Genomic DNA, 69,353 nt, shown 5'->3' on the forward strand with positions numbered 1-69,353 from the left:
ACTCCCAGTTACCTTTACTGTCATGTGACCTGGTGTCACGTGACCAACTGGACATCATGATTTCATACAAATTGTTATTCATGAGAATGTGTTGTTGATTTATGAAAATATGGAGGTACAAAGTTTCCGCCCGACAGCGTCGATTTGTTATGATTGTCTAATATTATTCACAAAAGTACGACTAATATTTGGAAAAAAAATAAATATAAAGAGCATACATTTGCATAAATTTAGCAGAGGTAATGGAGAGACGGGTGTACAGGTCCCCTCCTTAAAGAACAGAAACATTTGCCATAACTCTACTCATTCAGCCAAAGTTGTAACGTCAGAACAGGTTGGATCCAGTAACAGGGAGGACCTGCAGATGGAACTTGGAAATGCTGGTGTAGACAGTTCTTATGTAACAAAGCCACTGTAGTGTTTGCTGACATGACAGTAGTGGAGCTCGTGATCTGCCAGGGATAGAGGGGTCATTTTAGTTCTTGAGTTCTCATCATGTAAGTTGACCATAGAGCATTTCCTCTGAGTGAGATTTAGCATTGGTTTGCACAGTCTAAAAAACACCTTGACCCAATTACCGCTTCTGTTGACCTGGTCTGAAACAAACCCGCGATAACAGTTACTGGCAAACCTCATACCTGTGCCAAGTACTATCAGCTGTAAGTTTTGCCCAGTAAAAACTGCTGGCTGTAGACAGTTTGAGTCTAGGCTGAATTATAGATGTAGCAGTGGATTCCTTTCCCCCCAGACCAGTGTTCTGCTCCAATGGAAACATCAGAGATAGAGAGTGGCATGTCGACAAGCCAATTATGTGACTGGCCAGCTGTCATCGGCAGCAATATCTCCACAGTCATCTCTGTTTCAGACTCTGAGACTTCAGAGAGCCTGGAAATACAGTGCCGGGAGGCCCCACAGATTCAAGGCTCTTAGAAAATAACAATGCAGTTGAAAAGGCATATTCAATGAGCTGTTAAGTACAGATGTGCATGACCGAGAGCCGTGCTACATGTCTGTGTGTGTGTGTGTGTGTGTGTGTGTGTGTGTGTGTCAGAACTAAAAGAGAGAGACTGATGCTGCTGTAATCAGGCTAGGTCCCAGGAGGGCAGACAGCCGTGCTGACAGCGACTTGGTACTCATCTCCAGAGCAGGATTTCTGGGCCAAAGTCCCGCTATCTGGCTTTTAAAAAATAGGAGGGGAGCAGAGGATGTGGAAGTGCAGATGGGAGGCAAAGAAATGAGCCAGGCAGAGATAATAAGGAGGGCTTGATTTTCTTGAGGCAATGACAGTAACACAAAAGCTGGATTGTCTATCAGACTAAATCACACAGCCTAATTGACACGGTGTAGATTCTGGACTTGGGATGATGTATGGGGATGATTGTGCAAAAGGCAGAGTAGTTGCTACAGAAACTGTGAAGTTGAGAATTTGGAGACTGTTAGCCAAACTAAAACCTTAACTTTGTGTTTTTTAGGCACAGGCTTAACCTAAAATCTGAAGTTAAGACATTTAGATACTCTGATCTCATGAAGTGGTGTAAGTATAATAATGCCAATTCGTATGCCATTATTGGCGTGTTATCAAGACATACACGCAGATAGCTAAAAATGCGTCCAGATAACACGCCACGTGGCTTTAGAAAGTGGGCGTGTATGTTTACGCGAAGTCATGATGTCATGTTGAGATACTGAACAATCTACAGAGCGCAGGTAAACACAGTGTCTAATACATGTATTCTTATTTGAATACATTTAAACGTTTGATTTAAAGCTACAGCTTAAGGTTCAGAGGCTGCAGAGACAGCAGCTACTCTGCCAGTACAGGCTAGAGTTAGCTTTTAGCAGGATTGTTTATCCTGTGTTATTATTTTACTCTATTTAGTTACTTATTTACGTGGTAGGCCTGTAACAAACTCATTTACTGAGATGTGGATTACTAAGAGAATATATTTTTTAATTACAGGGAACAGGAACAAATGGGTAGGCTATATCACCACCTAGCCTTCACCATAAATTGGTGAAGAAAAATTCACCAGAATGCAGGAAATGAAGTGTTTGACACGTACACAGCTGTGTACGAATCATACAAAAATATGAGTAACCTTTTTTGTGTTACATATTATTTGTGGGTGAATATGAGTAAATCCAGAACAAGTCATAACAGGGACACAAGTGTGCTTGTGAAGGCAATAATAGGCCTCTTCACAGCTGACATTTTTGACTTGTCATATCAGAAAAAAGCACAGGTAAAACTAATAACTTACTTACAACAACACCTAAGATTAATGTTAAAAACACCTACACCTGTGCTTTTTCTGCTTCAACATGTCAAATTGCTGTGAAAGGTCTGTAGACAGACTATGTTGTTAAATATAGATGAGTGTAGTTGAATTAAACTAAAAATAATTTCATTAGTAGGCTATAATAGGCTATAGCCTTATGAAAAAAACCAATCCTGTCTATGTATCAGTGTGATCCTATATTTGATGTCTGGCCTCAGGTTGCAAAATAATGTGCAGACTGGAGCAGTGTGTTAAACTAAAGTTATAAAAGTCAAAAGACGATCTGAATATAGAGAGCTTTCTGCTTGGCATCAGGATAAAGCTTAATACAAAACAACAAGGCATTCCTAGTTACTTTTAATTAATAGGCTAGATTAAATATTTTATTGATTTCATCTATAAAATATAACCTTAAATCGACTGAAAGACCAATAAACGCCCACTAACATATATCGCTCTCATTTCAAAACCACGGACTAGTGTCAGCCGGCTCCCCTTTACCAAATCTAGGTTACCACCACACACAGGCTGTCTGCCTCTACCTCCGGACTGTACCATCGCAGGGACGATGGACGCTAACTTATGAAAGCTGAAGATGAATACTTCATCCCTGACCCACATAATGGCGATATATGAGGCTCGGTGAGCGGACATCTGTCGTGTTTACAGCCCGCTCTTCCGCTGTGCGCTCCCGGCGCGCCTCGCCTCGCCTCCCATCTTCCTCCGCCTGGACCCGAACCCTCTCTCCATCTCTCCATCTCTCCTCCAGAAAGACCGAGAGGAGTGGAGGGGAAAGGAGAAGCGGCACACACCGAGAGAGGGGCGAAGGAAACGTGACAAGTAGCTCCAGAGAGAGAGGTACAGCCACGGACATGTTATCGGTCTTCCTGAGAGGCTCGAGCCACTTGACTACTGCCTCAGTTGAAAAGTAATGCCACTACTTTAGCTAACAGTATTTCGTTACTCGTTACATTTGGCTACGCGGTGCTCCGGTATCTCGTGAAAGTTAGCCTACCGTTTTAAACTTCGGATAGTTGATGAGACACGTAGTTAAGCTAGTGGTGCGATTCGGTTATTGCAGGATAATATTAAAACTATTCTAAAAGAAGGGGACACTTTATTTTGCCATATTGCTAACAGCGGTTTTAATGAAAGTAGCCTACAGTAGCCAACAGTAGCTAGCCTACATAAGCATACAACATGGGCCGGCAACTTCAGTAGGGATATGTTAATTACTATGTAACGTTGAATTCTGCGTCTGTAATAGTGTGTGTGTGTGTGTGTGTGTGTGTGTGTGTGTGTGTGTGTGTGTGTGTGTGTGTGTGTATGACACTGAGATAGCCTAATTGAAAGCCTCCATTACACATGTTGAGATAAACAGCAGCAGATGTCTGAAGGCTTCCTCCCATTGGGAAGACTAGGAACCTAAAACAACAGAATGATGGAGATACTGCAGGAATATTAGTGACATGATACCTCATAATACCATAAAGGGCCAGTGAGTGACACAACACAAGCAAAACGTGGTGGTAACATAGGGGGCAATTAAAAAATGAATATCATATACACTGAGTTGTCAGTTTATTAGTCCACGTACCACTAATACAGTCTGATACAACAGTCCTGCAACAGTCCTGACGGTTCTAATGTTTTCGTTTTTTGCTATGACTACCTCATGAACTGGCTACTAAATCAAAGTCTCTGTTTGGATGTTATTGCATTGTTTACATCATTTATCATATTTGAAAAGGTTTTTAAACTCCTTTGCCAGCCCATGAAATGATGATTGATGATGATGGCTCTATTGTTACAGTCCTTGTGACAATGATGACAGGGAATATAAAGACCATGCAGGCCTTATCTGAAAGGTCACTTACTCAATAATATTTTCCACACTTGTCTGTCTTCAGTCTGTCTAGTTCAGGCTGAGGCTGAGCACAGTTGTCAGGGAGGAAGAATGACATTTCAATGACTTCCTTTCTCCCTAAGGGGGAGGGGTGGGGATTGTCACTCTCCTCTACTGCAAAGTTGGAAACTCAACCTAACTTATAATTGCATAACAATATAAGGTATATATCTTCGGACTCCAGTGGCCCACATCAGATAATCGAAGGGAAAAACACGGACCTCAACTTTGCTCAATTTAAACTACTGTTACAACTATCCAACTATTATGATATCAATAACATTTGGTAAAGTTAGCTAACTACAGTATTGAATCTGAGCAAATAAGTACAGTTTTATATTTTAAAGCGGAATGAAGCAGATGAACTCCAAAATAAGATGACAGACACACAGCCTATTATCATGGCTAACATGTTAGCAGATATATATATATATATATATATATATATGTATATATATATATATATCTATATATTCAGTTTCAGGGCCCTATCTTGCACCCGCAGCGCGGTGCAAAGTGTCTTTGCTAGTTTAAGACCGTCCAGCGGCCACGTCGTTTAAATAGCAAATGCACCTGCTCCCATCTGTGGCCCATGGGTCTGCTGGTCTTACAGGGAGGTGTGTTCAGGTGCATTCTGGGTCTGCTGGTCTTACAGGGAGGTGTGTTCAGGTGCATTCTGGGTCTGCTGGTCTTACAGGGAGGTGTGTTCAGGTGCATTCTGGGTCTGCTGGTCTTACAGGGAGGTGTGTTCAGGTGCATTCTGGGCGTTCTGGTCTTACAGGGAGGTGTGTTCAGGTGCATTCTGCAGAAGATTACAAATAAAAACATTACGGTGCAAATCCTCCATCATAACATTTTGCGTGGGTTTCCTCCGGGTGCTCCGGTTTCCCCCACCATCAAAAACACGGACTAGGTTCTCCAGTCAGGGCCCTTGATTAAGGCACTGGCTCAGATCTGGAATTGGTCCCCGGGCGCTGTGATTGGCTGCCCACTGCTCCCTTGAGGGATGGGTTAAATGCAGAGAATGAATTTCGCTACATGTACGTGTATGTGACAAATGAAGTACCTTTACCTTATAACAGCAATGCTCCAAGGTCCAAACGCGCCTGGCTTTTAAAGGGAATGGGAGATGATCTCTGATTGGTTGATTGCATGTTACGCCCAAAACACACCTCTGATTGATGAAGACACTAAGGACAACCCTTTAGGACCAGGCACCCGGCACACAGACCCTTTTTACCGCCGTCTAAAGAAGTGGATTTGGACACGCCCTAAACACACCTGCACACGTGCAAAATAGGGCACTCAATGTGAGTTGAGCGTGTTAGGTCTAATTTTTAACATGTTAGCAAACAATTGCCTACTTACACTAGGGGTGGGGGGAAAATCAATACAGAATAGTATCGTGATACTTTCCGTGGTAATACTGTATAGATACACTGATTATAGAAATTGCACATTTGTTCTAGAATAATAGAATAATAAAATCAATTGCTTTTTCAGTCTACTCGATTGAAAGCTGAAGTAAGATGAACAAGCAGAGAAATTTATCTTTTTCGATTAAACAGATGTTGACAAAGTTTTCCTTTGTGGACATAATTTAAAGTTGTAAAAACACGCAGGCTCTGATGCCTGCAGTTAGCCTGACGTGGTCATACTCAGATTCTAATTTTGTGGGCGGGGCTAAGTTCGGCTGGCATCCAGGCTAGCTGGCAGTGCCACCGTGTAAAATGGCCATGGCCAAGGCCGGGGTTTAAGTGGTGTTGGCGTTCGGAGCAGAGAAGAAATTAGCAGTAAAGTTGTCAAGTGGTAGTAAATGTTAGGTTTCAGTTTGTCCATGAATAGATAAACACTGCAGCTCCTCAAGGCCCCAGTGAAGCTCCTGTGTCTTGCTTCCCTGCTGGGTGAAGTGAAGGGTTAGCCCTGAAGGCAACAGAAAGTCTCCCCTGTAGAGCTGCAGTGTTCGTGGGTGATAATGCTCTGTGCTGTTGAGTTATTAATGTTATCTTCTTGACTTCACAGGTAACTGAAGTGCAGTGCTGAGAAATCAACGAGGGCTTCCTGCCTGCGATTCCAACCTGAAGGTACAGTAGTGTCATTGATTTTCTCACCTCCTCATCTCTTCTCCCCATGCTTTCCCTTCCACTCCTCACTTTTTACTTCCTTTCTTCATCTCTTTTTGGCTCAGCAAGCATTGGTTACTTCTGTGCACCGTTATGTTAAACCGATGCGGTTTCGGTGCTGGCCTCAGTGTGACGTTAGCCTGCAATCTTTTCTCACGAGACAAACAGAATGGAGCTCCTTCCTGTCAAAGTTAGGAGGAAGTTAAAAACTGATATAACATATGTCTGTCAGTCAGTGCTGTTGGGATGACGTGCCATCTCTCTCTGTCGAGATGAGTGACATTTTTTAAATATAAAATTGGCAGCGGTGCTCCAAAGTAACAGTTTGATTGACGACGGGTGGTACTTACTTTATATCATTTCTTTTTAGTACAAAACAGTAAAAAACTTACATTTATTTATTGGAGAACCCAATTAGTTGTTTCTTTTAAGAGACATGTCCTATTTTCTCTGTTGGATATTTACTATAGCTCTTTAATAAAGCAAAAGTATCTCTAATCCGATTACGCCATTAATCGATGGAATAATCAGTAGAATGCTACAGAAAATACAACTACTACTAAAATAAGTGATAGCCACAGCCCTAGTTTGGATATTTAGTACATGAATTTCAACGTATGAATTATTGGTTGTTCCTATGACAATAAACCTGAACCTGAACTTGTCAAGTGAGGTAGTTTTGTTTGAGAGATTGGTAAAAAAATATAATGTACTATTTATTTTCAAGCATGGGCTACTTTCCCTGTTAAAGCTTAAGTTAGATGTTGAAGACTGTGTGCAACTAAGAATTACTGCATGGCTCATGAATTTATGGTTGCTCAGCAGTTCCAAAAATAAAAACAGCAACAAATTAATTTTCTCAGTAGACTTATAGTCTGGACAGTCCTTGTTTTTTCTCAACATACTGCATGCTAAAATGGTAGCATGCCGTATTGGAGCTGGTGATGTGCAGGGACACATAATGCTGGTGTTTATTAACTTCTTGTTGCTCAGCTTAACAATGCAAATAAGCATGAATTTGGGGTGCAAGATATATTGACTCAGTATCGTTATCGCAATATATCGAATGTGTCGCAATAAGCACTCAACATTGGCCGTGTGGCTTAGTTGTGTTTGATTTAGAGCTTGAAACGCTGTAATGATCAGTTTTCATTGGCCTGTTACACGTTACACATGCACACGGGTCCACTACGTGACAAACCCTATGGAGCGTACCACGTGTGTACATATTTCGACACAGTGACAGTGTGAATGAAGAAATAGATAGAGACAACAAAGGAACGAATCAGAGAAGCGAAAGAAAAGTTGTGTCCTGTTCTCTTTATTTATATATTTTATATTGTCCAATCAGTAGAACATGTCCTGTCCTGTAGACATGGTCCTTATTTATATATTCATGTTGGACCAGTCCAATATGACCGTCATTTGAAATAAACCTTGTGCTGTATTTGTTATATTGATGCGTTTTCCCGTAACTTTTGTAATTTTACATATGTTTAAAAATATCTAATATCGATATCGCAATATCACATTCTGTCAATTTCGTGCAACCCTAGCATAAATAGTGTACCAGACTGAAGGCGAGCTGGCTGGTTGCTGTGTATCTGTAGAACAGGAAGATAAAAGCAAGGCTGCATGCAGAATACACTGTCCAGACCTCCTGCTGTCTTATGATCCACACACACACACACACACACACACACACACACTCTTTTTAGGTGTTCGTAAATGCCGAAAAAATGCTTTCACTATCCACAAATGCTCTCACTCTGAAAGAAACCATTCAGAATTTAAAAGGGGAGTACAGCAAACACACACACACACACACACACACACACACACACACACACACACACACACACACACACACACACACACACACACACACACACATAAAAGCATGGTGCAGTGATAGAACCGTTAGGGAGTTCATCCCAAATCTGCTGACAGTAGATAGGTCTTGCCTTTCTCTTTCTCTATCACATAGTAATTACTTCTAAGGCTCCAGGGATTATGATGTCCCTATCTCCCCCCTGTAATAGAGCTTGTGCTCCATATAACCTGTTAGCTTTGCTACCAAGTCTCTATCACCCCCCTCATTAAGATGTCCCTCCCTCTCATTATGTCCTCCATGCAATATCCTCCATCCATTAACTTAGCCCACTTCTCCCACTCCTCACCGTTACTCCCACTCCTCTTTTCCAGCTTTCCTTTCCTTACGCTTCTTCCTTCTTTGCTCTTTTCTCCACTCAAGCCTTCACAGCAATGCCACACTGGATCAGCTCACTCTATATTGACTCCTACACAGCAGTCAGCGGAAGGGAGTAGAACCACTATGCCCTTAATATACGAGTGGTTGAGCCAGGGAGGGGGCTGTGCTTTAGGGACACAACACAGTACAGTGGAAACTGAATATACATTGTCCTTATGTAACCAAGCATGTTCTTTGGTGCAGGCACGTCATGTCCATGCACACATCAAGCTTTGTTTTCTCAGCTCTGCTAATGTTTGCTTTTTCCTAAGCGCCTGTATCTATTTCCGTCTTGTCTCCATGGCTCCTTGGCGCGGCAACATGCAAAATGCAAAATGCAGCCACCTCTTCTGATTAGCTTCTCAACTGCTCCCAGATTCTCAGATTTAAACTCATTAAGATGTTTGTTCATCTGTGCATCAATGTGCAAGAGTGCATGTGGTGTATATACTGTATATTGTTTTTTCAAAAAGTGGTTAAACAGTGACCTTAAAGGGACAGTTCACCCCAAATTCAAAATATATTTTTGCTTTTACCTGTTGTGCTATTTATCAGTCTAGGTTGTGTTGGCGTGAGTTCAGTGTTCAGGAGATATCGGCCGTAGAGATGTCTGCCTTCTCTCAAATATGATGGAACTAGATGGCACTCGGCTTTTAGTGCTCAATGCGGCAAAAAATACATTTGAAAAACTCAACAGCAATGTCTCTTTGCAGAAATCATGACGCCGTTACTCAAGATAATCCTGGTCCTGGTTGTGAGCAGTTTCATGTAGGGACTATTTTCTTTCTACCGAACTACACCTGCCGACCGCATCACTGTGCAGAAGTAAGGGTGCTCATGGACGAGTGGCTCGGGTCCGACATCGCTACCCTGGCGATTGATTTATAGCTAACCGATACTGCTAGCTCACCTAAGCTAGTTAAAGTTACAGCTCAGCTGAGGAGGATGCCATTAATGTCTACATCTAACCTTATAAGGTCTGAATCATCTGTATCTTCCCTCAATCCCATTCTCGTCCTTTTATTTTTGTACAGGCGGATAGATGGTCAGTGCGTTCATGTACTAGTGACATGAAAACCAGAGAAGGAGATGGAAATAGGTGCTCTGTTCTTTCCTCTTCAGCGTGACGGCACACTTGAGTTGCTACGGTGACAGTGTGCTCACTTTTATAGCACCTGAGCACAGACACATTCTGTACACACAAACACAAGACACACAGTAACACATGAGGACAACCATACCAAGCCGGGGGGCGGGGGGCTTTACAACAGCCTCACCTAAATATCAGCCACAACCTATTTAGTCTCAGCTCTCTCATTATAGGACCTGGAGCCTGCTCTTCCAGATTTAGCCTGCTAATTCACTTCATCAGTACCAATATGGACGCAGGAACAGCTGGGCTGGAGCGGTTGGCCAATTCAATATAGTGTAAAATATGTAAATGAAAGCACTCCCTCGCAGCAGCAGAGCTAAAATGAGCTCTAATGACAGCAGCAGGTCATTGTCCTGCTCTGGGTTGTGGCACCGTTATTCTGCTGCATTGGTCCTTCTTACCATCTTACCATCTTTGTCTTCTGATGGGGATTTATTGCAGATTTCGGTGCCACTGAAATGCCTGCTCTGCTCTCTGATGCTCTGAAACAGACGTTACGGGCAACAGGAGCATCGATGCACGCGACGCTAGTTAACATTATACTTGACAGCAGGTAACACTAGCCTACCGTTAGCCTACCGTTAGCTAGCAGCTAACGTTAAACGTTAACAGTGTGCCTGTGTTTCACTACAGTACACCGAGACGTAACAACAAACAACAAAAACAACACAAATGGTGCGTTCACTGAAACTGGTAGTTAAACTTTGTCGTTTAACAGCAGTCTACTGGTGTAATAAGTTATTGTTATAAGTTATTGTTATTACATTATTAATAAATCATTTCATTTTGACCATATGGCCTTAGCAATAAATCAGCCGTTCTTTAATGTCGCCAACTGTCGTTTTTATTTTTTAAATCGGTGTATCGGTTCAGGCACCGTTTAGGCACTGGGGCCGTTTCAAAAGTATCGCTTTAGCACCGGTATTGGAAAAAAGAGCTAGATGAGATTAGCAGAGAGAACTGCTATTGGCTCCATATGCTTTCTGGAGAATTAGGGGTGCTGTCTCTCCCTCTGGCCTAGTGATCCAGAGGTCAGCTCAGGCTCTAAGGAGAGTCTTCAGCTTTCTGCCCACTCTGTTAAAGCAGCATATTCAATTAATGCTGTCAGCGCCATTAGATCAGTTGAAGCTGCGCAGTCAGGCAACCCAGAGCTCCACCTAATCCTGGAGCTGACTAACGGCAGTACGTCTGCAGCTGCTGCTGGGAACAAGGCGGTGATTCAGTTGGCCAAGAGGAGCTGAGCGGTGGATCTGTCAGCCAGAGGGGCTGGATGTGTTCACGCTGGAATGTGTTGGATGTTTACATGGTGAAGAAGAGCTCTGGCGCCTTGAGGTAACACAGCTAAGAAGCCTTGTAAATATCATGTACAGTATACTGTGTTGGTCTGAGGCAAAGCAGAGAAAATGAGGCCCGCTGTCCTGGATATCTTATCCAAAAGTTCTCCTTTAGTTTGACATCAACTTCCTTTGCTGTAACCTAGTGTTTCTGCTCACTTTCCAGACTTCACCTGTCAATGAAACTGTGTAGGGAGTACTTGCATTTTCTTGAGAAAAGTTTGAGCTTCTTTACTTTGTCTGTTCATCCATGGTAGCTCTCAATGCCAATCTTCCTTCTGCTAATTCCAAAGAAGCAAGAAAACACATCAGTTGCTGTGCTTTGGGATAGCCCAGCAGCCAGCTGTTGAGGTGCTGCAGCAGAGTGACATGGTCACATACGTCACATTGCTGGCTTCATCAAGCTGCCACAGTCATGGCTTATTGTCATTCAAACACAAGTGTCTGTTATGGTTTTATTCAGACATGACACAACATTTACAGAAAGTGATGAGGGAGGGGCAGAAAGAAAGAACAGTGTTGTGGAAACAGTGGGAAGTCATTATATAAAGGGACCAGGGGTGTAGCGGCTCCGGAACCGAGACTGGAGCCGCAACGCAAACGTCCACATTTTCATATCGTGGTTCCGTCTTCTGTGTTGTGAATGCGGCGTAATGAGCTCCACAGAGACATGGCCGCAGGGTCCTATTCCGGACGCAAACGGACCATCACCGGCTTTCAGACAGTACAGGCGGACAGAGAGCTCGGTAGGAGCGGTAAGAAGAATGGAGGGGGGTAAACAACAGGTAGTGTAACTTTTAAAGAAAGCATCTGTATCCGGGATATCAAACTGTTAGCCGCAAGTCTCCGTCCATATTATCTGACGAGGGAATTTACTTGGGGCAACTTTGTTATTGTTTTTATCCCACCATCAGCTGCCGTGAGACACCGCCCGCGCTGTCAGCGCTACTACACAAGCAACCCCCCAGAGCTTTTAAGTGAAACTTTCCGCTGGCATTGATAAAGTATCCGTCTGTCTGTTTGTCGGGATTTACATAAGGGGGGTGGCAGTAGCTCAGTCCCTAGGGACTTGGGTTCAAGTCCTAAGACCAAAGTACAGAGTGTGGATTTTTAGCTGGAGAGATGCCAATTCACCTCCTGGGCACTGCCAGGTGCTCTTGAGCAAGGCACCGTACCCCCCCCAACCACTCAGGGCACTGGTCCAGCACTGGCAGCCCACTCACTCTGACATCTCTCCATTTGTGCATGAATAGGTCCTGAGCATGTCTGTGTGTATTTCAGGCCTGTGTGTAGTGATATCTAATTTTTAGAGTGCAAATTGTAATTTCCCCACTGGGGATCAATAAACAATAAAACAATAAACAGTATAAATAAATTAAATTAATCATTAACATAATGCTACGGCGAAATCAGCGCTCTGGGCAAAATTAGGGGTATCAAGAATTGTAATTGTGTTGTTATTACAATTATGTAATAACAGTGTGACAATGTGAACACACTGTAACAGTAGCAGATATTATTGAATGTTTCACAACCACTAACTCTGTCTCAACCACTGCCAGTTACAAGCTAACAAACAACAATACCATATGCTAACTTCACTGACTGATATGCTAGTCGCCCATTTCAGTGCACAACACACTCAACAAAAAGGATTGCTAACTAATACCGAATGCTGGAGTAGCTAGTTTCCTCTGCGATGTACGCTGAGGTTTGAGTGGCTACATGATATTATACAGTATTTCTGGATGTGACTGTGAGCGGTGTCAGTATCGGCATCACGTCCATGTGTCTTTATTTTACCACTGTTTCTCTCTAGCTCTTTAGAGTTCAGGTGAGATCACTGCAGGACCTTAACAGGCTAAACCTCAAAAAAGACAACAACACAGATGTATTCATATGCAAATGTTGCACGTAATTTACTCTGAAGCCTGCAGTGATAACAGTGCTTAGTTTCTGTCTCCCCCATGAGGACTTCTAAGTTAGGTTGTGACAAGCGTCTCATCCCACATGATGCAAGCCTTCTGTGATCGCGACCCACCCCCATGTAGTAGCTAATAGCCAAGGAGGACACAGAGGATTAAAAACATGATGGACTCTTCAGAAAAGGTAATTATCTTCACTCGAGTTTCTGCGCGTGAAAGTTGCCGGACGACACCATTTTCTAAACATAGCCATGCTGAGAAATCCAGAAAGAGTTGTGTGGAGCTGATAGTCTTAATTAACATTGTAGCAACTCAGATAGCAATAGCTTGAATGTAACAGACATTCATTAATATTAAAAAGTTACGCACTAAAGCATTCAAGTTGAATGGATCTGTATCAATAGCAAGTTGTTTCTATGAAATAGCTGGCCTGTGCTGAACTCAACCAAATTAAGCTTATATTATTACATTATTATATTACATGTCATTTAGCGGAGGCTTTTATTCAAAGCGACTTCCAATTAAGTGCTTTCAACCCTGAAGGTGCAAACTCCAGACAACCAGTAGGAAGTGCAAGTACATTAGCTTTAAATAAGCAAAACTACAAAGAGGCATGTGAAAGTGCAGCTTCAAGAAATACACACATATATATATATATATATATATATATATGTGTGTGTGTGTGTGTGTGTGTTTTTTTTTTACCATTTAGGAGCCAGGACAGGTTGAGTGATTAGTTCTCCCTCACTGTGAGGGGGGAACCAGCAGGTTGGCTGATGCAGAGCAGAGTGGGCGGGTTGGGGTATATGGTTTGACCATGTCCTGGATGTACGCTGGGGCTGATCCGTTCGTGGCCCTGTATGAGTGTAGTGTACTCTATGAGAGTACTAGTGTACTGCATGAGAGTACTAGTGTCTTGAAGCAGATGCGGGCAGCAACTAGTAACCAGTGAAGAGAGCGGAGGAGAGGTGTAGTGTGAGAGAACTTAGGGAGGTTGAAGACAAGTTGAGCTGCTGCGTTCTGAATGAGCTGCAGGGGTTGGATGGCACATGCAGGCAGACCAATCAGGAGGGAGCATGCAGGCAGGCCAATCAGGAGGGAGCATGCAGGCAGGCCAATCAGGAGGGAGCATGCAGGCAGGCCAATCAGGAGGGAGCATGCAGGCAGGCCAATCAGGAGGGAGCATGCAGGCAGGCCAATCAGGAGGGAGCATGCAGGCAGGCCAATCAGGAGGGAGCATGCAGGCAGGCCAATCAGGAGGGAGGATGCAGACAGGCCAATCAGGAGGGAGCATGCAGGCAGGCCAATCAGGAGGGAGTAGCAGTAGATGAGATGACTAGAGCCTGAACCAGAACCTGAGCCACCTACTGTGTTAGAAGGGGACGTATCCTTCTGATGTTATGTAGCATGTATCAACACGATCGGGTGGTTGCAGCAATGTTGGCAGTGACGGAGAGTAGCGGTCCGGGTGGGGGCTACCACAGAGTTGTCGATTGTTATAGTCAGGTCCTGGGTAGCAGAGCCTTTCCCTGGAAGGAAAAGGAGCTCAGTCTTGTTAAGGTTGAGTTTCAGATGGTGTGATGACATCAAGGAAGAAATGTCAGTCAGACAGGCTGAGATATGTGCTGCTACTTGAGTTTCAGACTCAGGAAAGGAGAGAAATAGTTTTGTTAGCTTGATTGAACCTAAACAGTACTGATTGTATCAGACTCAGGGAGGTAGAACTGCTGCTGGAGCTCTGGGGGATGAATGGTTAATGGTTAAAACCAGGCCATGTGAAAAGCTGTTTGTCTGATAAAGCTTAGGTACCATCCTCTGCATTTTCATACACACGCATGGACGCACGCATTGCACACACACACACACACACACACACACACACACACACACACACACACACACACACACACACACACACACAGTCTAATTAAATACAAGTCAATAAATGATCCCTTGCCTGCATCCACAGAAGGAGAGAGAGCGAGTACAGAGATGGTCAGTTGTACACCAGGAAAAAGCACCCCAGGTGTTTTATCTGACCTCTAAATAATTGAAATAGGTAACTGCACAAAAATAACTGGTGGTTATAGAAGCCTTTTCCAAAATCACAGTCCAACCTGTAAGAAAGACTTGAAAGGAGGATAAAAGGAGACTGAGGAAAAGAGGTTGTTAAAAAAACGTGAAACCATACAGCCATTATCCGGTGACCCTATGCGCTCACTACACAATTTGCAAATTGCGCAAGGACTCTGCCTCCCCCATTCGGTCGCATGTAACCATGCATTCATACTCTATACACGTGCACAAAATGAAACTCTGTGGGGGCCGGTCCAGACAATGAATGGGCGTGATGATTTCAAAACAAGACAATGGTTATCTAGTCTCTCAGTCAAGGTTTAGTTACAACTCTGGACTCATGCAAGATGGAAAGCAATGGATTGACATGTACTATTTGTTAAATATTGAATCATACTGGGCAATATGGATCTCTTAGTAAATAAGAAACATCAAGTATTTAGCCAAGCCATAGTATAAATAGTATTTTATATTTAAAAATGTATAAAAGAAAATCTGAGTGATCCAGTTTGAATGGGTCTGGTGCAGCTGATAAAATTAATAATAGTTTTTTAGATAATAACTTTATTATGGCAGTGTAATACACTTTGGTGTCATGGTTTACAAGGCTCACGGGTCAGGCAGGAGGGAATTCTGCATGGTGCCCCAGGGAGGTCTGAAGTGTCCCAGTAAGATATTTCAGTGAGTCAGCATGCACAATACCAGGGTCTCTCCTAAGTGGAATGCAGCCATCAGTAATGGTTTAAAGTGATGGTTCGGAGTAATTTCACCCTAGGGTCCTTTGCACAATGAACTCGAGCCAAACACCCCCCCAGAAGCTTTTTTCACCTAGTTCTAACATTGGGAGAGTTAGCGTAGAGTAGCGTTATCAGCTGAATAGCTTAGCGCAGGGGCTAATGGATCCGCAGTGTCTCTTAACATTACCCCACTAATAATGCCCGAAATGATACCAAACGTCTACAGTAGTACAAATAGGTTATGTACTCATAAAACGATGGATTGTAAAGTTTGTAAGTACACCAGAAGTTTATGTAAATAACACTTGTCTGCTGGCTTCTGCTCTCTGCTGTTGTTGTTGTTGTGCGCTATTCAGCTGATAACGCTACTCTACGCTAACTCTCCCAATGTTAGACACAGGTGAAAAAAGCTTCTGGGGGGGTGTTTGGCTCGAGGTCACGGTGCAAAGGACCCTAGGGTGAAATTACTCCGAACCATCACTTTAATACCAGGGCCTCTCCTAAGTGGAATGCCGCCATCAGTAATGGTTTGACTACACCTGTGCTGGTCCTACTATGACATGTCAACATGTCTGCCGTGAAAAAGGTCTATAGCCAGGATTATGGTCATCACCATCCATAATTTCAAACCTCATTGTATTGTATATTATTGTATTGTTGAAACCATGATGTGCATAAATACAGTTTTAAAAGATTATCCTGTAAAACAAGCTGAAATAAACATGTTCATGTTAGGGATTTTGTTGCCATAGTGCACTCCTAGACCTTTCTGCTGTATGTTGAGTTTGGTCTCTTTCTCTTTGACAAATATTTTCTATTTTGGTCCACATTTAAAGGGGTACTTCAGTGTTTTCATCTTTCATGAAATAGGGGGACTCACAAGGGACAGATTACAAAAAGAAAGGTCAATATTGAATTACCAGGGGGAAAGAATCCTACATTTCCCACAATGCAACTCAAAATCATCTCTCATTAAACCCCTTCTGCCTGTTAAACACCCATGTCTTTCAAACTTCCGTCGCTCAGGCTGTCTGCTGTATATTTGTAGTCTCCGGCCCATGCCAAAATCAACGGGTTTTTGTTATTGCAAAAATTAGTTGATCACTGCTAGTTTTGTTGTTTTGAGGACTTTGAGAAGCGCTATAAGTCTTATGCATTATTATTAGTAGTAATAATAATTAATTTGTTTGCCAGTTTGAGCTAATTACAGGCATTAATTACCTGTTGTTTAACGATTCCTATGTATGTGTATGAATAGGACTGCCTATCCAGCTTGTAATTCATGTATTTAGTTTTTCAGGCATCTTGTAACTATCTGTATTGGTTTCTATGGTAACGACCTAGATGTGTGTACTGTATGTACGCTAACTGGTGGTGTGATTTTCCAACACAACAAATACAACAAGCTGCCATCTAGATGGAAATGTGTCCTCTCAGTCTACGAGTCCTTCAGTGAAACAGACGACCTCGGTGAAGATTACTCACATTTCTCTCAAGTTTTGAGCTGTAAAAACTGTAAAACTACCAGCACTCTGGTTATCAAGGTTCAGGTTTTTGTGCTGCGAGTGATGCAAAGGAGGTTTCAAATGCGACTGACCCACATCTCTTTGTATTTTATAGTTATTATGTATCAATATATTGTCAATATTTCATATTCATGTGTTTTAATTGTACAGCTGTCATTGTCATCACTTTCTGAAAGCACCTTTATAGGGTTAGTTTAGCCAGAGCACTGAAGTAGAGCTTTCTTCATTTTTGCTTCACAATCAGATGCTCAGTCATCAGCTGATTGGCCACCTAGTCTGGATCAACAGAAGTACATATACAGGATAATTGCCTCGCCACGTGCCTCACGAGCCGGATGTCCCTCCCCCTCTGTTCGCTTCGGGAAACAACTAACTTCGAGCTAGCGAGCTACACGCTGAAAATGTCAAGTTATGAAGAAAATTTGGATGGTGCAACAAGGCAGGACTGCTTGGTTCTTTAAGGGAATGATTGTAAAGATGTACAAAGAATATGTTTGCTGTGGACAGTAACGTTACACACGGCGATACATTGGTTAGAGCCATTTACATTTAACCATGAATCAGCTAATTTAAATTAGCTCACATTACTGTAACTGTGAACAGTTATCTTCATATAATATCGTATGTGGCGTTTTCTTCTTGTGAGGTGCAAATGTTCCACCAGAACCAGTTCCTTCCTGAGACTATTTAGCAGAGCCACCGTCGCTGCGTCTGGAGCTCAGCGCCGTGATTGGTTTAAAGTAATGCAATGAAAGCCATAACATTTGAAATGTAAAACTTATTAGCAGACGTACCTTCTAATTCTCTTCTAATCAGTTGAACACATTCAATTACATTTGAACTAAATGGCATTTATATGAAACGTGTTATTCATGATACATCTGAAAACAACATTATGAAAAATTCATAATATCTGATTCATTAATGTGAGTCTTTCCTGAGGAAGAGTAATGCTAGATTCTTCCTTCCAGCTCTGATTAATAAGAGATTAACTCACATGCAGAGCAGTTGGATCCAGTTTAGTCATCTCAAATATTCCAATTTGTTGTATCAAATGTTATTAATGGCTGGATTTGGCTTCAGGTTAGCTTTTGCGTTCTCCCTTTTTACACACTGATGTGTCTGAAGTCCATGAGCAGAACGACCAACATGCTGAGTTCAGATGTTCCTCCTACACTACAACCTGTTTATCATACAGTTAATGACGCTTATTGTCATTCAAACATTGATGGAAGGTTGATAAGACGCCAACCAATGATGAGACATGACATGAAATGAACACGACGCTTGATTATGCTTCATTTAACGATGCTTTCTGTGGCTTTACATTTAGAGACAGTCAATGCAGTGAGGGAGCTCAGGGAGAGTAGCTTTGCAACCTAATTAAAAGTTTCAAGTTGGAGGCATGCTGATTGTAAATGACTTCAGATGATGCTGGTGGGCTCACTGTTGATCTCAAGCTGTTCAAGCAGTTAATTAAAAAAAAATGATGTGGCGAACCAAATCGGTTACAGATTGCAATTAATGCACTGTGTGAGCCGGGGCGGGAGAGAACTAGCCTGCCTCGTTAGCAAGCGCTCGCCTGCCACAGTCAGCCTATAGGAACGCAAAAGCTTTTATTTGTTTTTCATCCTTTTTCATAAGCCATTATTAACAGCAAGCCAAGCGATAGGCAATCATGTGCACAAGAAATAAAAAAAACAAAAGAGGCGCCTCTTGGGAAAAAACCTTACTGTTGCTATGGCAACCTACCCGATCACACTCAAGTGGGGGAGATTTTATTTTGAAGGACAGTCCTCTCTTTATATTCACCCTTTATTCCTCTGTCTGTGAGATGATCAAAGGTATGACAGGTAGATAAAGGGTGGCAGTAAAGGGGGGACAGAGAGAGGGGACAGGTGGAGGTCTGGAAGGAGGGGCGGTGGGGGCACGTGTTAAAAAGACATGTGGAGCTTTAAAGGATAAACTGCTGAGAGACTGTGTTAAATCACAGCTGGGTAATTTAACAGCCGTTACACGTTTACTTAAATCTCTCCGTGACCTCCTCCAAACACACCGGACGTTGTCAGTAATGACTGGTGCCATGCCCCGCTGTATAACAAGGCTGTGATACAGGGAGCAGTTAAGGTGATGTAGTCTGTGATGTATCAGAATTCGGCTTGCAGTGCATCGTGGGTTTATTCTGGATGCTTCCTCCCACGTCAGTGACAGACTTCCTCCCCCGTTCCTCGCTGGAAACTGTACGTAGGCAGGAACAGTGGGCTACGCGCAGGAAACAGAAAGCTCCTGAGGGACGACACAGGACAAAAACAACAGCGGCGCCCAACATCACAACGGCAAGGAAGGAAACTTAAACATGCACAACGCCGCGTCCGTTGGGTTTCACTAGTCTACAGCTGCTACTCATCTGAGCAGAGCGGGGAAGAGGAGGAGGTTTTAATTCAGTTACACATGGGCAGAGTGATGTAGCATTAAAGGGAAAGGTGGGTAAAGTCATTTATAGTCAGTGATCACATACTGCAAAAGTCTTTTAAGACTTATACATTACAATGTACGGTATGACAAGACTATCCCATACGCTCCCTAAGCAATTAGCATTATTCTTTAAATTGCAAGATGACACCTTGTAGCTCCAAGGCTTGATGAGTCACATGTCATCTTAAACACGTCTGACCAAACAATATTAACCTTCAGCGACATGAGTGAATTCTTACATGGAATTGGGTGTTTTTTAACGCAGAATGGTGGAAATGTGAGCTAAAGTTTCTCTGAGCTACTGATTTGTATTGGACTTTGAGTGAGTAACACGATAGTTCAGATAGTGAGTGTTCCCCTTAAAATAGCATAACATGCACCCACTGATAGTTACTATGATTTGAGCTCTGAATTTAATTAAAGAAATATTGTTAAAGTAGTAGGTATCAAATGTTCTGCAAATCAGCGTACTCATGTTTACAGTATTGTGTGTATACATGGGCTCTTGTTAGATTCCCGGCCTGAATTATAATCCCAGTCCGGCCCTGCCTAGCTCTGACATAATGCTTGTGTGAATATATATATATATATATAATAACAGAGGGGAACATGTAATTTCCCCTAGTGGGACTAATAAAGTATACCTTCCTTCCTTCTTCCTATCATTGCTTGTGTGGAAATTTCATATTTCATATGTTTTTGAGGACTTTGAAAAGCGCTATCCATTATAGAGTGTTTGTTCACCAATTACAGGCATCTGACTGTATTCAGACTGTAGGCCCATATTGATTCTGATGTATTCTGAGAGTACAAGGTGATTTATTCAAATTGTTTGTTTTGTCCAAGAACTAGTCAAAAACCCCAAATTAATCAATGTAAGTCAAGTACCTCCAAACTGTACTTAAGTACTTAAATAAATGTGTGAAGTTACTTTGTATCACTGCTGATGAGATTTTTCCACTGACCAACCCACTTTAAACACCCTAATATTCGTTTTACTGAAGATGTCGCTGAGTGATAACATCTTGTAGGCTACTGCTAAGCTACGTTCACAAGTCTTAACCCTTGTGTGGTCCTTCGGGTCCCAGTGACTCGAAGGACAACACAAGGTTATGTACTTCCTTTTACTTTGTTGAGAATTGCTCTCTAAACCCTGTCTCTTGTAAAGTAAGTAAAGTTTATTTCTAGAGCACATTTAAACACAGTAAGCTTGAAAAAAAAAATGTTCAAGGTTGACGGGAAGACAACAAAAGGGTTAAACACAGTTTAAGCTGACCAAAATGCTGTATAAACGAGCACTAAGGTGCTGGATTAACCCTTGTTTTGTCCTTTGGGTCACCAGGACCCGAAGGACAAAACAAGTCTTAATGCCTAATTTGGATTTTTTGCTCAGATCTGATTTTTTGTTTTGCTGTTGACATGACCTTTTAAAATGTGGCCTATATCAGATTCCAGAGTGAATTGTTTGCGGTTTCGAACTGACACGCATGCCCAAAAAAAACAATACCAATGACATCAGAGTGCACGCTGCTGCACTAAAGTTAGGGAGCTTATGGAGGAAGTCAGCATTTTCACTTTTATTTCAAAATGTTTGTGTAATGGCAGCCGTAACATTAATGAGCAGGTGCTGAGGAGGAGAAGAATGAAGAGAAAGAGAGACACATTGGCTATTTTGGCCTTTTGTGGGGTTATGGCTGCAGATTCACTGCAGAGGTCTGTGTGACCGGACGACCGATTTGCACGTCAGGACCGCTCACGGGCCTCCACCAGAGAGTCCTCTGGCTTCGCCCTGACCAGGCATAGTTCACCATCTTTCGGGTTCGCACGCACTCAGGCTCCTCCTCCCCGACTGTGCGGGCTAGACAGGCCGGTGGTGTGCCCGACCCCGAGGGACCGAGATCCCACCTCAGCCAGAGCGCGCCGGCCCTCACTTTCATTGCGCCACGGTGCGACCATCTGACTTGAGCGCGTTAGACTCCTTGGTATGTGTTTCAAGACGGGTCGGGTGGGTTGCCGACATCTTTGCCTGCAGTCTGAATGTAGCCTAAGTGGGTCCACTCTTATAACTCCACAGAAGATGCATACAAATGTGTTCTGCTCTGATCTGTATTTTGAACTGCTAAATCCATTTCCGCCTCATATCTTCTGCAGGGCCCTGCGTGAGGTGGCGGACCGAGGAGAGTTCAGCCGGGCTTTTAACTGATCCGACAGTCCTACAGCTCACCTCCCCTTCACCTTTCAAATTAAGAACCACCCCCTCACCCTGGGGGCCTGACTCAAGTCTCCCAGCTATCCCACACCTCCATCTTCTCAGCTTGCCCTGATTAATCCACCCCACAAAACTTCCCTGACTCTGGCCTCCTCCCTCACCCCTCTCTGCCTCGGCGAGTCTCCCCCGGGGTGCTGAGGCCATGGCGATACCTTCAGCCCACGAGTTTCACTGGCAGAGCCTGGCACGACTGCCCAGCGGCCGTGTCTACCACACTCTGTCTGAGGTGGGGGGGCAGATGTACATGCTCGGGGGCTGCGACGCAGCAGGGAGGCCCTGCCCGGCCCTGGAGCTCTACTCCCCCGAGGTACCAAACAAATGCAACATAGACACTGTATCTAATGTGTCAGTTTTTTCCTGACTAGGAATAGACAGTACATGACTGACAACGTGTTGTTACTATAGTGATGTCAAAGCAACAGTCTTTTGGTCAAATACTACTGTAAAATTTTAAGACAAAAAGCACAATTTATATTTTTAATATATTAACAAAAAAGCGTACATTCACACATACGCTCAAATGTAACACATCGAATGTTACATTTATCCAATGCACTAAATACAAAGGGGAAAATAAAGCTGGAATATATATACAAAAGATAATGTTCTTGTCTAGGGTTGGGTACCGAAACCCGGTGCTAATACGGCACCGGTGCCTAAATAACTAGTATCTACCAGATTGAGCAGAGCTAAAATGAGCTCTAATGACAGCAGCAGGTGATTGTCCTGCTCTGGGTTGTGGCAACGTTTTAATGCCGCATTGTTCCTTCTTACCATCTTGGTTTTCTGATGGGGATTTATTGCAGATAGTACATGGTGTGTTTATGTGTGCATAGTAGAGATGAGATTAGGGTGCCTAAACGACAGGTATCTACCGGACCGAATAGCAATGTGGATTTAGATGCCTCATTTCGGTGCCACTGAAATGCCTGCTCTGCTCTCTGATGCTCTGAAACAGACGTTCCAGACAGCGTAAAGTGTGACTGGAGAGGATTCCGACACCGGGATCTAACAGTCTGCAGCTGCCGTTGTCGGAAAAACACAGACGGTGCGTTCACTTGAAGTTGGTAGCCTAAGCCTCGGAGTGCATTCAAAGTTATTGTAAAATATCCTTTTCCCATCTGGTGGTGGTTTTTGTCGTTTAACAGCAATTTACTGTTGAAATAAGTTATTGTTATTACATTATTAATATATCTTATTAGTACTATAAAAGTATCGGTTCAGGCACGTATCGCCTTAGCACCAGCATTGGAAAAAACCCAAACGATACCCAACCCTATTCCTGTCACAGATCATTTGATTTAAATTGGAAATAAACTAGCTCTACATATACATAAAGCAAATCCCTGCACTGAAGAGGTACACTAGCCTAAATAAGAAAAGAAAAACTATAACTTAGGAAAAGTACACCCTCTAACACGTGGGAAACTTGCACACTCTCGAATTTCCCCACAGGGATGAATAAAGTATCTATCTATCTATCTATCTATCTATCTATCTATCTATCTATCTATCTATCTATCTATCTATCCATCTATCTATCTATCCATCTATCTATCTATCTATCTATCTATCTATCTATCTATCTATCTATCTGCCTGAATGCTGATTGTCCCTGTTTGCAGGGGGACCGCTGGATGAGCTTGGCACCCATGCCCACCCCTCGTGCTGGGGCAGCTGTGGCAGTGCTGGGAAAACAAATCCTGGTGGTGGGAGGAGTGGGAGAGGACCAGAGTCCCCTGAAGGTGGTGGAGATGTACAACACAGATGAAGGGAGGTGGAGGAAGAGGAGTGCTCTGCGGGAGGCCTTGATGGGTTTATCCATCACTGTTAAAGGTATGGACATATATCATAATTAGTGCCGTCAGTTAAATGCGTTATTAACGGCGTTAACGCTAACCCATTTTAACGGCGTAAATTTTTTTATCGCAAGATTAACGTTCTTTTTGGCCCAGCAAACTCTACCGGACCAAATAGCAACGCGGATTTCGGTGCCACTTAGATGCCTGCGCTTCTTTCTGATGCTCCGAAAACGGACGTTAGAGGGAACTGAAACATTGCCGCACAGGAGGCCAGTCAACACTACACTTAGCAGCAGGTAACGTTAGCCTACCGTTAGCCAGTCAACACTACACTTAGCAGCAGGTAACGTTAGCCTACCGTTAGCCAGTCAACACTACACTTAGCAGCAGGTAACGTTAGCCTACTGTTAGCCAGTCAACACTACACTTAGCAGCAGGTAACGTTAGCCTACCGTTAGCTAGTCAACACTACACTTAGCAGCAGGTAACGTTAGCCTACCGTTAGCCAGTCAACACTAGACTTAGCAGCAGGTAACGTTAGCCTACCATTAGCCAGTCAACACTACACTTAGCAGCAGGTAACGTTAGCCTACCGTTAGCCAGTCAACACTACACTTAGCAGCAGGTAACGTTAGCCTACCGTTAGCCAGTCAACACTACACTTAGCAGCAGGTAACGTTACCCTACCGTTAGCCAGTCAACACTACACTTAGCAGCAGGTAACGTTAGCATACAGTTAGCCAGTCAACACTACACTTAGCAGCAGGTAACTTAAAATGTTTACAGCTAAACGGTGTAAACACCGGACTGGAGCTGCCGTTGTCTGAGAAACACAGTCATGATGTTATGTTGCTCTCCTCGCCAGCCTCGTGGGGCATTCACTGTAATTGTAAAATACCCTTTTCCCATCCAGTGGTTGTTTTCATCGTTTTGAGCTCCTTTTTTTTTAGATCATCTATTTTTTGTTTTATATTTTTGAACATACAGAACAGACAAATACAATTGAACAAGTTTTCCTTTTTTAAATATATATATATCTTTTGGTTCAGGCACCATTTTAAAAGTATCGTATCATGTTGATAAGAGCATTAAAATGAGAAAAAATAATGGGACAAAAAGAAATCAAGGGACATTTAAAATAGATAAAAATGTGCGATTAATTGCGAGTTAACTATGACATTAATGCAATTAATCGCGATTAAATATTTTTATCGTTTGACAGCACTAATCATAATACGTAGTAATACTCTGAAAGACTGAAATAAAGCAGCCCAAACCCAGAGTTTATAAGTTGTGACTTAATTGCACACTAATACTTTAACATATAGGCTTGTAGTTGCCCAACAGTGTGGTACTGTGGTGTGTGCAAAGCTGCGAATATTGAGCGCTAAAAGGTGTCCTATCCAAAGTCTCTCTGGGAAAGAGATTTGTGCGTGTCCATCACAGGTACTGAAGTAGTCCGAGCCGAACTGAATAGGCAGAATATGGATAACACATCCACATCCGCATCGCTGCACCCAGCTGCCGTTACCACCAGATTACCACAGTGACACTTGAGGCCGTAATGTGGAGTATACTGAAGTGTATCTTGAAAGAATAAATAAATGTACTGTAGTATTTTTAACAATAAGTACTGCGAGATGTGCTCCAAATTATGTCAATCAAACTACACATTTGGAACCATATTGTCCAATATTACATTTAAAATCTTGACAAAAAAACAAAGACAAATGTTTATTTTATTTTATATTTTTTAGGCATTTTAGGCCTTTATTTGTGACAGGACAGCTTAGACATGAAAGGGGAGAGAGAGGGGAATGACATGCAGCAAATTTGTTTTTACAAGATTAACTAATGTGAGAATGAATGTTAAAGATTACTTTAAAACAAGTAACAGATTGATGGATAACAATAGTAACCATCAATAGTGCACAAACAAATCAAGCAGTGTTAGTCTGCATCCAGCCATCTTTGATAATACATCTTTTTGTAATCTTTCCAGTATGAAGGCATGGCATGCTGAAAACCCAGTTAGAAAAAAGTTTTTAATGTGGAATAAGGACACTACTTTAATTCTCTGACTGTCAAACAGTGACACAGCAGTCATCTACATGTATTGTACTGAGCATTAAGGTTACAAAAACAGATTTAGATTTTCCACCTTAGCCAGTCTGCCTTGGATTTCATGTTTATTGCTAAAAGTTACAGTTTAGTTTGTCAATTATGTTTTTTATCAACAAGCACCTGTGTGTGGAGGAGATGATCAGTTTAACTGCACTCCACGGTGAACACACTGCATGATTCAAACAGTTGAATACACTTCAATTGTAACCAAGAAGTCTTGTAAGAATGTTTTCCCATTTTCCCAACGGAACAATTCTTGTGCTCTGACACTTACATTTATTCTCACATTTTGGGGTTCAGTCCAGCAGTCTATAGAAATAAACTAAACTAAATCTTTTCAGAGAAGACTGAAGTCTTCAGCCTTGGATGAGTGCTCAGTCCAGCGTGCAGCGTGCATCTATCAGTGTCCGTGGAACACAGATAGATGCTGTACACACACAGACTTATTGGCGGCGTATAGGCGGTTCTCTCCATCTCCCTGACGAATCTTTAATCATCGGCCCTTCGCTTGCTGCTCATCCCCAGCAACTGAAAAAGAGACAAATAGTCTGACAAAATGATCAATAGGGCCAAATTTAAACAAATATGGTATTTTTGAATGGATAATCAGTCACCGATTTGACTAAATGATTTGTAGAATTATTATTTCCCAGATACCAGACAAAGAACCTCATGTAATGATCTTTTCTATTCCCCAAAATGAATATAAAGTATTTTTTTAAAGTAACTTTTCTCCCTTTTTGTTATTTATATAACGTAGATGCATTGAGGTTAGAATTTGAAGTTGAATATGTGTAATTTATATAGATAAACTTAAACAATTAATTAAAAAAAATGAAACGCAGGCTGTTTCCCTGCAGCTCTCTGTTTTTCTTCATTCTCACGCTGTGTTTTCCATCGTGTCAACACTCTCACCCACTTCCATTCTTATGCTAGAGGTGTCATGCCAAAGTGCCAGCCGCGGACTGCATTTTATTATTCTGCTGCTGCACTCGCTGTCCTTCCCACGTCTGTCCCAGTCTCATGCTTCATCACGAACTTCTCACCCAACTCTTTAGCTTAGCAGATTTTTTTAGCACTTCATAAAATTAGGCGCCAGGGAGGTGTTTCCATCTGCTGGGATTGGTCATCACAAACTAATTATTGTTGAGCAGGTTGTTATTGTTCCACATATATTTGCAGCATTTTCTGAAACGTTGTGATGTCCAGATATTTAACATACTAAACTTAAATCCATAAAATCCATGCATTTGATATGCAATATTCTTTTGTCCCAATTTGATTCTTTCACGATACATGGGTGACGATTGGATTTGTGTTGCAATTTGCATTCATTGCGATTCTAGAAGTATTGTCATTCAATATTATTGCGATTTTCTTTTCCTTCTTTAACAAAAGCAGAAGTTGGAATGAGACACTTCTAGAGACAATATATCATGAGACATTTCTAAAAACAAATAGTTTTTAGTCAGTCAGTCAGACATTTATTACATTTGTAAAGAACAACATGGATTTTCTGATTTCACTCTGTTTTGCTAGAAATGGATATGAAGTAGTTGCTGTCGAAAAATAAAATAAAGAGTAAATATTTAGGTGGATCATTGGTAAAAATAAAAAATATTGATTCTGGGTAAAATAATCGATTTTAAAGGAATACGCCACCATTTGTTGAAATAGGGTTATTCACCATCTCCTCTATATTTATATAGGTGGGCAAACACATTTTTGTCTCAGTGCATGCATTGTCTTAGTCTGGCGGCGCCGCCACTAGCTTAGCTTAGTTTAGCTTAGCTTAGCTTAGCGTAGTGAATGGAATCCTTTGTTGCCGTTAGCATGTCGTGAGTAAAAGTAACCCAACAACAACAAAAACAAAACCTAATTACTTCTTGTGGCCTGCGTATTCACAATGAGTAAACATAGCGATGCAGATTAAGACTAGATGATTTCCTAGGTAGATATTGACTTGGGACTATATTGGGTGGAAGTAGACTACAGCCGAAGCACTGCTACTCGGTCACAGAGATATCGGCAGCCCACGGAGCTCCACGACCAGCACAAAGTCACTTTTTCTGGGTTGCTGGACAACCAAATGCCGCTGCCCTGACTGAGCTCCGCAGGGCTCTGCTGGACGGGCAGCGGCATTTGGTTGTGAAGAATTCTACTAGCAGCAATACCACAGGCCGAGCAATCGGCCGTTCCAAACAGGCACATTTTCTTTTTCCCTACCTCCACCTCTTCGAAGGACAACTTTATTTTTAATGAAGCAATATATTTTTATATCCCCCCATTGCTAATCCAATACATTATAAAAATATAAAAGCACTCAAATGGAAACTCTTGCTCTGTGTGTGTGTGTGTGTGTGTGTGTGTAGATGGTCGGGCTCTGGCTGTGGGGGGAATGGGTGCTGACCTGCTCCCTCGTAGCATCTTGCAGCAGTATGATCTTCGGAAGGACGTGTGGGCGCTGCTTCCTCCCATGCCGACGCCGCGCTACGATGCCAACATACATCTGCTGGCCAGCAAGCTCTACGTGGCAGGTACAAACACGTCAGTGTGGGTGTGTTGATACTACAAAAGCTTCACTGGGTGTGTAAAACCACTGACATTATTTGGCAAAAATCTTCCAATACACAAAAAGTAATGCAAAGTATGAATTTATTGCCTTAATTGAATTTATAGATTTTTTTTGTGAGGACTCTTGTGTTAATTGTGATATTTTTCCTTTATTTATCTATTATTTGATAAGTTACCAGCAGGTTTTGGAAATATGTCTGTCTATGGATGCTTTATTTATTTTTTTGTGTGCATTCATTAACAGACATTAACATCCATCTTCTAAAGATTGCTCTGGTATGGTATATATTATTATTGTTACTATAGATGGTGTTGTATTTAAGTTTAAGCTCCATTTACAGTAATGGATATGTGAATAAATATTATGTATTTAAGCCGGATTTCAAGTGTAAGTTGTTGATTGGTGCTAGGGATGGCGAAAACTAAACATTTTCTTGACCGGTCACCGAGCCTCATTAACCGGTTGAAACCGGTTAACCGTTTAGTTTAAAATATGCTACGCTATTTGAAATAACAGCCATTTCGAGCCGCGCCTGCAATTTCTCAACTCTGTCGCATCTCTCTCTCACACACACACACACACACACACACACACACACACACACACACACACACACACACACACACACACAGCCCCGGGACCGCCCTTCCACTCACGTCACGTTTTTTAAATCCCCTACAGCGCGAATCTAGTCCCGCAAATGCGGCGCAGAGGAGCTTGTATGTAATCGGAGGACAAATGGCTCCTTAGTTTCGAAATAGTTTGGGTACAAGCCAGGTGATGGCGTTTAAAATAAAGTCGTTTGTCTAGCGTTAGAAGCTCTTTAGAAACATTGCCGCGGCTCATTTGAGAAAATGACAGCTCCGAAGAGACGCCGCTTTAGTTTGAGTGTAGTGCTAACAGTAATAAAGAAAGATGATGATCATCATCATCACCTTATCTGTTACCACTGAAATGCAGATGTAATGTGTTTCCAAATATAAGCCCATCTTATGCGGAATATTGCCTAATAGACTGCAACAGGATACAACCAATGGATAAAACAGGCACCTTCAGAATGCTAAAACAGGCGATCAGGCCTAACAAAATGAATTGTTTGGTTCCGGTTTCCGACCGACCCTGTCAATTAATGTGCGACCCAAATTTATTTTATGAGCTTGGGGAAGAAATGATACAAATGAAATAAATACACAAATAAAACGTTTAAGGCGAACTATAATTACATTTTTGTACAGCACTCTTGCGATGCCCGTTTTCCTCCAGCACTGCTGGAAGAGGAGCCGACCTTAACTTTGCCGTGTCCGGTTTTTACGGCAGCAGCAGCAGCGTGAGGACGGCGCCTTCAACCAGCCCTCACCGGCCACAGCGGCCAGCTACAGCGCTACTGCGCCGCCGGGGAGCTTCAACACGTTAAACAGGGCAGATGAAACCACTCATGAACTATATGTTGTGTTTAATGTCGTTCAAGAGGATGGCAACGTAGCAAGCAAACCCGATCAAATGAAAGGTAAACCCCCTTTAGAGTGCTCTAACGTTACAGCAAGTCCCTGGGGCTCAGTGGAGGAGGCTAACAGCAGGGAAGCTAATGACAACTTCACAACACAATTCATTTGGATACAAGCGTTGCATTATGGAAGATAGACGGGATTCTGAACAGCGATGCACACACACACACACACACACACACGCACACACAACGATAGCAGAAACGATAGCTACAGCTTATACATTATTTACTTCCGCTGGCGCAGATGAACTAACGGTACACTCGTTAACTGTAAGAAGCCTACAATAAACCCTCCATGATTAAAGAGTCAATATTTATCAAAACCCACCTACCTGTTCTACAGGCAAATTTAAACATGTAGAAACCGATATTTCAGTCTGCTCTTCATGCGCTGGCCACTCTTGTTCACCGCGCGGTGCAAACAAAGCTCTACTCTGCAATTAGCGACTTTACAAACAAGCTAAAATGAAAGATGTCAGTTTGTAGTCTGTTTCTTAGTTTGCAACGAATCTTGATTTTTGGACAAACTCTTGTAAACGTAGCTGCTGTCTAAACGAACCATCCTCTCCGCTGGAGCGGTAAACCTGTGGCTGTATTATAAGACCAAAACAAATACACGTGGCTACTTAATATGCACGTGAATTACATGTTTTCAATTTATTAAGCGACAACTGTACATGTAGTAACAGGTAGGCTATGTTATGAAAATATTGAGTATCCATGCTACTGTAAAGGCAAAAAAAAATCCTACTTATCCTTTTCTGCCACTGGGAAAAAAATAAAAAATAAAATAAATTCCCTATCGACCCATGACTTCAACAGACAACAAACCGGAACCAAACAATTTTTTTTTATGCCTTATGAAAAATTTTGCGTGAGGGATTATTTCACTTCACAAAAAACAAATATTGGAATGAGATGGCTAACTGTATTAGCGTTTATTCCAATATCTATAATTGCCTAATTTAGAGATCACTTTTTTTTTTTAACCGACTAACAATAATTTTCAATCAAATGGTCATCGTTAACATCCCTAATTGGTGCACAAAAACAGTCACCTCCTACAGACAATGGCTTCTCAGGATGTATCACCATTTGCCTGAAGATGGTCTAGTACGGAAACGTTGCCTACAATTAAACTTAATTATTTTTTTGCAAGTTAGACAGTGTGTGGGACTTCCTTTGCAAATACACAATATTAACAATTATAATTATAACTATTCTTTGTATACAATCTTTTAGGCGGTCGCCAGTGTAAGCGACCAGTGAAGGCCTTCGAGGTGTATGACGTAGAGACACGCTCTTGGACTACGCTACCCATCATGCCTTGTAAACGTTCGTATGGGGGCGTGATATGGGACACAACTGGGAGGTTGTGCCTGCTCGGAGGACTGCGGCAGGGAGGAGGACACCAAAGCTCCAAGTTCACCAAGAACATCAACATTTTTGACACCAACCATGGTACGAAAACACATTTCCTTTTATAGGCTTGCATTTATTGTTTTACTCATTTGATAATAATTCTGTATTTTGGTTATGAACTTTAATAGTCTTACACATCACTTCATCCCTGTTGAGCCCTAATTCATGAATTAGAATGTCTGCACATGCACAACAACACAGCACATGCCATGTAACAAAAGGCTGTTCAAAGTATTAGATTACATTACATTAGATAGACTTCATTATAATTAGACTTTATACATTTTCAGCGCTACAGCAACAAAATAAAAGAATAAATAAAGGTTATAAAATACACAAGCAGGATGTGACTTCAGTGAAAATATCATGAGGGGTTAAGGACTAAGATGGTATTTATACATAATACTGCTTTATATGCAGCTCTGTATCCCACTATAAATTATCAGTTTTGTTGACTTGTTTGAACTAGTACAGAGCCCGTTGAAAATGTGCTTGTTTTCATTGAACCTCTCGCAGCAGCAATACAACAAAACAACATAATCAAAGGAATTCAGGTAGCCAACGTACAACACAAAATCAGTTTATATGCAGATGATCTTTTACTTTATTTACAGAACCCACAGGTATCACTTAAAGAAAAGTTCAATATTATCAACAGATTCTCCTATGTCTCCCATTACACTATCAACTGGAATAAATACATTTTACTACCCCTCTCAGATGATGCATGGGATTTTGGAGCTCAGGACACTTCCTCCACCTTCACACAGGCAACATCAAGTACCTAGAGATTCAGATTTCCCCCAAGCTGTCAGAGCTCTTCACCCTCAACTATACTCCCCTCCTCAGGAAAATTGAAGACGAATATAAAAGCTTGTCTAAACACCCACTCACACTCATTGGAAGAATAGCTGCAGTCAAAATGAAAACCCTACCCCAGATTAACTACCTTTTTTCTATGATCCCCATCACTCCTACAGACAAATGGTTCAAAACTCTCAATTCATTAACAACACAGTTTTATTGAAAAAACTAAAAACCCAGAATATCACTCTCAACAAATCAATTACAGTACATGGTTAAATGGTTCAATAGACACAAGCACAATTACCCATGGCTGGAACTGGAAACAAACCATTGTACAAAGATCCCAATTGCAGATCTCCCCTTCCTCTCACAATCAGTCAAGAAATCCAACTTCTGCCAACGCATTACCATCTATTCAATTCTGACAGCCTGGTGGAAAACAAACCAAATCACAAAATCATCACTACAGTTAAACAAGTTCACCCCACTCTGGAACAATCCAGTGTTCATGTTACAGAACAAACCTTTTTACTTCTCCACATGGGCACAAAAAAGGAATCACACACCTTCACCACCAATTTGAGAACAACCATTTCATGTCATTTAACACACTCACACAGAAATATATGGTTGGGAGAGAACAGTTCCTTCAATATCAACAAGTTAGACTTAAAATTAAAGATAAAATCGGACTCACCAACAACACATTACAACCCTTTCAACTTACAGAAGAACTTATATACACCTGGCTATATACAATGATTTCCAACCTAAATACAACAATAACGCTCCCAACAACCAAGTGGGAAGCTGATCTGGCTTTCTCTCCCACCCCTGATTACTGGGGACAAATCTGTAAGAATACCTTTCCGATGACCGCCAACACAAACCTGCAGCTTATACAGTTAGCTTACTAATATAAAGTAATTCACAGAACTCACATCACCCAAAGGAAAAGGTTCAAAATGGGTCTAGTAAACACAGATATCTCTTCACAATGCACCTTAGGTAGCACAGACGACTATCTGCACCCCATGTAGCTCTGTCAACCAGTTCACTCATTCTGGATCACGGTCACTGAGACACTGTCCACCATCCTGAACTACAGCATCCCATCATCTCCAACACTATGGGCCCTATTTTAACGATCTGAAACGCAAGTATCAAACGTGAAACGCAAGTAGCTTTGTGGGAGGATCTCGGGCGCTGTTGCTATTATGCCTCTGTTGCTAAAATGAGTCTTGCGCCCGACGCAAATCTAAAATGGGTTGGTCTGAAGTAGCTAGGTTGGGTTTGGGCGTAACGTGAAAATAACCAATTAGAGCTTCATCTCACATTCCCTTTAAGAGCAGGCGCGCTTGTTCCATGGCGGATTGCTATTATAACGGTGGATTTGCCTGCCGCACGCCAGCGGGAGCTGTCCGAGATGTGGCAAAGTAATAAATGCCATCTTGGCCGGGTGGCGATGTTGCTGCTCCTCTCGGGCGCATCTCCTCAAGTCTGGAGAGGATTGCTGCAGCCATGGAGCGTGGGCCTCCAAACGCACCACCTGCTCCTGTTGTGCCCCTTCCTCCTCCCCCCCCCACTCCATCTCCGTCCACCTGCTCCATCAGGATTGCATCGCATCGCTACATTATGGCCAAGCATGCGCCCCTAAAATAGCATCTGAATAACGCGCTACTGACTTTAGACTAGACTAGACAGGTTTTTCCTGGTCGTTGGCGGAATTGTTTTCTGAAACTGCAAAATAGCATCAGGGAATGTTTGCGCCGGAACACGCCTCCTCATTTTGCTGAACCGCCCCCGGGAGCGCAAATAGATTCCCTAATTTATAGACGTGCGTCTGTGGAGGGAAAAGTCTGCTGTGCGTTGGGTGCAAAATAGGAATCATACATGCGTCGGTGTACAAAGGCAATTGCGCTGAGTGCAAGATAGGGCCCTCTGTCTCCTTGGTGACAAAAATTCAGGAATCCATTGTTCATTTCTCTAGCTGTCGCTAAGAAAGTAGTCCTCCAAAACTGGAAATCAAAGAAATCTTACCTGGTCCCCATTTCTAATGTTTATAAATTCAATAAAAACATAACTACAAGCCATGTATATTACCAGACATATACCTCCCTCCTCCATTATGTAATACCCGGCCCTCCCTATTTTTTTTTTACATTATTTATATTACCGTATTTATTTATTTTCTTTTTCCCTTATTTTTTTTATTTTTTTGCCCTTGCAGTTACCACTTTACTCATACACACAGGCACACACTATCCACACTATCCACACTTATGCATAACATGGTTTTTAGTCGCGTTTTATGTGTTACACTCCGTACATGCTTTAATCCCCCATGCCCTAATATGATCCAGGGTCTCACTAAAACAGGGTGAATGGTTACGGTAGGACAACAGTAAATGTACTGAATGTAATTCTAACTCTGAATGTAACATACTGCGTATATAAAAATATATTGCTTCATTAAAAATAAAGTTGTCCTTCGAAGAGGTGGTGGTATGAAAAAAAAGAAAATGTGTCTGTTTGAAACGGGCCGATTGCTTAGCCTGTGGTATTGCTGCTTGTAGAATTCTTCAAAACCAAATTGTACGCCAAAATGACTTACAGAAGGACCCCAAACCACTTCATATGCAACTCCCCTGTATAGCCTACTACTGACTTACAGTGTAGGCTACGTCTACATCAGAGGAAGACGTTGTATTACTGTATTTACCTGACAGAGAACGCTGCAGATTCAGAATGTAATCACAAAATATCACAATGAATATGTGGAGTAATCAGACATTAGCGTCATGGACTCATGGCAGTGCGCTACCCACCCGGCCCGTTATGAGAGCTAATCAGCACATATCTGCGTTCATCAACCACCGGAACCGGACCGTTTGTGTGTGTGTGTGTGTGTGTGTGTGTGTGTGTGTGTGTGTGTGTGTGTGTGTGTGTGTGTGTGTGTGTGTGTGTGTGCGCATGCACACAGAGAGAGAGAGAGAGAGAGAGACGGTGTTGTCTTGTGTCGTATGATCGTTAACGAATTTAACACTTCAGCAGAGGTGATCATTTCCATACAGGTTTAGTGATGACGGTAATGTTATTAGTGCTGTAAGTCAGCAGTAGACTTACTTAACCCGACCCAGGGTGAGTCTGATGAAAACTGATGTGTCTGCCCAGTTGTTTTCTTTCAGAGGGAGAAAAGACTGATCAGCCTAAATTGAACTTTATTGTCGTTAAATGTGCAACAAAACATATTTGTCTTTAGCTTAGCATGCCATTAGAACATGTGAGCAGAGTGGAGTAGTGAGAATTTCTGCTGCTCACTCACAGAGTTGTTGGTGTCTTCCGCTCCCCCGCTCAATGTCGCTCCGCACTCAACTCAGACTTTACTCCGCTCCACTCAAATGGCTCACCTCTCCCTCCGAAAAAGAAAAATGTATTTATCAGATGAACGGCGCCCACCCTCTCTGGAGGAGTTGAAAAGAAGTGAGCTTGGAGCCAGCTCCTTATCTCTGCTTGAGGTAAGCGACTCAAAGCTACATTAGCCACCACTAACCGAAAACACCTGAATTGACTGGCAACGCGAAAACATTGTGGTGAACATTTCCCTACACGAGGGACGCGCCGTGCAAATCAACAACCAAGAGACTGATTCTGACTCTGTTTGTGAGTTCACTTAAATATGAAAATGTTTTCTAAACAGTTATCAGAAATTATACCATGTTCTGGGTGAATACTTGATTCTGATTGGCTGCAGGGTGTCCATCAAAAAGTGATGTAGGACACCTACTAAAGGAGTTCTGAAAGTGAAAGTGACTGTTTACTGTTCTAAATTAACACACTACATCAAAACAAAATGGACTTTGGCCCTGCGCGTTGGACGGTTCACGCCTCACCGTCATCCATTAATACCTGACAATGGGCATTAACCCTTACATAGACAGCAGGGCTGACTATTTATCGAGCAACATCAGTAATTATGACTATGCTAATTTAGCTAACTTTAGCTATCAACAACAACAGTCTATAGTTAGCAAATACTACGATTACCACCATTTCTTATAAATGGACCTGTGATTAGGGATATATGATACCACAGTCAGCTAATCTCAGTCAGTTGTACAGCAGGAATACAGTAGTGCACAGAATCTCAATGGTTACCACACATTAGTCAGGGCTCGACATTAAGGCTTGTCCGCTTGTCCGGGACAAGTGGATTTTTTGTAGGACAAGTGGAAGAGAAATTTACTTGCCGCACTGGACAAGTTAAAACTCAAACAAAACAAAATGCCACTCATTTCGTCAATGTTACAGAATTGAAACAAATACATATTTTACCCCACGATCCCGGGCAGCGGGTCGGCGGGCCGCTAACGTTAGACCCAGCCCGCTGTTCAGCGCATTCTCCGAAAGCGAAGCAGCATGAAAGCACAGCGAGCTAGCTGGTGTTAGCTTGCTAACTCCACCTTAACATTACCTCCTCGCCACATCGTTCACAGAAAACAAGCTGAAAACAGAAGTCACTCGTGACGATAGCAATGTGCTTTGTGTGGATGAAGCATTATATACGTTATTATGTGCCACTCATTCCGTTTATGTTACAGATTTTACTTTACCGATTTGAAACAAATACATTAACTAACGTTAGACCCAGCAGCAGCGGGAGAGCGGACCGCTGACGTTAGACCCAGCCCACTGTTCAGCTCATTCTCTGTAAGCGATACAGCAAGAAAGCACCGCGGAACCAGCAAGCCAGGCAGCCGGTGTTAGTTAGCTAACAGAAAACGAGCCGAATAAAGCTGTCACTAGTGGCGATAGAAGTGTGCTTTGTGCGGATGAAGCATGAAGTTAATTTGACTCTTGACGGCTGGCTCTCTGCCTCGTAACGTTACTAGCTGCTCCGCTACTCGTTTGTAGCGGATTAAATATCAGGTAATAATCAACTGTAAAGTAGCTACACCTTTTTAAAGGATCCCTTGGTAAGTGGAATTGTAGAAAGAAAAAAAAAAAACACGCTGACACCAACATTTAGTGGCAAAATCCATTGTTATGTCTACAAAATTATTTTAGATATAGTACAAGTTCAAGTCACCACTACCTCTGGTCAAAATATTGAATTAGTATCTCATTATATTGACTCAGTATCTCAGAAAATAAACAAAGAATATCAAAGTAATGAGAAACTATAAAATATTGACTTAATCTCAATATATTGGCTTAGTATCGTAATATATTGACTTAGTAACTCAACATATTGGTTCAGTATCTCAATATATTGACTTAGTAACTCAGAATATCTCAATATATTGACATAGTAACTTAGAATATTGACTAGGAATCTGAAAGAAATGAGAAACTTTAAAATATTCACTTAGAATCTCAATATATTAACTTCTGCACACCGGCGTGCAAAGTCCATCCATCCATCCATCTTCGTCCGCTTATCCGGTGTCGGGTCGCGGGGGGAGCAGCTCCAGCAGGGGACCCCAAACTTCCCTGCAAAGTATAATTTTGTATTATGAGTCTGGAGATCCTTTTTTCTTGTTGAAGGGGAAATCTATTCTTGGGACATTTGTTTCTACTGTTTAAACTGAATTGTATTAATGTTGATAGTGTTTGGATGCTTTCAATGGTTTCTTCAAATTCTGCATTAGCAAAACACAAAAGAAATTATAAAATGATGAATCTTTACCCGGACAAGTGACTTTTGTTCATGGACAAGTGAAACGTAAATGTACTTGTCCGAAGGACAAATGCTTCAAAAAGTTAATGTCAAGCCCTGCATTAGTGGTGGGCAGATCAATCCAAATATCAATAATATCGATACCAACGTTGGTATTGATACTGATTAATACCAGTGTAATGAGATGGAGTTTTTAGTTTCTCTCCAGCAGTGTTCACTGCTGTGGTTTCATCAGAGAGGCGACCTGGCTGTCGGTGTCTCTGTGTCAGTGTCTCCTGTCACAGCGTGGCACAGGCACACTTAGCTCCTCCTCCCCCCTCTTGTGATTTGATGTTGTACCGTCACGTGACTCAGCAGCGCCGGGCAAACAAACAAGCAAGCAGCCCGGCCCGGTGGTGGCCAGCAGCACACACACACAACCAGGACAGAGACTGAGCAGGAGAATGGCAGAGAGGAAGAGGAGAGCTGTGTAGCTAGATTTTCAGGCCGTAAATGAAACAACGGCAAGCTGTATAATTTATAAAAAGGCTGCATTGTGGGTAATGTGGGAGCCAGGTTTTAAAAGGAATAAAAAAGATGATATCTCTGGTTCTGCTGAATCGATTTTGATACTGTGCACCACTAAGTCAGATTTATGTTTCTTCCTGCTTTCGCTCTTTATGCTAAGCTTAATACTACGCCTCTATACTACGTATAGACGGGAGATATCTTCGGTCTTCTCATCTCAGGAATAATAATATGCTATTCCTTTTAACATTTCAGATTAATAAAACACCTATCTATCAAGTCTGCAATAAAAAAATAAAAGTAATTATGTCAGAGTTGGTTAACATGCAACCAATAGCCAGCAGCAGCAATAATCCCTTTTCACTGACAGCATCCATCGTCATCAACCTCAGCATGAAGAGAAATTGTTTTCTACTCAAACAAGCTCATTCCTCTCTTAATTCTGTGCACACTCTGTGTCCCACAGCACAGCGAAATGGCTTATCCCTCTATCCAGCAAAGACAACCCAGAGTACCAGGTGAACAAATTGAGGAGGGACTGGAAGGAGAAATGGGAGCGCAAGAATCGATAAGTCATTTTAGACAGCCGGATATACGGTCGCACATCGCCATTGGTCAAATGGGAGCCAAATAAAGCAAATAAAGCAGAACGTGGGAGTGATAATGTTAATATATGATAATGGGGAGACACTTTGCCCTATGTGTGCGAGATAACGGATAAAAGAACGAAAATAAAAAAAACGGCTTGCAACAGACACAAACACAAGCGTTGGCGTGCAAATACTGATGCAACTGATGCATATCCACACTCACATGCACACCCATACGGGGGAAGGCAGCCGTACGCTGTTTTTCCAATCTAATTTTGGTGGAGATGAGATGGGAGATGAGCTGCGGAGGCAGGGCTGGGGATGAGGAGCGCTTTAAATTACAAGATCCAGAAACAGATTGCTTTATTATCCTGTCTGCAGCAATATCTCTCCACACACACACATGGTCATGCAATCTGCTGTCACACAGTGATATTCTATCACTGTTCCATTTCATATCGGCAGTATTAAGACACACACGCCTGTTAGCCGATGTTTCTGCATTGTGGGCAGTGTATTCCACAGAAATAGAGTCTATTTGGGGGGATCGGGACGGTTGGCACTGAAAAATGTTATGAAGGTATGAAAAAATGTTTTATTTTTATTTTATTTTGAGATTTTTGCATTCTGACGTATTTTTCAAACCCAATCTCACTCCCAACTCATCAAGTTTCCCCCTTTCTGGTCTACATGTCCCTGCCTCTGCTGAATATATCCCCGGTGAGGACAAACTGTATCCCCCCCCTCAAAGTGACCAATGCTACTTCACCAAGAGACCATATATTATACATAGAAGTATTTCAAACTCAGTAAGTGCTGTAATGTGAACAAATTGCTTGTTAAACAAACAAATTGAACATTGAACTGAACACAAAAGGCACGCTAGTTACATTTGAAAAGACAGTTTTCCACTGATGCTCTCTTTCAACAAACTCAAAAAAGTCCTTGAGTTTCTTCCACAGTCTTTCACAATGTGTTTATTGCGCAAGTTGGTATTGCGATCATGATATAAAATGATTTATTGTGTAGCCCTGTATTTGATTCAGTTAGATAGTATGATCTGTGTGTGAAAGTTGCATCTCAAGCTCATCTTAATGGTTTGTCAGATGCTGTGAAAACTTCACAAAGGGCACTCTGAGTTCCTGATTTACTTCCTGACTTAATTTCCTGTGGCTCCTTTGTACATGGAAGTTTTAGTTGAAAAGGGGAATACAGTTTAATGGCAATTTGAATGACTCACCCCTTAAAAGTTGGTTTTTTGTTACCGTTAACTGGAATAATGAATTCTACTGCATTCAACGAAGACACAATTTCATCAAAAGCTTCTCTGAGGCATGTAGAACTCAGGCAACAGTGACAAAAACCACAAATGATGCCGTCCCCCTGGGGCCAACTAGTAACACATGTTCTCCCACATTGTCTATATTTGATCTTTGTTCTGCTTGAGATGGTCAAAACTACCCAAAAGACTTCAAAGCAGATGGGATCAAGCAGAAATGAGAATAGAAAAAATGTGCTCTTGTTTTGGCCATGACTGGGCCAATATGTAATTATTGAAAATGACACAACATAATGGTGAGATTCTGTCCAAAATGGCCGTCTGTGTGGCAGTGGTCTGAGATTTCACACAAGACAGAGAAGCAATCACAATCCTTTCCTAGTTTTAATCACAATGGATAATTACTGAGGAGAGCTGTGGACAAAGTTACTAGCACACAGACTATAAAGCCCAGTCTGCAGAGAATCTCCTCATCTCCCTCATTCTCTCTTTTCTCTCTCTCTCTGTATTTTCTCTGTCTTTCCAGCTCTTTATTCTCCTCTGCCGTTCTCCCTCCAGAGTAGAATAATGCATGCTGGTGTTTTCCCTGCATCCTACAAAGAAGATCTTGGCGCAAAGACTCGTGTAATCCTTCCAAAGCAAATAGGAATAGAGCTTGCAGTCGCAACTCCGTCTCAGAGGATTGAACCATAAGTCTGTAGTGTGATGTGTTGACACAACTCTAATTTCCAGCCAGCCACACTATAAGCACTGTTTTAAAAAAAGAATTACTTGTGTTGTGGGTTGCATACTGCATCCACTTTTTAGATTTATGTTGTATTTTATTTTCCATTTGGTTGATAAATGAAAAATAATAGACATGTGGCCAGGATCTAGTATTAAGTAAAATCTAAGAACAAATATAATGTTGCTTTCAGAATCAAAACTGCAGGATTTTTTGTAGATCTCCATCTTTGTAGATCCAAAAATCATTAACATATAAATCCATTCAATTATTTGGTGATCTTGTTTGTTAGCATGTAACTGGCATTGGCTGACACAGTGGTTGTGAAAACATACAATAATATCTGCTATGATGTTACAGTCTGTTCACATTGTTATTATACACGTTTCTGCCTTGGATTAGAAAAATAGTGAAACTTAGCTTGCACAATACCACTACGGAGCTACACCTGGTTTCTCCTCTCATTTCACTGCAGTGTTATGCTAATGATATGGAAAGCCCCACCCCACAAGTTGACGGGATTGGTTCCTTAGGCATGTGACATCTGAAAACCTGACTGTCTGAATTGGAGTTTTGTCATTGGTAAGGCAGGCAAGGCAGCTTTATTTATATAGCACATTTCAGCAACAGGGCAATTCAAAGTGCTTTATATAAAACATGAAAGAGCAGTTAGAAAACAATTAAGAACAATTTAAAAGACAAGAATACATTTTACAGTGCAGTATAAGAATTTAAAGGACTGAGAGATAAAATACGCAAATAAAGAACAGTTAAAACAGTTAAAGATATAAAAGCAGATAAAATAGGTTAATTGAAAAAAGGACCAATATGTCAGACATCTCAAGCAGTTCGGTCCATATCTCTGGTTCATCTCACCAACAATGGGTCCAGATGCTTCACATGGAGGATACATCCCCCATAGTTACAGAAGCTTTAGTTCTTTTTTAATGCAGTCGTCACCACAAGGCTTAGTTCTTTTCTTTGGCAAACCTCGCAAAACCCAGAACAGTCTTCAGACCGTCTCTAATAGTCAGGAAACGTGATAGTTTCGTAGACTATTTTATTCTTAATTTAATAGTCAAGAACTCGCTTAGGGTGTCACAGACTATTTACAGTACTATTTTATGTCTTCTGCAGTCCGTCTCGAAATAGTCAAGAGCTTGTTTAAAGTGTCTCAGACCATTTTTTATGAGTAGTCAAGAGCTTCTTCTATTTTTTTTTTTTAATAGTTTCTCAGACTATTACTGTTCAATTGTAATTGTTTTGGTCTTCAGACCCTTTTGGTAGGGCTGGGTATCGTTTAAAAATATTCTATACTGGTGCCGATACCAATAGCCTAGTCTCGCTATCATGCTGAAGGAGGGTCTGGCTACTCCACATAGCATTTGGGGATGGGAGGAAAGCATGATCTGGTTTATTGACATTTCTTTAAACCAATCACAATCGTCATGGGCGGCGATAAACTGCGCACGGAGTTGCTGGCAAATAGTTGTGCGCGAGAAAACTCTGTTTGGACAGATAGTCTAGCTAGCTGTCTGGATTTACCCTGCAGAGATCTGAGGAGCAGTTAACCATAGTCCTCCAGACAAACTCCCACTGGAGGTTGTCCATTTTTTGTCCTCAGAAACCCACCAAATTTAAAATTCCAACACAAACAAAGCAGAAGGAAACAGAAACTACATGCATCCGGCGGCATTTCCTGCTGCACGGGAGCAATCCCGGAAGTTGAACGCCAAGGATATAGACTACCAATACCCTGACTTCGATAGCGGTTCGTAAACAATACTTTTACGATACCAATTTCATAAAACAAAAAGAAATGACAACATTACGGCACTACGTGAGCCCCGTCTCTGTGCGTAACGTAGAGTTTTTCCTGCCTGCCTCTGCGACGTGTAACGTTAGACAGCCAATCACAAACATTCTTAGATCTTGAAGCATGCTGCGTGCTTATTGGCTCACTGACGCTGATGAGGTATTGATATTGGGTGATGTCTATAGGGGCCCCATTGAGAGCATCCTGTCCAGCACCATCACGGTGTGGTACGGGAGCTGCACTGCCTCCAACCGTAAGACCCCGCAGCGCATAGTGAAGGCTGCTGGGCGGATCATTGGTGTCCCACTCCCCTCACTCCTGAACATTTACCAAACCTGTCTCACCCGCAAAGCAACCAGCGTTGTGGGTGACCTCAGCCCCCCCCACACAGCCTCTTCAGCCTCTTGCCATCTGGGAGACGGTACCGAAGCCTCCCAGCCTGTTCCACCAGACTGGCAAACAGCTTCATTCCCAAGGCAGTTGGGAAGCTCAACACCCTCCCCTCTCTCCCTCTCCTCCCCTCTGCCCCCGAGAACTCTGGACTCTGAACATTTTTCAAAACTCGATACTGTAGAGGCGATTCGGTCGGTGCCTAAAAAGTTTTGAATTTGGTACCCAGCCCTTATCATTGGTACGCTGCAGTTCCAAGGCAGAAATGTGCAGCCATGGCATTGACTGCTTATTTCGCTCACGATATGCCTTCTAGCACAGGGGTCTTCAACGTTTTTCAGGCCAAGGACTCCTCAGCTGAAAAAGAGATGGGGCCTTACTCTGTATATTGTATAAAATTGAGTTGCATAATAAACTGCGCCACAACGTGTAGTTGTTGGCATAGTTATTGATCATCACGTTTTAATGTTAATATGTGGGACAGTGAATCTTCAGCTTAACTATCTGTGGATGGCTACCTTACCTCTAGGCCTGTACGCCTGTCATCAATTTTGTATGTAAAAAAAAGATTTATCTTGACAAATATGTTGGATTCATGTTAATGTATTTTTTTTAAGAAATATTTTTTTCTTTCCGTTTAAACTATCAAACAATAATTTGTTGGCCCCCCTGCATCTCTGAGGACCCCCTAGGGGTCCCAGACCCCCTGTTGAAGATCTGTGTTAGTACATGCCACCATGAGTTGATTTTCGTTGGAGGGGGTCTTCAATGGCAACTTCCAGTACATCACAGGTTTTCACACTTTGATCAGCTTGATCAGTACAGCCTTATTATTGGCCACAAAATAACTGCTGGAATTTAATGAACATCTCCGATTTATGTTACATGCCAGTATAAAATATCTGCCAGGAAGATTTCCCTCTGGGGAGAGAAGGGAGCAGAGTGGACAGCCAGCTGTGATCTCCATTCTGTTCTCTTCAACCAGGCTGGGGAGGAAAACAGCTTTTCATTACACACTGCTGCAGCATGCAGGAAGGCTCGCCATCTGGCTACTTATCTCTTTCATTCTCTCTACCTCTATTTGTTTGTCTCCACCTTGTTGTCTCTGCCTCTTGTTTGAAAAAAAAAAGATTAAGAATAAATGAGAAAGAGCGGGAGAAAGAACAAGGTAAAAGGAAAGAGAGGAAGAGAATATGAAGACAGAATGAAGAGTAGGCAGATTGAAGAAAGAAAATAAGCATGAGAAAAGATAAGACAAAGAGAGATTCAGACAAGGAAACAGAAGATAAGACAACAATAAAGAGCAAGACATTCTTTGCACTTTTCTCTCTTGTTCTGTCTCTATCTTTCCTTCTAATTCCCTCTCCCTCCCTCGCTCCCTAATGACGTTATCTTTCCTCCTCTGTCATGATTTTCTGCAGTCTGGGTTTCCTTCAGATAAACAATACTTGGCAGCAACAAAACCTAAAAGTAAAAAAGAAAATTCCTTCTCTCTGAGAAGTTTTTCATTTCCACTCTCAAGTACATTTTACAGTTTATCATCTGGAGCAGAAATGTCCCCTTTACTCGGACCGCATGAGGTCTTTAGAGAACTGTCATTCACAGTCTTAAGTGTCAGGTAATTAGGGAGATACAATTAAAATGGTAATGTCTTCCACACCTGCGGCCTCATTTCCAATATTTCGGGATTAAAGGTGCCAATAGCTGTTTCGATGGTGGGTAAGAGAAAGCACCTGCTCCCCACTGCACCTGAGTGCACCAGGGTTCAATTCCCAGCAGTGGCGCTTCCATCTTGGCAGTGTTAAGGGTTGGGTAGTCTCGCATTGCCAGACCTTCCTCCACAGCACTGCCAAGGAGGGTCTGGCTAGTCCACACAGGATTGCAGGGTTGGGAGAAAAAGGGGTTGCAGTGTTGGGTTTATTAGCATTTCTTTAAACCAATCACAATCTTCACGGAGCCCTGGTCTCAGGAAGGAACTTGTTTTGGTGGAACATGTGGACGTTCAAAAGTAGTTTTAGTCGTGCAACAGAAAACTCCGATTGGACAGATAGTCTAGCTAGCTGTCTGGATTTACCCTGCAGAGATCTGAGGAGGAGTTAAACATAGTCCTCACAAATCCACCGGGGGTTAGAACGCCAACACAGAGACAGAGGAAGGTAAAGGACATTGGGCCGAAAAAGAGGGACATATGGCGGAATTTCCGGCGGCTACGGAGCAATCGTGGAAGTGGAAGGTCGTGGATATGGACTAAGGGTTGGGAAGCTGTTGAGGGATTGTGTATGTCTCACTGTACTAGCAGCTCCTACTGGTTGGTCAGGATATCTGTGCAATGATGTCGCATTGTTTTGCGTGGCAGCAAAGGCTGAGCATTGTTTTGCCATTCAAACTAATGCAACATCATAATGTTTAAGTTTACGTTTATTTCACGTATATATAGAACTTTAAAAAGCAAACAAGTTTCACACTAAAGAGCATCACAAAGACAGAAACATGGAAACAAGCATATAACACACAAATATACAGTACATATATAATAATAATAATAATAATAATAATAATAATAATAATAAGACTTTAATATGGACTCATGGTCCAATAAAATGACAACATAACACTTGGGCATAATACAATTCCATAATATAAAATATCAAAAAATATATTTAAATACATCATCTATGCATAAAAAGAGGCATTTGTGCCACTGTCTCCATATCTGAACCTGATGTTGGATATGATCAAGATAATCTCATTCATAGACGCATCAAGTCGCCGGATAAATTGATACACAAGATTGCTTACTAAAGCTTGACGTGTATGAACTTGTGCGGACACAAATATCTCACTAGCACTACACAATCTAGGCATTTTAAGTAGGATTTTCAAAGCAATATACAGTAAAAAAGTAAAAAAGGTTAAACCCAATTTAAAGCCAGATAATAAATGTGTCAGGCTTCAGAGGTCTGAACAGCCATCTTGGACCTACGACCCACTCCTTTTCACGCTACACAGGAAGCAGTAGATTAAAAATGTTCAATCAATGATGTGCCAACAGTATCCCCACTTTCTCAGCCTAGTAATAGCCTGACCCTAGCTCCAAACTTCCTGCCCCCTCTCTGTCTGTTTGTAGTCTGTGTCTGTTGTAACCTCTGTGTACCCTTGTCCTGCCAGGTGTAAGTGTGTGTATGGAGTGTACATGTCCTGGCTGCAGCTGGCTTTGTGGGTGACCTCTTTCTGCAGGTCACACTCTGAAAACAAGCTCAGCAGCATCCTGTCCAGCCAAAGGAGGACTACAGTGCCGCTGACCTCACCCTCAGCTAACTTCATAAGATTGTGCACACACACACACACACACACACGCTCACACACATCTGCTCATTTCAGCTGTCTTGTTTTCTTCTGTAGGCGCCTGGTTGAAGTCGGAGGAGACGGTGGCGATGAAAACAAAGAGAGCTGACTTTGCTGCTGCTTTCCTGCGTGGCCGGATGGTAGTAGCAGGAGGACTTGGTAAGTGGGATACATTGTAAACTGAACCTTAAAGCTTTACTGTGTAACTTTGTGATATTAATGAACGTCTGTTACATTCAAGCTATTGCCAAATGAGTTAAGACTATCAGCTCCACACAACTCTCTGTAGGACTATGTTCAGAAGATTGGGGCGTCCGGCGACTTTCTCACGCAGAAACTCAAGTGAAGATAATGACCTCTTCTGAGGAGTCCATCATGTTTTTAATGCTCCGTGTCCTCCTTGGCTACTAGCTACTGTGTGTGTGGGGGGGGTGGGGGCGGGTGTGTGCCATCACTGAAGGCTTGTATCATGTGGACGCGCCGACAGTGTTGTCATTACTTAGAATTCCTCATGGGGGAGACAGAAACTACTCACTATAGCTTTAACTTTGCTGATTTCACACTGCAAATGATATGCCGGATGACGGTGCTTTCAGGGGCCGTGGTAGTGGAGTTTAGCCAGAAGAAGTTAGCATCATGCGGCGATGACAGTCAAGTTTAGGCACCAAAACCACTAGTTAAGTTTAGGAAAAAGGTTGTGGTTAAAACATTCCCGACACCACGTTGTGCTATTTTATTTTGAGATTATATTCCATTGGATATTAAATTTCATAAATAAGTGTTTTGGCATGGCTGGCCGAGTGACTTTATATCCATGTATTGAAAGGGGGATTTAATTCTTGCATGTTGTATTTTGTTTTATTTTGATCAACCTTTTTTTCACAAATCGCACCCTGCGTATACGTTTTCACGTGACTGAATGTCTTTGACAGAAAAATCTGCGACTGAAGAAATCCAATGAGATCATGGAATTTGATCATAAAATGAAAAAAAACTTTCTGTGTTAAAAATAAATCCTGATGACATAAATAAATTAAATCGCGATGCATTTATGCCAGTCGGTCAGTATACAGAAGTCTATGAGAAAATGACCCTACTTCTCACTTGATTTATTACCTCAGTAAACATTGTCATAATGAGTTTATGGCCTTAATGCCTACTTTTAAGTCTTCTTCAATACAGCATGATGTTTATTTAGTAAATTATGGTCCCATTCATTTTAAAATAGACGATAAAACAGGGCATGCTTTAGGGCCGTGGCTACACACAACCTGTCAATCAGGACAGAGGGTTAGAATGCTAACCATAGCACTGTCAACATTAACATAGCCGTGAACTTGTTTTTGAGTCCTTGATTTTGAGTCCTTGTTTTTGTCCATGTTTTCGTCTTAAACGTTGTCCCTCTCACTGTGTTTTCACTTCATCAAAGTTGATTGGAACATGTCTTGTTCAGCGTTCGGAAGCACATTGTCAACCAAAGCTAGTGCTAGCATTAGCTGGTAATTTAAGGGAAAGTTTGCCTATTTTCCGTGTAGTGCCGTACACACAGATAACCAGCGGCAGTACCTTGAGGTCTGAGTTATACCTGCCGGTAAAACTCCGCCGGATGTCTTGCGTTAGCCAATTGAAAAGAATCTGGCAACGGCCAACTTGCTAAACTCGAGGCTTCAAAACGGCAGTCTACAGTCTCCGTCCATTTCTACAGTCTATGGTGTGCACCTTCCCCAGGTCATGAGCCCTCGGCGCTGGACACTGTGGAGGCCTTTCATCCTCAGAGGAAGAAGTGGGAGAGGTTGGCTCCCATGAACTTCCCCCGATGCTCCACCTCCTCCATCGTCATCAGAGAACGCCTCCTAGTGGTGGGAGGAGTCAACCAGGTGCACTTGTACTAAATTTAACTGTAAATGTCATACATTTACACATACAGTACATAAACAGTACATCATTACAGTAGCAATGAAGACATCCATTATCCATGGTGACAGGTGTCTCCCATAGTTTACCTATTTATTTACCTATCGCCTCACAGTTGTGAGTGTAATTTATCTAATAGTAAGACTCTGTAATGTTTACTTTAGTTTATTTTATTATAAGGATCCCCATTATCTGACGCCTAGACGGCCAGCTAGTCTTCTTGGGGTCCAAAACAACATTAAATCAGACAATATTAAAACGGACAATATTAAAATGTTTCATGACACGTAGAGGAAAAAGAAAAGAAACATTACAAACTCCACCAAAAATATAAAACAAAATAACAAGGAAACAACCAGATCTAAAAAGCTAAATTACATTACACTATATTATACCATTGTCTGGGTGAAACTCGATTCTGATTTGCTGCAGGGTGTCCATAGAAAGTGTTGTAGGACACCTGCTAAAGGAGTTCCGGTGAAACTGAATTCTAAATGAATGGGCTACATGAAAACAAAAAGGAAATCTGTTATATCAAACTCGTCCTCTGAACACCCCAGGATGGAGCTCACACACACACTGAACTGACTTTGTTTCACAACGCTAACGTTACACATCGTGGATAACATTGTTCGTAAAAGTCGTTAATTGTTTTGGGGACAATGCCATGGCTGATAGCTAGCTTGTCTTATTGTTCAACATACTGTCAGGTTATTATTACAGATTGCCAACTGTACACAATGTTATTGACTTTGGATCTTGCTAGCATAGCGTTAGCTAACATATCGTTAGCTAGCATAGCGTTAGCTAGCATAGCGTTAGCTCTCTGGCTCGTAGCAGAGCGGACTGTAAATATCTCCGGTTGCTAAGAGAGGCAAGTTGTATCTAAGGTCCTTCCTATTTCCTGGAGGAATTTGCATTGCATAAGAAACTTATAGGATGGGAATGCCTGTTCCAGGTATTAGTCAAACCCTAAGGCATAACCAGGGAAAATGAGTTATTGTTTAGATTAACTTTAGATTTTGATTGTAAAACTTATTCAAATATAAACTAATGATTTAAAAACATATTTGGCAAGTGACCACGGTATAAGCGAGTTAATGCCCTTCGAGGTGTCCATTGTCAGGTTCACGCCGTCGTCCATTAATACCTAGTCTATATCCACAACGTTCCACTTCTGGGATTGCTCCGGTGCTGCAGGAAAATCGGCCGGATGCATGTCATACCCGTGTCCTTCCACTTTCTCTGTGTCGTAATTTAAACTCCGGTGGATTTGTGAGGACTATGGTTAACTCCTCCTCAGATCTCTGCAGGGTAAATCCAGACAGCTAGCTAGACTATCTGTCCAATCAGAGTTTTCTCAGCAGCTCTGTGAGGAGTTAGTGCCGCCCATGACGATTGTGATTGGTTTAAAGAAATGCCATCAAACCAGAGCACGTTTTCCTCCTATCCCTGAATGCTGTGTGAAGTAGCCAGACCCTCCTTCAACGAGCTTTGGAGGAGGGTCTGGCAAAGTGAGATTAATTAATACCTGACAATGTACACCTCGTCGGGCATTAACCCTTATGGTGTAGACACATATAGCCGACGGCCGACCGTTGACAGAAAACCCCGTCGATAAGATCAGTTGCGTCCCCGAGGTCCAAAAAACTGCCTCGGGACACATCAAAAAGACGAGACGTAATACGCCTCCATAACAGCAGGCGGCGCTAATCTGTAATGTCACCCAAGAAATGAAAACCGGCAGCTGATTGGACGAATGCGTCACATGGGTTTGTTTCGATAATCGGCCTGATGTGTCCCGGCCCTTACTTACACAACATGAAATATGGGTTTAGAGTTAACATCTAGATAGCTCACATAGACAAAGAAGGAGAACAATTATTTATTACAGCAAAAGAAAATCAGATATAAAACCTCAAGATATTTCTTTTTAAAACTTGCCTTTCCTTTTGATAAAACGTATGTTACTTTGGGAGATTATTCCAATTAAGAAATATTTCTGTATATGACAGGTAATTGGATTTTGGTAGGAGGTGGAGCCAGAGAGGTGACGTGTCCCATAGGTAGAAGTGAGGAGCTAGTACGTAGGATTGTGATTAGGCCCGTATCTGTTTCAGGGACCGACATTGGGCTGGGGTGCATTGGCTGTAGGGTTGGGCATCGTTTGGATTTTAACAATTCTGATTCCGATTCCGATTTTCGCTTTTGATTCTCAAATTTGATTCTTTGAGGGGTGGAGTTGAAACGTGTTACATGCTTTTTTCACAGATAATTGTGTTTTATTTTGATTCAATGGTGATTGACAGTTTTTCTGGGCTTTTTCAACGTAAAACAAGACTCTTACTGTGCTCCGTGGCTGCAACACAACGAGTGCATGGAAGGCCCGTGGCCGCTATGAGAAAAAAACTTGCACCTGTTAAATTTGGACTTGAAACCAAATTTTCCAAACGATTCCATTGGAATTGGAATTTTAGAAACGATTCCAAGTTGTAACCAGTTCTCGATGCCCAATCCTAATTTTTCAGCTGGGCAGTAGGCAAAGGCAGGGACCGTAGAATGGTTCTATGGGTGTGAAAATGTCACCTCTCTGGCGGGGAAGAACCCGAGCTAGTGCGGTACCAACTAGACTTAATCACCACTGTGTTTCCACATTCAGTGATAGAAAGGAGCTTAACAGACAATTCTTTAAATGAAAGGTAGCAGATTGAATAAAATGTCAGTATGCAAATGCTTCCAATCTTTGACCACCAATCTTTTCTTTATTTCTCTCTCTCTCTCTCTCTCTCTCTCTCTCTCTCTCTCTCTCTCTCTCTCTCTCTCTCTCTCTCTCTCAGGTTCCCAGCTCAGCCAATGAGATCCTGTATGTAAAAGAAGAAGAGTATCTGTAGCCTGCAGTAATTGACACCAGATGAATGCAGGAGATCAGCTATTCCACTTCCTCTTCTCTGTTCAACCCTCCTGAACCGGACTGTAGTGCTATATAGAGGACGCATTGAGCAAACTAAGACCGACAGAGTCGGAGTGAAAGTCCCTGATGGTGATGTGATGTGACACTGCCCCCTGCTGGGCCGTCCTGACACTGAGCCCCACATGTAAGCACACACATGCACAATGGAGGAGCTGGCTCTTTCTTTATAACCAGTTATGTTTCTTACTTTTAGTATGTGACACTTCTGCGTACGTTGCAGTGCATAGAGAAACTATTTTGTAGCTTTTATGTCTAGTAATGTAGACGGAAAGTACATGGAAGACCTTTTTTATGGCAAATATGCATTTTATGTTTGGTTTTGTGTCTTTGTTTATGTCTTTATTTGTGTGCAGTTTGCTAATAAGTGAGAATTTGTACATAGTGTAATTTCCACATAAGATGACAGGACTGCAATATTTGTTTATTATTTAATATCATAGCAAATAAAACGCACCAGGAAGTGATGTTTGGTTAAACTGTACTGTAACAACATTTGCACTAAAACAATTAACACTGAGTGGTAGTTGATTTTACCATCAATAATTTCTAGTGTAATGTAGTAATTACACTGAGAATGGTATACTATCACTCTTCTATGCTGTAAGCGTGCACATTAGTGGGCATGATCATGATATGATATGATTTAATGCATTGCATATATGAAAAGCATTGCATATATATTAAATGACAACGTGTTGTTTCTTTAGGTAATTGCAGATTGCTATTGTAGGCAAAGAAATTGATCTTGTTTGAGTCTGTACACATTTTATTACTGAAGCAATACAAGTTGTCTTTATTTCCATTTGTGCAACATGTGCTGTAATGCTCATCAGTTAACACCTCACTCAGGTTGTGATGTTACAGACTTGTTTATTTGTGACTTCAGAGATGATCTACTGACTGCTATTATCTTTGCTGTCTTCATAGTCAAAGCCAAACTCTTGTCTCTTTGGCTCAGGCTGTTGTGTAACAGTTGACTAAGCTGTGAAATATTCCATTGTGTTGAAAATTCTTCTTCTGAAGATTTGTATTTATCCTACAACATGCTCAATCTCTGATCTGCCCCACACCCAACCATGTCACGTAAAATTGAGGATATGAGAAGTCATATTCAGTGGAATAAGTGGGCTCTGTAGTATGTATTCCACTTGTTTTCCACTAGATGGCAGTGATTGCACACATGAATCCACACAAGCTTGTGATGCGTTCACTTACTCATTATACTGTCTTAGGTTCTGCAGACTAAAGTGGTATAAACTGAGAGTATAATATTACATGTGCAGGTATGTTTTCTTAGTCAGATCATTTCATTATTTTCTTTTTTATTAATAGAAATGATTCCCTCCGCTCAAAAATGTGCTTTTCTTGTGTTAATGTCGCCTAGATTGTCTGATCTTGACTATACTGACTTGTATCTGTGCAAAGTTGGTCACTAGAGAGGTGTCTTCACATGCTTCTACTGAAGGGGAAGATGTCTGTGCATTTCCCTAAAAATCTGAGATTCAAACGAATGTTGGGCAAGATTTGGTATGTCGATATCGATTTGAAATCCACACGCTGACTAATATTCAATTAGAACCTGAAACTTCAGCAGAGCGGAGTGTTTCTAGTTAGGTTTAGCCTCTTTTCCGACCTCGTTAGCGACTTTATTTCTATAGAGCGACTAGCAAAATATTTTGCGACTTCAGACCATCAGGCAAGATATATTATATTGTAATTTATTTTAATGCATGCTGCTCAGAGTAATCATAGTCTACGGCTCTCCTGCCAACAGCACGGAGTCCCCCTCCCTCTCTTTTTGCGCCGTGAGCAGCAGGCAGTCAGCCAACACAACCACTAGCCTGAGCTTTACGCAAATTTTAACGACTTTTGGAGCTAGTGCTTTATAGCTACTTTCATTGGAAAAGTGTTGGCAACAGTGGAGAGGACTTGTCAGTACAGAAAGAAAAAACACACTGTCATCGTAGCTGTCAGCCACGGCCAGCTAAGCTAACAAACAACCTAAACGAATACAAGATGCTAAGTACACTCACCCAGGGGCGGGGCTAGAGGGCTGTCAATGTGACAATTGTGATTCCCATTGGATCAGAGTACTGTCACTTGGCTGCCTGTTCTGCCAATCTTCCCAGCCCTTGTCACATGACCAAGTCATGTTTCCATGGTGACTATCTAAAATTCTGATACCATGGAACCAGCACTGGGATTGTTTTTAAAAAAAAGTAGCAGACTGAGCCCATAGAAAATGTGTATTGTATTCGGATATACAATTAGTTTAAAATGAAAATAAGGGGAATTAATAATGAATATGATGTTTTATTTAGCAGAATCACATTGTGTGGGTCTATCTTATCCAATATTTCCTATATTTGTAAGCAGATTTTCTATGATGTATTCTGATAAAATGCCCCCTGCAGTCCCATGTCGAAGTGTCCTTGGGCAAGACACTGAACCCCGAGTTGCCCGAGTGTAAATGTGTGTGAATGAGTATCTGATGAGCAGCTGGCACCTTGTACGGCAGCCTCGGCCACAGTGTAAGAATGTGTGTGAACGGTGAATGGTTCCTGGACTATGTTAAAGCGCTTTGAGTAGTCGTTAAGACTAGAAAAGCTCTATAAATACAGTCCATTTACATGAAAAGGAAAACTTGTCACGTAGTCAGTTACCTCAAATCTTTGAACTGATCGAAACGATTCAAATCAGCAAAGTGATTTGTAATTTCCACCTCTACCATCTACTGAAAATATTCATACAGTATATGAGCTATCATGACATTGTAGCATTGTGTTTTCTACCTGCCTGCTGGGCACGCAACTTTAATTGTTTGTGAATTGGAAATTTGGACAGGGACTTTATTTTGAAATGTGCTTTGTCATATCTGTTTTTAAAATGGTTTGATGGCATGCAAGTGAGGCTGGCTCTGTGTTTGTGACCACTCTCTATTCCTCTCTGTGTTTCAAACACTTTAAAGCGGTCTAACTAATTTCCCTGGCAAACACAAAAGGGGAAAGTTATTAGCCGGAATAGAAACTCTCACCTAACCATTCAAATAAAAGGAAAATAAACGGTACAGTACATGACTTTTACTACAGAAAGAAAATAAATTCTGAAATCTTTTGTGTCGGTCTCCAGAGGAAAAATATGGGAATCTGAGAAGAGATATTTCAATAATGATGCCGATAATCATATTTTTGTCCCTGGAGTCACACTGCTGTCTTCATTGCACTTCAGACATATTAAAGGACATCTAGAAAAATTAGGTAATCAGGTATACTCAAAATATCAATAATGAAGTTGACTCAGACTGTTCATTTTCAAATAAATCATATCCGTTGAAGTTGAAAAGACTCAAAAAGTGTTACATTAAAGGCTACCAGTCTGGCGAATACCAACCAGTCAATATTGTTATTGGCAGAATGCTGTTATGTCAATTTTCTTTAGTAATACATTATTGGCTTTTGTCAGCCTCCAAATACTGCAATATCTCCTACATCAACTCACCTGTATGCATTCCTGTGAGTTTGACAGAGCACACAGGTGATCCTATCTGGTGGTTTGCTGACGAGTCTTGTTTGATCTGAACACAAGGTTTCCAAACAGGTTACATAATTTGCGGGAACGAGTGTATTTGCACATTCAAATGCTGCTTTGGCAGGAAAGTCCACAGTGCGTATGCGTGGGAGTATCAGAGGATGGGTGCATGGTGGTGGGCGTAAGGCCAGTGGAAGGTGGTCTGGTCAAAGTGCACGGTGATGATGAGGGAAATTGCGGTCCTTTCTCCGCTCTGCTCTGAAGCAGTGACGCAGCCGTGCTGTGTGTGTGTGGGGGGGGAGCCCCGCGGGGGTTAGCAGACAGTGTTGTAGTCAAGATCACATAAACCGAGACCAAGTCATCACTGTGGTGGAACAGTATGTTGTGGTATGATGAGACTAAGGGAAAGCTCGGACAACATCTGGTCATTCATAGGTCATAGGTCAGGGGACGAGATTATTCGGCCTGTCTCTAATAACCAAACCTGTTCATGTAAAATGATGTTTGTCTCTCTAAGATTCAAGGAGTCTACGTAGACAGCTGCATGATGAAGGAATGTTTGGTTTCAGGACTGTCTCCTGTTGGAGGGCGCTGGGCCTGCCACACTTCCCAGAGAGAGAGAGAGGCTGAACTAGGCTTTAGCATCTGTGTTAAAAGCGCCCGCAATATCATAGTTTACCTTAAAGGTTCAGCGTAACGTAACGCCTCCAGCATGAGTTCAACAGGAACCTAGAGAGTTGATACGGCACTGCACAATAAACTGTACTGCCTGCTTAACTGTCTCCTCAACTGAGTGTTCATTAAATGCTTCTGTGGAAGTCATTATGGTCTGCCGAACCTTTTTCATAAATGACTTTTTCCTTAACAATCACCAAGACCAGAGTGTATCGAGACTAGGATTGGGCAACGAGAATCGTGTTTTTATTGGAATCGTTTGGAAAATTTGGTTTCAAATCCGATTATCGGAGCCAAATTTAACAGCCAGCTAGTTTTTTTTTCCGTAGCGGCCACCGTACCTCCAGTTGTGTTGCAGCACAGTAAGCAGCGCTCTAAAGAGTGGTTTTATTTTACATTGAAAAAGCCCAGAAAAACTGTCAATCACCATCGAATCAAAATAAAACACAAAATGATCAGTGAAATAAGCATGTGACCCGTTTCAACTCCACCCCTCAAAGAACTGAATTCGAGAATCGATAAGAACCGGAATCGAGAGCAAAAATCAGAATTGGAATCAGAATTGTTCAAATCAAAACAATGTCCAACACTAATCAAGACTTTGAGTGGTTGAGCCTAAGTCAAGACCATGACCAGACCAGTGCAAGTCCCACACTGCTGAAGAGTTGTGGTACAGAGGCAGATTGATTACGTTAGCTACGTTAGCTTTACTAGCGTCACTTGCACTTAGAGTACCTTTTTTTTAATGCTTCCTTTTTAAGTGCTGAAAGAAATTTGAGTTGGTCCTAGCTGTGTCACGCTGCTGTGTGTTCTCTTTCATATGCTGTTTGGTAAATGAACTCCTTATGGTTTAGGTAGCCACACGTTATAGCCGACAGTGGTGACGTCTCCCAGACAGCCACAGCTTCTTCTCCTGTCTGTGAAAGGGCAGGGAGAGGGGGTTAACAAACACATTTCAAATTAGAAATTAGTTGGTTTATTGGTTGCATTTGAAGCAGGATTTATACATCGATTCACAGCAATAATGAGGGTCTTAAAATAAAATCCAGAGTCCTCTTATTCTGAGACCGAGACAAGACCTAGTAAAAATGAGACGAGACCTTCAAAAAGCAGTCTTGAGACCAAGACCGCTGTCGCGTAAGGGCTGGGCAATATATCTATATAAATCAATATCATGATATGAGACTAGATATCATGTTAGATTTTGGATATCGTGTTATCGTGATATGACATAAGTGTTTTTTCCAGGTTTTAAAGGCTGCATTACAGTAAAATGATGTCATGTTCTGAACTTACCAGACTGTTGTAACTGTTCTATTATTCACCTTTACCCACATAGTCATTATAGCCACATTACTGATGATTATTTATATAAAATCTCATTGTGTAAATTTTTGTGAAAGCACCAATTGTCAACCCTACATATCGTCGCAATATCCTTATCAAAGTATTTGGTCAAAAATATTGTGATATTTGATTTCCTCCCTATCGCCCAGCACTATCACACTGTTAGCAGAGATGCTACTTTCAAATCTTGCTGACTTTTTTAACATTACCAACCCTGTCTTTAAAAACAGAGAAGTAAAGTTCCCATACAGTAGATAACCAGTCTGACAACAACCAGTTATGCTCGGGTGCAAGAAACTGGATGAGTGTAAGGGAAAACACACACACACACACACACACACACCAAGATAAATAAAGTATTATCACACGGATGCACACACCCCATGCCCAGCAGCAGCTAACATTGTCCTCCACTCTTTCATCAGCATGCCGTTAGGCCCATGCTGATATTATTAAATAATCATTCTAATGCTTTTGCACACCATTTGTATTACCACCAGCTATTTTCCAAAGACTGCAGATCAAAGCAAGTGTCGGCTGCTCCTAGAAAACGTGGAAATGAAACCGAATGGAAACAGGAAGGCACTCCAAAATGACAACCAGGAGGGAAACATTAAACTTATTTATTATAGGGGCTTAATCATTCAAATAAACAATGCAAAACCAAATGACAAAAATAAAAGCAGGCATGACATTCATTGTAAAGGATTACTGAACTCCTTTCCATTCCACTCCATTATACTTCAGACGGAGACAGCTGGGACCACCTCAAATTCTTTTGTTTTTCACGTGATTGACTGTTTACATCCTACGCCCCCTCCCAGGAAGTTGACAGTCCATTTGCAGTGACACCAACTAGTAGGCCTGCTGTTGTCCCCAATAGCTCCCCCTACCGGCCTCATCTGTCCTCATGTTTGGTGAGTCCGCTCTGTTTTACCGATATCAATGACTGTCCCTGTATCTCTGTCTGTTTCCAGGACTTCACTGAACTGCTGTCTATAATCTGTATTGACTTTGTGTAATTATTGCTGGTGATTTTAACACTCATGTTGACAACCCTCAGGACCGAGGGACCAAAGAACTGTGTTGTGTTTTTGAGAACTATGGACTGACCCAGCATGTGACAGAGCCCACATACAATAAGGGACACACTCTGGACTTGATTATCTCCAAGGGTCTGAACATTTCCAAGGTTGTGGTGACTGATGCTGCTCTCTCTAATCATTCCTGTGTTTTCTTTAACGGCACTATCTCGGTGCCCAAAAGTGTTCAAACAAAGGTAATCAGAAAACGGTACATCACTGAGAACACTGGTGAATCATTCATTCAGCCCCCCCTCTCTGGGGTCTCTGAGCTTGTAGATAATTTCAACTGTAAAATTACAAATGGTATTGATGCTCCGACTAAGATCAAAGCTGTCTCTGGTAAGAAAAGATCTCCATGGAGAAACACTGGTAAGATCAGAAAAAAGAGAGGTGACGAAAAACTCATTATTTACTAACTAATTTATCTGTTTTAAATGTTGTATTCGGTTTTAATTGCGTTTTAATGTTTAATGTTTTATGTAAAGCACTTTGAATTGTCCTGTTGCTGAAATGTGCTATGCAAATAAAATTGCCATGCCTCACAGACAGAATAGGAGCTGAGATCAGTTGCATTGTTTTTAATCAGGGCAGCAGTTTTCAGATTACATTATGTGCTTACATAATGTCAAAAGGGTTCTGGACTGTTGTAGAAAGAAGTGGCTGATCTTTAATGTAATATGTAATGTCAAATGGGTTCTCCAATGTTTTCTCAGTGAGACTTTTAAAATGATATCATGTTATTAAACAGAATGGGCCTTTGGAACATTGGATGAATGGTTGCTGATAATGGGCAATGTAGATATTACATTAAAGACCAGCCACTCCTTCTACAGTCCAGAACCCTTTTACAATGATGAACATAATGTCATCTGAAAACTGCTGCCCTGATTAAACTGATCTCAGCTGGTGGAATGGAAATTACCCCAAACTTTTGACCGGTGATATATATATATATATATATATATATATATATATTACATTGTCCTTATATCAAAGTCCTTCTACTGATTTTCTCTGTAATCTAATGAAAACTAATGGTATCCTCAAAGGTACAAAAAAGTCTCCATCTAAACACTACAGCATACTTTGGCAAAAGGGCAGCATTACTAAAAAGTATAAAGATTTGTATCAATTGGGCAATAGGTTAAAACTTAAAAAACAGCAACACTGGTCCTCTCTGACCTGCAGCAAACTATTTTTGTCTCTCCAATTCTCCAATTTTCCATCTCTCCATGATGTGATGATGATGTCCATTTTGTTTTGTTGGGAGGTTACTCTTCACACACACACACACACACACACACACACACACACACACACACACACACACACCTACTAGTACACAATGAGGACAAGGCAGTTAATCGGTAAGACTGTTTGTTATTCTCCATGTTGCACAGTTTAAATCAGTAACTTTTGGAATGAGCCCACCGGTCCTTCCATGTTTAACGTCACTATCTCTCTACCTAGGACTTTGGCAGTATGTAGTGCTTGCTGGGGCAGCCATTTGTTAGATCACAGCTCATTCATTACAAGAGCCTGTGGTCACAGGTCAGGTTTTTCATCGGCCTGCTGTGAACCCAAATCTCATCGCAGCAATTAAGAATACGCTAATCTGAAGGTAATCTCAACATTTTTACAGTATGTTTTACAGTATTTTTTGGGTTTGTTTGCTATTTTGCAAACCCCAAAACCCAACCCAACCTGTTGTTATCTTGGGCTTTTTTTTAGTGATTATTGCCTTGTCTCCAGATCTCAGTAGTTAACTTGGTGAGTACAATGTTATTTTTGCTAAAAGGAATGATGATCAAAGCTACGAAAATAGGACGCAGTTATAATAAAAGCGAAAAGTGTGCTAATATATAATAAAAGATATGCTAAATGAATTCTGATGGAATGAAGTGATTGGATGATGTAAGTGACAGCTCTCTCACTGGGAGATGGAATGACTGTGGAGGAGAAGAAGGGAAGACTCAGACTGAGGCTGTCTGTGAGTAGAGGAGGGAGGTTGGAGAGAGAGAGAGAGAGAGTGGGGGAGTGTGTTCGGTGGACAGCCATTCATCCTGAGCTGAGGGAAGGTTTCCAAATCTCCCCCTGACATTCTTCTGGGCTCAAAGAAGCCCCGGGACAGAAGTGGCCCAAAACTGGCACAGACCGCCTCAGCGTTGCCAGGGACAGCCACTCTGGTGAGGCGTTGCTGGGGCCCAGTGCTGTTTTGTCTTCCGTTCTCACCTCACTTCCTGGTTTGGAAAACTAGGCTGGAGAATCATTAACCGCCAGAAGGACCCCCTCCTACGCCGTATGTCCACACGGAAGCCGAGCTCAGGACAGGCTCGTTCGGTGGTTGGGTCTTCACTGGCAGTCAGTGGCACGTTGATTTATTCATCACTCTAAAGCTAATGTCCATCCACTTGCACCCTGTCCCATGTCCTGTCTCTGACTGTACAGCTTACAGCAGGGGGGTCAAACTCATTTCAGTTCATGGGCCTCATACCCCAAAATTTGAGCGGAAGTGGGCCCAGACCAGTAAACCACTCCAGAAAGATCAGAAACTTGATCTGCCAGAGTTTCTTGTCAGCTGGATGTTGGCAAATGCAAGTTGCTTCTGTTACTGTTCTCAGGCCATTGTAGGAAAAATAATAATGATACAGACCCGGGAGTGAGGGGTAATATTCAGAGAAAAAACTCTAAAAGATTCCAAGATTAAAAACTCGGACAGATTCAAGTGGTAAATTTGGAATTGGAATTAATTACGTATTCGCAATTTTCACACTTTGCAAAGTCATCCAGTGGGCCTGATTGGACCCTTTGGTGGGCCAGTTCTGGCCCACGGGGCGTATGTTTGACACCCCTGGCGTACAGTGTAACTTTTGGATAACACATGTTACTTCATACCGTCTCACTAGATCAATATCTTACCGGGCATATTCTTGTTTAGTCACATTTATTTCACACGTCATCAATGTATCATTAAACGCAATCTCATAAGGTACAATGATCAGATATATACATGTGTTGCCATACATATTTCAACACAGAGGAAATGCCTCGTCTTTTAACTTCCTGTCTACACAGGATGTGATAATGTGTCAGGTTGTTTAGGCTACATTTGATAACATCCTGACTAGTTTTATAATCTCATGTACAGTCGGAGACAGAAGACAATGAGAAACGTTCCTTTACTGCAGTCTGACAAACGCTGACTGTTTGGTGAAACTTTCAAGAGCTCTGACGCTGACTCATCAGTACGATGATGCAGCTTTTTGAAGGTGATGATGCTGACTCATCAGTACGATGATGCAGCTTATTGAAGGTGATGACGCTGACTCATCAGCACGATGATGCAGCTTATTGAAGGGGATCTTTGGTAGTTTTCAACCTGGACCCTTTTTTGCCATGTTTTTATGCCTAAGTCACTAATGGGGAACATTTTTAAAACTGGCCCAGTATTGAGCCAGAGCCCTGCAGAACAGCAACACGGGCTGCAATGGATTCACCATCAATGGGCAACCATCAATGTACATCCACTAAAAGTGCTTATTTTAGCCACTGACAGGCTCAGATTGTTACATATACGTGTCTGGCAACATTATAGAAAGGATCCTATAGGAAATGAAAACATTTTTCTTTACTAATCCTGTTAAAAGGGACAGTTCACCCCAAAATCAGAAATACATATTTTTTTTCTCTTACGTGTAGTGCTATTTATCAGTTTAGATAGTTTTGATGTGAGTTCATGTTGGAGATATTGACCGTAGAGATGTCTGCCCTCTCTCCAATAGGATGGGACTAGATGGCAACTCAGCTTGCGGTGCTCAAGGCGTGAAAAAACTACATTGGAAAAGCTCAACAGCAATGTCTCTTTCCAGGAATCATGACCTGGTTACTCAAGATAAACCTGGTCCTGGTTGTGAGCAGTTTCATGTATGTAGGAACTATTTCCTTTATACCGAACTACATCCACCAACCGTATCACCACGCATAAGGGAGCGTAAGAATTTCATCTCTCATCCAGGAAATTTCACAGTATTTCGAAATGTCTTAGTAGCTCCAAAAATCTAAATTCAGACTAAGCACTGATACAATACAGCACGGCATGAATCCATGTCTACACGCAAGCACAACAATTTTGAGAGTAAAAACTCTTAATATATTTCTGCTGAACCAAATTTTAGGACACATTTTTTACACTCACCAGGACACATCTCATTTACTTTATACAGATACAAAGAATATTTTGTTAGAAATACTATAATGATGAAAGCAATACAACTTGTCCTTGTCTAATAAAGACTGTACCATGTGTACTGAATCTTCTTAGCTCCTGAATCCTCTTAAGGACAACCCGTGAGTTTCCATTCTCCCTACCAGCGCAGTCAATGTGCAGCACCAAGCCATTGTAGCATCTGAAACTACATCTACTGAAGAAATCACATACAAATACATCTACTACATCATACATATATCAGCTTCCTAAAGACCATTAAGTGATTAATGTAAAAACAAAGAAGTCAAATGGGAAATTTCAACTATATGCTACCCCAAGTAGCACCAAGAGAAAACTCTTTGAGGATGTATAAATGACCAAATGAATGATGGCTGAATTCCATGTTGCTGCTTCAGTTTCAGGCTCTTATCCATGCTAGTCTATATCCTTTGCATTTCACTTCTGGGATTGCTCCGGTGCTGCCGGAAATTCCGCCGGATGCACATATTTTTCGTTTCCTTCCTCTTTCTTTGTGTTGGCGTTCTAACCTCCGGTGGATTTATGCGGCCTCTCCGATCTCTGCAGGGTAAATCCAGACAGCTAGCTAGACTATCTGTCCAATCGGAGTTTTTATTTTGCAGCGGCTCTGTGCAGAGTTTAGCACTGCCCGTGATTGGTTTAAAGAAATGCCAATAAACCAGAGCACGTTTTGCTGGGTGGAGTAGCCAGACCCCCCTTCAACGCGCTTTGGAGGAGGGTCTGGCAAAGCGAGACTATATCCATGCTGACTCACCCTTGCATGCCAATGGCTTAGTGGGACGCATGATGTCCCAAAATGTCTTTTGAAATGTGCTGATGCACTTAGTGGAATTTAAATGAACACTTTCATCAAAAAGTCACCCCGTGTATTTCAGTTTATTTTATTTTGAACATATAATATACTTCTTTTCCTTCTATCTACATCAAACCGAATAATAACCCACCAAAACTAGACATCAGGAACCATAGAACCAAAGAAAAGCATCAGCCTGAAGGACAACATACAGTTACACATTCATACAATACAGGAATACAGAATACAAAAGGCTACATAAAGTGCAGATTAAGTAGGCAATACAAAGCCGGCACAAAGTGAGGTGTAAGTAAGACGAAAGGATATGCAAAAGTGATATGGTAATAACACAATATACATGAATAGACTCATGAATAGTCTATAACACTGCTGAGATGTAGTGAAGAGACAAACAAAACAAAACAAAAACAGTTAGTGCAAATTATGATCTAGTTAGTGGTGTTGATCAGTTATAATGCAATATACTGTATATGAATAGTAGGGGTGGGAATCTCTTGGCACCTCACAATTTGATTCCAATTCAGAGGCCAACGATTCAATTCTAAACCGATTCTCGATGCAAAAAATAAATTTGTTTGCTGAGTTTGCTTATCACTTCCTAGACAAAGCAGCTAGACAAAGCTTAGATTTTGACATATACAGTATTTGTCTCACACTATTATCTTTCCCACCCCTAATGAATAGACAGTCTATGTAAATGCTGAAATATAGTGTAGAGTCAATATACAGTTAGTGCAAATTGTGGTCTGGTTAGTGATATAGGTCAGTAATAATACTGTTAACTGGAATAGACAGTCTATGTAGATGTTGAATGTAGTGAAAAGTCAATATACAGTTAGTGCAAATAGTGGACTAGGTAGTGATGTAGATCAGAAATTACATGATATGCATTAATAGACTAAGAATAAAAATGCATATACAGTTGGTGCAAAGTATGGTCTAGATGATGATGTAGGTCAGTAATATCACAGTATACTAGAATAGACAGAATATATAAATGCTGAGATGTAGTAAAGAGTCAATATACAGTTAGTGCAGATTGTGGTGTACAAAAATTGTGTGACACATAGGTTGGAGGAATGACAGTTGATCATACCTGGGCGGATGAATAGTGCAAAATGGTGTAAGCAGAATATGATAGCAATGCAGGTAAAAATGTGCATCTGTGCAAATATGTAATGGGACGTGACCAAGATAATGGATTGCAATAATGCAATAAGGGGTGCGTAAACAGAGCATGAAAGATGAAGAACAGTTAGCATGTACAGTGATCGGACAGGAGCTCAGACAGACGTACTTTGAGTTAGTGAGATAAGAGTTTTGAGTTTCACGTTTTCATTTTTTCAATTGAGAACTGGAAGGAGTGGCGGCCAAAGGAGGTGTGGGCTTTTGGGGTGACCAAGGAGATCTAACTGCTAGAGTGCAGGTTGTGGGTGGGTGAAGCTATGGTGACCAGTGAGCGTAGGTACAGCGGGGCTTTGCCTAGCAAGGATTTGTAAATGAGTTGGTACCAGTGAGTTAAGCGATGAGTGTGTAACAAGGGCCAGCCAACTAATGCATAGAGGTTGCAGTGGTGGGTGTTAGGAGGGGCTCTAGTTACAAAACGTATGGCACTGTGGTAGATAATATCTAGTTTATTCAGGAGAGAGTTTGAGGCAGTTCTGTAGATGACATCACTGAAATCGAGAATTGGTAAGATTGTCATTTTCACCAAGGTGAGTTTGGCAGCATGAGTGAAAGAGGCCCTGTTGCATAATAGGAAACCGATCCTGGACTTAACTTTAGATTGAAGGTGAGTTATGTGTTGCTGGAAGGAGAGGGAACTGTCTAACCAGACACCTAAGTATTTGTACACCGCCACATTTTCTAGTTCCAACCCATCGAGCGCGGTAATGCTAATCGGGTGGGCAGGGGTGGGCAGCGAACGATTGAAGAGCATGAACTTGGTTTAGCAGTAGTTGGAGGTTTCGGAAGCAGTGCTGAATGGCGTTGAAACTCTCCTGGATGTTTGATAGCACAGTAGCCAAAGAGGGGCCGGATGTGTACAGGATGGTGTCATCTGCATAAAGGGGGGTTTGAGAATTCCCAGCAGCAAGAGCCACATCATTGATGTAAAGGGACAAAAGAGTCGGCCCAAGAATTGAACCTTGTGGCACCCCCATAGAGACATCCATAGGTTCAGCCAGCAGGCCCTCAGATTTAACACGCTGGATCCTATCAGAAAAATAGTTATTGAACCACGCGAGGCAGTTATGAGAGAAACCAAGGTAGTTGAGTCTGTTGATGAGAATACGATGGTTAACAGGGTCAAAGGCCTTGGACAGGTTAATGTAGACGGCTGCACAGTAATAATTTTGTCAATGGCGACGGTGATGTCGTTTATGACCTTGAAGGTAGCTGTGTTGTAGCCATGACCGGCACGGAAGCTAGATTGTGTAGTGGAAAGGATACGGTGGGATTCCCGGTGGTTGGTAATCTGTTTATTGACCAAGCTTTTGAGGACTTTCGAAAGACAGGGTAAGATAGATATAGCAGTTTGGGTTAAGGTAAATTAAGCTAAAAAAAACTACACAGTTCCCTTTTAAAAACATTTTTTTTTAAGATTTTAGAGGTGATTTTAACACCATTTCTCAATACAAAGCTTTTATTTTACACAAGCAGTTAGCTTTGGAGGGTTTTTATTACAAATGTAAACAGCTAACCCCAAGCACCAAACAGAAGCTATTTAGTAATATTTTAGAATGGTTTTGCTAAAACATTTGGGCCCAGTGAAACACGCTGAAACATGCTGAAAGCACAATGCCTGACATTATAACCTTATAAGGTTTTAGTTGCTAAATGATCCACCATGTCCACATAAGCTAACAGACCCAAAACATAACTCCTAGTGTAACTGAGAAGAAGCAGAGTTGGGTGATCATTCTCTGTGGTTTCATCACAGTCCATCCACCAGTAGCTCAGTCAGTATGGTGTTGGGGTGGGAACCAGAGGGTTGCTAGTTCAAGTGCCCATATGGACTAAAGTATGGTGGTGGACTTGTAGCTGAAGAGGTGCAAATATACTCCCAAGTCAATATCTGCATTGGAAACTGCCTAGTCTTAATCTGCATTAGTATTTGTACTCATTGTGAATATGCAGGCCACAAGAAGTAATGCTAACCAGCAACATAGGATTCCATTCATTACGATAAGCTAAGCTAGCGGCGCGGCTGCTGGACTAAGACAATGCATGCACTGAGACAAAAATGAGTTTGCCCATCTATATAAATATAAAGGAGATGGTGAATAACCCTATTTCAACAAATGGTGGCGTGTTCCTTTAAGTGGGTATATGGAAATCCTGGAGCTTTCTTAGTGGGTATACTGCGTGTAGCTGCATATCACGTAGACTACACCACTGGCTCTATCCTTAGACCCTCAATGTGAAGAAGGACAAACGTAACACACAGTCAATTGAAATAACAATAGTAAAAATAAGGAACAGAATGATAATACTCAAAACGATTATTTTACTTTTCAAAAATATAATTCTGCTTTACAGCGATAGATTGCCTTTAAAGTATTTTGAATTGAATGGAAATGAATGGACCTGATTGTTGAGTCTGCATGCAAAGAAAATGCCACAATTTTTTTTAAGTCACAGAAATGGATGTCCTTCATGTACTCTATGTTGCCTATAACTGCTTGATTGACAATGACAGAATTCAGTGTTACAGTGTACACTTTGTGAAGAGACATATGTTCCAGATAGGTAACTGTGTGAACTGGAAGTCTTTATCTGGAAATCTTTGCTAAGAAATCTTAAAGAAGATATTCTGTAGAAAGCTGTTTCAGTTTCACTCAGCAAATTATCCAAATGACTAAACCTGTTTCTTGGAAAAGGCCGCTGACGTAGACATCTAGAGAAAATAAGTTAACAGTCAGACTTTCCTGTCTTACATCTGGAAACAAGTTCAACGTTTTGGGATTTAGAGTTATTTGCTTTCTTGCCGAGAGTGAGATTAAAAGATTGATACCACTGGCATGTATACACTAAGTATGACACTACAGCCAGCAGCTGGCTAACTTAGCTTAGCATTAAGACTGGAAACATGGAAACAGCTAGCCTTGGCTCTGCCCAAAAGTAACAAAATTGTTCCCCCCTGGTCTTTTGTGCTAGGCTGCTAAGTGTTAGCTGACTGCTGGTGGTACTTTAACATTTGAATGAGTGACGCTACACGCACACCACTTGCTTGGTCTCCTTTGTGGTGCAGGGAATTACTTCCCCCAAAGAACCATATAGAAAAGACAGTTACACCAATAAACCTGACCAATTAACCAAAGTGAAAGCACCAAGGGGAAAAGAGTGTGCGAGAATTTTCTTTCATATTTACCAAAAAGACATGAGAGTGGTATCAATCTGAACATCTCATTCTCTGCAAAAGAGCGAATAAGCTTATTTCACAAAATGTCATTTAAATGTTCAAACAAAACATTTATTTCATTTCCTACTAATTACACTTAATGTTCTCTAACAGAAAAGACCTATATGCTGCTTCTCTGCATTAGCAATGCATGCATCCATCAATGTCTTAATGTTCCGGCAACATATCTTCCTCCAGACCTTTAAAGGAACACGCCGACTTATTGGGACTTTATCTTATTCACTGTAACCCCCAGAGTTAGACTAGTCCATACATACCCTTCTCATCTCCGTGCGTGCTGTAAGGCTGTCTGACGGCTCCAGCATTAGCTTAGCACAGATCCTGCAGGTAACTGGTTCCAACTAGCCTACTGCTCCAAATTGTGACAAAAGTGACAAAATAACGCCAACATGTTCCTATTTACATGTTGTGATTAGATTTGTTAGCGCAGGTTAAACACATGAGATGAGTTTTTTCAACAGTAAACAAACCGAACTATATTCTCAGACAGGCTTGCTGCGAGCATATCGCTCCGCCCAAGTACTATATTCTTCTGCCTGAGAATATAGTTCCTGGTTTGTTTACAGTTAGAAGACGGCTGTGTCTCATGTTACGTTGTTTTTGTACACGCCAGACTTATAAATCACAACATGTAAATAGGAACATGTTGGAGTTATTTTGTCACTTATTGGGAGCAGTAGGATTACTGGAACCAGTTACCTGCAGGATCTGTGCTGCCCTGATGCCGCTGGAGCCGTCAGACAGCATTACAGCACGCACAGAGATGAGAAGGGTATGTATGGACTAGTCTAACTCTGGGGGTTACGGTGAATAAGCTAAATTCCCAATAAGTCGGCGTGTTCCTTTAAGTCTCACTCTACTTGTGCAAGGTATATTTGTATGAGTTAGAGGCAGGGGCGTAGCACAAAATTCTGGGCCCTGTAGAAAGGCATTCTCTATGGGCCCCTCCCCACATCCACAGCTATTCATTCTCACATCTTTTTGGGCCCTCCTCACATGAGGGCCCTGGGTACTCAGTCCCCTTTCCACCCCCAGTCCGACACCCCTAGTCAAAAGGAATATGCCAAATTATAAAACCCTAATTGCAGTGTGAGTAATATAGCCACAGAGTGCACCTTCCCTTGACTTATGAGTTAACTAACGAGCTAAAAGCACCACACCCATCCAGCCAGAGACTACAGTGTGACTGACTCTCATTCCCCTGTCATTGCTGGATGTCTATGCTGTGGGCAAACTAGTTCAGCTCACCATCGTGGGATGGATGTGGATGGATTGTAGCCTCTGCTGTCTGGGCGATGCTGAGGCTGCTGATGCTGAGACGAGGGGCTGTGGCGAACAGCACAACAAAGCTGCAGCTCCTCTGGGGACATTGTTAGAGCTGCTGCTCTCCCAGGAACAGCAGTTCATCTGTTAGATAACACACAACACACACAATAATCCACTGATGAAAAAAAGCACAATGTTATGCAGGTTTTTACAGCCAATTACGGACCACAATGTTATAAAAAAAAAATGTTATAGTACCACAGGAGATGTAAAGTAAAGTAAACCCATAAAAATGACAATAAAAAAATAGAGAGGGAATACAAGATTAGCCTGCATGGTTGTAATAAGTAGGTAGTCTCTTGGATAAACGTACTGCTAAATATAGTAATATTGAGGTGATTTTCAATGTGTTTCTTTCTTTCTTTGTATATTATGCCGTTTGAAAAAAAACATGTATTCGAG

General features: G+C 41.7%; 1 protein-coding gene across 2 annotated transcripts; it reads left to right on the plus strand.

The window, feature by feature from the left end:
• The first annotated feature begins 2,768 nt into the window (after positions 1–2,768).
• Positions 2,769–53,607, plus strand: klhdc8a (kelch domain containing 8A). Of its 2 annotated transcripts, none has more exons than XM_028574732.1 (9): positions 2,769–3,137; positions 6,208–6,269; positions 21,937–22,361; positions 23,680–23,890; positions 28,353–28,517; positions 31,305–31,523; positions 46,680–46,781; positions 48,351–48,499; positions 51,374–53,607. In XM_028574732.1, the coding sequence occupies exons 3-9, from the start codon at positions 22,197–22,199 to the stop codon at positions 51,425–51,427; spliced, it is 1,065 nt and encodes a 354-aa protein (XP_028430533.1). In that variant the 5' UTR covers positions 2,769–3,137; positions 6,208–6,269; positions 21,937–22,196; the 3' UTR covers positions 51,428–53,607. The 2 variants fall into 2 exon arrangements, with proteins under 2 accessions (XP_028430533.1, XP_028430534.1); XM_028574733.1 differs by having other exon boundaries at positions 48,351–48,522; positions 51,374–51,442.
• Positions 53,608–69,353: the final 15,746 nt, after the last annotated feature.

This window comes from Perca flavescens, chromosome 4 (genome assembly GCF_004354835.1).
Source record: "Perca flavescens isolate YP-PL-M2 chromosome 4, PFLA_1.0, whole genome shotgun sequence".
Classification (NCBI taxonomy): Eukaryota; Metazoa; Chordata; class Actinopteri; order Perciformes; family Percidae; genus Perca; species Perca flavescens.

Bases quoted from the DNA above. Each gene is read 5' to 3' on its own strand.
- klhdc8a (XM_028574732.1), top strand. From the start codon at position 22,197: ATGGCGATACCTTCAGCCCACGAGTTTCACTGGCAGAGCCTGGCACGA. The intron at 31,524-46,679 runs GTACGAAAACAC...TTTCTTCTGTAG, and splicing joins CATTTTTGACACCAACCATG to GCGCCTGGTTGAAGTCGGAG. The intron at 48,500-51,373 runs GTGCACTTGTAC...TCTCTCTCTCAG, and splicing joins TGGTGGGAGGAGTCAACCAG to GTTCCCAGCTCAGCCAATGA.